Genomic DNA, 70702 nt, shown 5'->3' with positions numbered 1-70702 from the left:
CCCTTGCCTGGGGCAGTGCTGGAGAGCTGGCCCTGAAGGTGTGAGCACCAGAGAGCCAGTCCTCCCCTTTGCAGGGTGGGGAGGGGGAGAGTACAAGAGCAGAGAGTGTTGACATGGAGAGACAGGGAGATGAATGGGATCGGGGTACATGATGTGTAATTCACAAAGAATCAATTAAAAGTTTGTTTTTTTTTTTTTTTAAAGAACTAACTTCAGGCAGAGATGAATAATGTGAATTACCCTCAGCTTTGGTTTAGGAGGACTGTCACACTCTGTAGTTATTTTAAGAGTCTGGTGCTCAGTAGGAATTTTTCGTAGATGTTTTAGGTACCGTCACATTCTCTTAGAGGACAGCTCAGGGTGCTAGATTTGCCCGTGAAGTACCAAGAGGGGCTGTCCCATCAGGTCAAGCCAAGAAATAAAGCAGAGATCTCCTGTGGTTTCTACATCCTTCTGCCCGAGACTGTAAACAGTGGTGCATGCGCTGCAGAGCCACCAGCAGCGCAGGGTGCCCGAAGCAACAGAAAAAAACCAAGTCCTCCCTGTAAGAACTCATCTTCCAAAGGCAGCTAGCTCTCTTTTCATGGCTCAGGAGCACTGACCGAAAGCCACACAAAATGGCACGGTCAAGACTCTGCACACAGTCAGACTCTGTGCATAGTCAGGCTCTGCCTAAGGTTTCCAAGTTTCCCCTTCACAACTGTTGTGGAGCATTGGCTACCAGGAAGCTGATGGTGAGCTTTAATCTTAGGTTTTCAAATAGCATGTGGAAGGAAGGAGCCAAGGTGTGCCTTGACTCTCGGTGAAAGGCTGGGAACCTAATGCGACATCCAGGCAGACTTCTGACGCCTGTGTGGTGACACTGTCGCCGTGTAGTATAGGACTCATTCCCCTTTAATAACTTTCCACCTTTACAGCCATTTAAAAACCTTTGTATGAGCTAGTCAGTATAATGCAGTACTTGTGTCCTGTGATTCTTCATGGCTCCCCTTTCTGTTTTAGGTATCTCCTTTTTTAAAATATGTACGTGTGTACCTGTGTGTGTGTGTTGTATATGTGTAGGTCAGATGACATCTTCAGATGTCTTCATCTTCAGGAAGGCTGTCTATTTCCTTTGAGACAGAGTCTCTTGTTGATTTGGAACTCACCAATTAGGCTAGACTTACTTGGCTGGTGAGCCTCAGGGTTGTTCCTGTTTCAACCACCTCATTCTAAGATTACAAACTCAAGCTATCATGCTCTGCAGGTTTTTGAAGATGGCTGATGGAGCTTGAACTCCATCTTTCACATTCTTAAGGCAAGCGTGTCACTGTCCAGGTTATGGCCCCAGCCCCTGTTTTAGGCATTTCAGAGAGCTCATGCATAGTTTCGACTTCCTGGAATCAACGCTTTCTAGTTAGTATCCATCACAAAAACCTCAATATGAGTGTTGGTAAACAACACTAATTTCCCATGCTCTGTTAAGAAAAGTGGGTCCTTTCATCCTTTGACAGTTTCTGTTTATTGGGTGCCATTTTCTGGATTATGGGTTCTGTGATTTCAAAAGCTGCTGAGAACTCCAGTCTCAGAAGGATCGTGACCCATCCACCCACTTCTGGCATTGCCCAGGTTCTATGGTGAAGCCCAAGCTGGTCTCTAGGCAGTTGCTTGAGTCCTCATCCACCTCTCTCTTCTAAGCTCCATCCGATGGTGATGTCACACCCCAGTGGTGACATCACAATCCTGACAGCCACCTATGAGTCTGGAGCCTTAGCAGAGAGGGGTCATGAAAGAAAGCTGGAGAAGGGGAAACAATACGTGGGGGGAGCTGGGGGAGGGAGGATGGGGAGGAGAGAACAGGAGGAGGGAAACCCCGGGACTCCGTCATGCCTACCCTAACCACGACCACAGAGGGCTGGCCTAGCCGACTGATAGCTACAGGACGGTGAGGAACCAGGAACCAGCCACTGGGAAACTATAGAGCTCACAGGCAGGGACCTTCCTGTGACGTTGATGGAAGACAAATGGGGTCCTCACAGCCTATTCTCCAAGTGTGGGAGAACAGACTTTCTTCAGGCAACTAAGGTACATGACAACCAGGGAGGGTGGAGGGTAAGGCGGCTTTGTGTGCTGGTATTTATGTATGTTGTACGTGTGTATTGACATGAACTTGCATGCAATGGTATGGGTGTCAGAGGCCAGACAGGGATGCTGGGTATCCTCCTCTTACATTTTCCACCTTAGTCTTTTGAGACAGTGTCTCACTGAACCTGGAGCTGGGCTGGCAGCCAGAAAGCTGCAGAGAACCCCCTCACCCCTGATCTCCCCACGAGAGTTGTGGGTATAGATGCTGGTGCAGACACACTTGACATTCAACAGAAGTTCTGGGGACTTGAACTGTGGTTCTCTTGCCTGCATATCGAGCACTTTCATCCACAGCGCCATCTCCCTAGGTGCTCTTTAGATATCTCAGTTTCTCACACTGGCTTCTCAAACATAAACTCAGTTTTGTATCCAGGCCCTTTGCTGAAAGTGAACATGAACTCAAGTGGATAACCGTTGAGAGAATTTGTAGAAAGTGGCAAGGCTTTGGGAGGCTCATATTCGCACTATATATTAATTGCTTTTCTATAAACTTTTTTCTTTTTAAATTTTTTTCTTTATTATTATTTATTATAATCTATCCACTTTGTGCCCCAGCTGTAGCCCCTTCCCTTCCTATGAACTTTTATGTAGCTCTTTCCATCCTCATTTTCATCTTTCTTTCTGTCTTGCTTGCTTTCTTGGTTTCTTTTTTCTCCAACCTTGCGTAGTTTAGAACCGCAAAACATGCCTGCAGGGCCTAGTTAGGCATCCCTTAGGTCATTGGAGGCACTACCCTGGGAAGAGATTGATGCTGATTGACTTGGGAGAGTTAGTTCATATGGGACTGGGCTGTTGTAAAGCAAGGCTACCCTAGGTCTGTGTGCCCGTCGCTCCTTCTAATCCTTCGCCATTTTGTGACCCAGCCAAGGATGCTCATCAGAAGGGGCCAACTGATCTTGCGTCCAGTTTCCAAAACAGTGACCCATATGCATTCCTTTACTTTATCAAGTAGTTTGTTTTCTCAACAAAACAGGATCAGTGTCTTGTGGCAAAATATACTGCGGTGTAACATAACTTTTTAGGGACTTTATATCTTCAGCCAAAGACATACAAAAGACAAGATACGGTTCTGCTTCTACAGAGCTTGGATTTCAAAGTGAACTGTTTCAAAGACAACAACCAGAATGACTTGTGTGTGTGTGAAAGAGAGAATGAGGAGAGAGAGAGGGGGAGAGAGAGGAGCATACAGGAGCCAACCTCAACCTTGTGGGCTTTTCTGCTCAGTATTCAACATGCGCTGCGAAGGAAAGCAGACAGTATGGTGGTTTGAACGAGAACGGCACCCGTAGACTCATACATCTGAATGTCTGGAATGTCTGGTTCCCAGCTAGTGGACTGTTTAGGAAGGATTAGGAGGTGTGGCCTTACTGGAGGAGGTGTGTCCCTGGGGGTGGACTTTGAGGTTTGAAAGCCCGTGCCAGGCCCAGTCTGCCTCTCTTTCTCTCCCTCCAACTAGTGGCTCAGATGTAAATTCTCAGTGACTGCCCCAGCCCCACCCCTGCTCACCTGCTGGCATGCGCCCCACCTCGATGATCATGGACTCATCCTCTGAAACTGTAAGCGAGTCCCCAGTTAAATGCTTCCTTTTATACAGGTGCCTTAGTCTTGGCGTATTGTTGCACAACAGAACAGTAGCTAAGGCAGACACTCATGCACAAAAGCGGGAGAGTGGCTGTGACATTCATCTCTTCTTACTTTATCCTGAAGGGTTTCACTCTGCAGCTTCAAAATTCTCCACCAAAACTCTCACAGTCCCACAGTCCCACAGTCACTTAGTGTCACCTGGGCAGGTTCCCTGTGGGTTTTACCCGCTTCCTGAAGCTTGGCAAAGTTGCCCTTTTAACTCTGTAGCGTATTCTTCCCAAGCAAAGTCAAAGTCTGGAGACTGCCTTTATCTTGCTATATTTCCAGGGAGCTTTGAGCATCTCACATAGACCAGAAGCCTGGAAGCTGCTTGGTGACTCTGGCTTTAATGTGGCAATACATATAGATACAGTCACATGCGTGCGCGTGGGCGCCACACACACACACACACACACACACACACACACACACACACGTGCACATACATTCACTTACACAGGGGTTGGCCTGCATGGTAACAAATCAGGATTCTGCCTCCCCTACACGTTGTGTCACTCTCTGGCCTTGCCTTTTTTCCAGTGAGCAGAAGGACACAAGCCTGGGTGACGCTCCTCAGGCACTCCAAGTTCCATTTTATCAATCGCAACTATGTGAGAGGACATGGGAGGCCTCCCTTTAAAGGTGTGATCAAATCCAAGTTCAGGTGCACCGTGGCCAAAGCCACACAGCAGATGAGAGGCAGGAACATTAGGCCATCGCTCCTGACTTTTAAATCTTTTGTTCTTTCCCTATAGAGTACTCAACAATTCGATACAGGCAAAAGACAAGTGCGTGTGTCTGTAGATTAAAAGAGAGTGGAAAAACAGTAAGCTCCAGCCTCTCTCTCTCTCTCTCTCTCTCTCTCTCTCTCTCTCAAAAATGTGGAAGGCAAGACAGGGAGATCTGAACGTTGACCTCTGGCCTTTGCATGCATGGCTCTGCATGCACACATACACACACTCAAAGGAGTATGGAAAGAAATTTGTAAGCAGCTGCCACAAACACTCCATGGAAAACATGGAAGGTAATCTCTTTCCCTTATTGCACAAGGATAAAGGAAGGTTAGAGCGCTGTGATACCACCACCCAGCTCCATTCACAAAACAGAAGAGTGGGGAGGTAGAAACAAGGGCCAGAAGGCTAAGAAGGTGTTCCCAGGCCAGGCAGGTAAAGCATAATGTCTGCCTGGAGTGTTTTGACTCTCCTTTCAGATGTATGGCATGTTATTTGAATACAATGTCAATGCAGTGCTTTATGTTAAATTTCATGTCACTTTCCCATGTACAAAGTAGTGTTTAAATCCAGGAAGCTGCCGTCAAGTCTTCTAAGCAGCCATACTCTTTCCTCTTTCCTCTGTCGACCAACCTTATGCAAGTCAGCTCATGGGTTATTCAGTAAGTCTGCTGAGCCTCTCCTGTGGGCCCCACACACAGCAGACCCTGTGGGATGGGGGAAAAGCAAGAAGTCTTTCTCCCCAATAACCCCAGGTTCTAGGTCAACCATGACAGGTGTCCAGGCGGCAAGGTGGCAGCTGCGGCTTATGCAGTCAACTTTGAAACTCTCTTCATTTGTTGGCAAACCCCAACCCTCTAGTTTCCTCAGATGATTAAGGAGCCTGTCCCTGGGCTCTGTAGACTTTTATCTTAAGTGGTACCAAGGTCTATTCGCTGAACCACCTCCCAGTAGCTCAACAATTACTTCAGATGTCTTATTACTGCAGACTGGCTGCGGAGAAACATGGCTTTATCTGGAAGCCAGCTTCCCTTAAGGAAGCCAGAGGCTGGACAGCTCACTGACTCACCCAGGCTGTGGCTCAGGTTCTCCAGCTTGCTGGCCAGCTTCAAGGAAGAACCAAATAACCTCAGTAAACCTTCTGGACAGGTTGGCCTTGTGGATTTAGGATTCATTTATTTATTTATTTTAACTTACTTATTTATTACAATGAGGTTTTCCAGTCTGTTTAATCAATGGTTAGGTCATCCCAGGCATTAAGAAAGAAAACTATAAATGGGGTGGTTTAGCAACAGAAATTCTTTTCTTACCATTGCAGAGGCTGGAGGTCCAAGATTAGGGAGCCAGCATGCTGTGGTTCCGGTGAGGGATTCTAGTCCACCCTTGACCTTAGCTAAGCCTATTCACCTCCTGAAGGCCCTGCCTCCTGGTACTGTCATATAATGGAGGAGCGTGTTGATGTATGAATTTGGAGGAGGCATAAATGTATAGTTAACAGCAGATAATTTTCTTCATTGCACCTGAAAAATAATTAAAAATATTCTATGCCCACAGAGGCATAGGCTTCAGAGCTACTGGGTGCTGGGAAGGTCAGCCCTTAACTGCTGAGCCATCTCTCCAGCCCCTGCTCTGGAGTGAATTCAACTGGGGGCTGGGGAGTAGCTGAATTGGTAGAATGCTTGCCTCATATGCAAAAACCGTGGGCTTGCTCTCCAACATTGTATAAAGCTGTGTGTTAGGGGCCTGTGCTGTGGCAAATAGCAAGCTGGAGGCTATCCTAGGTTGTATGAGACTCTGTCTTAACCAAACAGAAAAATGAGAGTAGAGTAGGTTAGCCTAGGATATATTTGATACAACCTCTGTGCTGCTGTGGCTAACATCTGTTCTGATTGGCTCGTACACATGTCATTCAAAATAGTCTGACCAGGCAGGGAGGCAGCACTCAGGTCGGCTTGGAGGGAGAAGCCTGAAGAGCTAGATGCACACATTCTGCTCTGAAGTGTACCCCAAAGGATCATTTCTCAGGTGACAATGCAGGGGTGAAATGGGCGCTGTGGGCCTAGAAGTGGACCAGAGGGAAAAGGCGGCAACGTTTGGCTGAAGGAAGAACATGGATCTCACTCCATCGCTTCATTCCAGAGATCACTGCAGCCACCAGGGATAGCCACTTATGGCCCTGATGGAGCAACAGGGAAAAAGTTACAGCACTGCCTTGAACTGTTCTCAGGGGGCCAGGGAAGGGGACAGATGTTTGAAACAGCAGTTAGTGGGGGCCACGATGAGGGAGGAAGGAAGCAACAACAGGTTTCAGCAGATAGCTTGCTGGTCTTCCAGAGACTAGAGTTTGAGTCCCAGCACCCATGTTGGGAGGCTCAGAACCCCACCTCCAGTGGAACTAATGACCTCCTCTGGCCTCCTTGAGAACTCACACACGTGCTACAACACACACACACACACACACACACACACACACACACACACACACCCTAAAACACATAAGTGTGCAAGCTCAGTGGGGAAGAAATGCCCTAAGTACTGCCCAAGGCCTCCCCAAAGAAAAGGAAAGTTTGAGCCAGGTGCGGTGGTATATGTCTTTAATTATAGCACTTGGTGGGCAGAGGCAGAGGCAGAGGCAGCTAGAGCTCTGTGAGTTCGAGGCCAGCCTGGTCTACAATGTGAGTCCAGGACAACCAGGGCTGTTACATAGAGAAACCCTGTCTTGAAAAACAAAACAAAACAAACACCCCTCCCCCCTCCAAAAAAAGAAAAGTTTGAAGTTGGGGTGTTAGAATTTGCAGGGCCAAGTGTGGAGAGGAAGAAGTCCCAGAGAAGTCTGCAGAGGGCCTCCTTTCCTCTGACTGAGCTTCAGTCTGCACATGGCTGGTTGAAGCTGCAAAAGGGGTTTATGGTTGGAACCATCTCCAGAGATGATGATCCAGGCCTGGAATAATTTCAGTTGGTGGTGACTTCATAACAGGCCCACAGTTAGTGATCTCTCTTTCAACATGAGAGTTCTGATCCTACTTCCCCTGAGTGTGGCTGGATTTGCTTACTCGTCTGGTTCTCGGGAACAGAATGTGGAGTGAGGGAGGGTGGCCAGGGATGACTTCTGTAACTAGGTCGTAGAAGGTATTCTGGCTTCTACCTTGTGCTCTCTTAGACCTACCACACTGGTGGAAGCCAAAGCTATGCCATTCAAGCCAACCAATGGGACAGGTCCCCGTGGAAAGGATCCAAACTTGCACCAAAAGACGTTGAATCAAGCTCTTTTGAAAGCAGGTCCCAGCCCTAGTCGCTGTGGCTATGATCTTTCCCATGATCCTCGTTGGCTAACACTCACCATGGAGGCAAACTTCTAACCAGCAACAGATAACCATCCGGGGTGGGAGGACTCCCTACATTGCAGAGCTTTGGCCAACAAAGCAGGAAGGGAGTCCTACAACGTTAGTAGCAGATGGGTCCTAGCGCAAAGGCTGTATCAGATCTGTGGGAGCCAGGCCTGAAGCCACGCCTCAGCAGGATTCAACTAATACCAAGTGTCTTACCTGCATCTCAGAGCAAATCCCAATAAAACTGAAAGGAATGTGAGGAAACCCGGCCACCCACAGGCAAAATGTCCTTGTGAAAACATGAGGCCTGTCAAGAAGCAGGAGCAGTGAGCAGCGCATTGCTTTCTGGAGAGAAGTCACTCAATAATCATGTTTTCTATGACCCAACACCCAGCAGAAGCAATGGAAGGGAGGGGAGAAATGTTGTTTGGCTCATAGTCTCAAGCAGTCCAGTTCATTGTGGTGGGAAAGGCAGGCTTGTGGGGTTTGTGGCCATGGGGGCATGTAGGCCACTTATCACAGTCCTGCAGCACCAGGAAAGAGATGGTGGGACAGGAAACGGGTGGAATTATAATCAAGTTGTGTCCCTATTGGTCTATGTCAACCTGGCCAGATTCTGTGCCCCAAAGATCACAGAACTGCTTGCTGTCACAGCTGGGAAAGCAGTTTCCAAACACAGGAATCCATCAAGGCTGTTTTGTACTCAAACAGCAGGATAAGCAGAGACAGTATTGTCAGAGATGGTAAAATAGTAGGTAAACATGCTAAAATATTTAATTTTTCTTGAGACAGGGTTTTTTTTGTGTAGTCATGGCTGTCCTGGAACTCACTCTCTAGACCAGGCTGGCCTCGAACTCAGATTTGTCTGCTTCTGCCTACCAAGTGCTGGGATTAAAGGTGTATGCCACCATGCTCTGCTAAAATAAGTATTCTTTAAAAAAGTGTATGTATGACTGTTTTCCTGCATGCATGTACATATACCATTTGCATACCTGGTGCCCACAGAGGCCAGAAAAAGGGAGTCAGGTCCCCTGGAGCTGGAGTTACAGATCATGGTGAGCCATCATGTGGGTGCTAGGAACTGAACCTCGGTTCTCTGAAAGAGCGGCAAGTGCTCTTAACTCCCAAGCTATCTCTCCAGCCCCTAAAATAACTATTCCTCAACAACAATATTACTATATTACTACATTGTTACTTGCACTAGTGTCAATATGCCCGTAGTGGTGTGAAATGTGAATACCTGGAGTCAGTTGGTGTTCTCCAGAGAAACAGGCTCCATAGAACACAGGCAGTTTTGGGTAGATGACAGCATTGTGAGAGAACAGGCTCAAGGGATGCAGGATGCTGGGTGCTGAGAACTCTCCGGTCTGAAAGCAGAGGACCAGCAAGGTCGGGGGGATTGCTCAGTTTTTGCAAAAGAGTAGGAAAGCTTGAAGTTCATATGTCCAAAGGCAGTAGAATGAGAGAGAGAAGAGGGAGGGACAGTGAATTCCATTTCCCCTTGCCTTTGTGTTTTCTATGGGTAGTTTGTCAACCTGACACAAGCTAGAGTCATTGGAGAGGAACTTCAATTGAGATAATGCTTCCATAAGATTGGCATACATCTATCCAAGCATCTCAGTTTTACTGGGCTTAACTTCAACAGCCAAAAGTTGTACAGTCCTTTTCCCTGGAGGTGTCAGTAATCAGCAACAGCCAGCACAAACTCAGTAAGACCCAGGGCTGTTCTTCCCAAGAGGTGAGATCATTTCCCACTCTTGCTTGGTGGTGAGCTCAGTGTGCAGGCTGGTCACAGGGCAAGAGGCCATTGAGACATCAGCCCTGGGCCTGGCAGGCCCAGAGGAGCAACTGAGCTGGGCCCCAGAGCACAGGTGACTCTCTGTAGTACAGGCGGATGAGTCCCATGGGAGAGAAGATGGCTGTCTTCACAGACTCCCACCTTGTTGGTACCATGTCACTGTGTCAGAGTGTTGCCATCAGCTGAGGTGTCCGGACCTGCTTCAAGGGACAGTTTGGCAAAATGAACAGTAGACATTCTTTCTTAAATACTTGTCATTCAGCAATATGTCTACGTGAATGCGGAGTGAGAGCTAAGGCTGGTCCAGTGACAACAATTTTATTTGACATCCGTGTCCAAATGCAGTAGCTCACCTGATTGCCCCAACGTGCTGAGCTGAAGGTGGTCACTCAGGATGAACAGCCAAGGAAGTTGATGTCCAGGTACAGCTGCCCCAAGGCTAGGCTGGGCTGGAACTCAGGCCAACAAGATGGATACACATTGCCTATCCATCCAGGTTGCTTATTGTCCCCAAGAGGTTATAGACAGGTGGTTCTCAGCTTGTGGGTCGTGACCCCCAAAGGGGTCACATATCAGATAGCCTGCATATCAGATGCTTACATTGTGATTCATGACAGTATCAAAATTACAGTTATGAGGTAGCAGTGAAAATAATATTACGGTTGGGGGTCACCACAACATGAGGAACTGTGTCGAAGAGTCACAGCATTAGGAAGGCTGAGGACCACTGGTCTAGACTAAGGTTGTGCCCTCAAAGGAGACAGCAGGTGCTTGTGAACTTCAGGTGAAAGATCAGTGGCCTCTGTAGGCTGGTTGAGGTCATTGTGCCAGGGTGTGGGATGATCACAAATACAACATGTCACTGAGCTGGCCCCTCCTCATTCTGGGCCAAAGCAAGGGCAAGAGACTCACACTGGCAGGCCTTGAAGAAAAGACACGGAACTCCACCGACTGGGGAGCCCTTGGGCTGAAGAACCCTTGGGCTAGGGAAAGGTCTAGGCCCAGCCAGCACACTGGACAAGTGTTCTCCATGAGCTCTAGTTTCTGCTACCTGGCCATGTGGCTGCTAACTGGCCATGTGACTTCAACTACCTCTTGATGCCTTCCTTCCTCATTAAGGATCTGGGACAGCCATTGGTATCTACCCCATAGGACCTGGTAAAAAGGAAATGCCATATACAGAGTCTAGAGTTGGGACTGGCTTGTAAGTAGTCTCTAAACACCAGCCACAGCTGTCAGCACTTTATCACTATTGGTCACCTCTCTGCCACTCTCTATACAGAGGAACTCTGTTTGCTTTTAAGCTTTTACTTTTTGAAAGGCTCACTTAAATATATTGTGCATAGCAATGGGTTTCCCAGAGCTATTTTCTCTTAGGCTTGTCACATACTCTGACCATACTCAGCCCCCACTTCCCTCTACGTCTCCACCCTTGATCTCCTCTCTGGGCAGCAAGTTTCTCAGCTGGGGAATGTGAGGCTTGAGACACATCATTCACTGGACTGGTGTTCCTCACACTTGCCTGACAAGGTCACAGGTGACTCAGGACTGACTGGGAACTGAGACTTTTTTCCTCTCTGCTACCAGAACCCAGTAGAACAGCCGGTAGCTTCCCCCGCGCAGCATCCATTCCCCCCCAATCATGGATCTCATTCCTCCAGTCTACGCTGACACTGACTTCTCTCAGCCTCCCTCCGTACCACGGTACCTCTCTGCCTGTGTCGTCCTTCACCTTCTGTTCTAGCCTGGCTCATTAGGAATCTTTCCCTGGTGCCCACTGTGAAGAGGGTATTGTGGTGGTTCCTCTCTTGCCTTCTCTTAGGGAGAGACATCTTGCATAGCAGCTATGAGTGTCCCTGCTCACCTGAGGCCAGCCACAGTCTCCCTCAGTCTTGATATACCTCAGGTTCTCTGTAAATGCTTTTTGTCTGTCCCTTGCTCTGAGGTTCTCCAGAGGGCTTGGATTTGCCTAGATGAATGAATGCCCACTCAGGACTCCACGCTAGGCTGAGTGCTCTTGCTTAGGGACTAGGCTGCCCAAACCCCTCAACAGTGATGACATCTCTTGGGTTCATAGTGTCTGACCATGTGCTCACTACTTGAGACTGCAGTGCCCAACTGTAGTGCCCTCATCTAGCCCAGGTACCTACCACACCCACAGGCCACTGCGTCAAATGGAGAGTGAGTGAGGCAGGCATGGGTAGTGGCTGTTCTCCCCAGAGACTGGACTAGGAGCATGTCCACAGTGTTGGGTGTGCCCCCCATGGATCAGCCCTGAGGCTGTGTGTGTTGGCTGCAATGTTGTGTACCTGGTTCTCTGGGGAGCCTGGGCGCTATTTATTTCCTGGCATGTTGGGGGATGGATTGGAGTAGCTCGGGCTCCAAGATGCCTACTTGCCACCGACTAGACATTTTTTCTATATGTCTTTGACATTTCTTGGCCCTCCTGGAGCACTACCCTAATTAAGATGGCCCTGGTGACCCTAGAAAGTATTCCTTCCCTGCTTTCGTTTCTGCGCTTTGCCATTCCTGTATTACCTTCTTCCTCCTCTGCCTTTGGAAACCAGGGTCATTTATATCCACTTCCCAGAACTTCTCCCAGGCCCTACCACTGTGCCCTGGGCTGTATTTTGTCTCTGCTGGGTTTTCCTCCTGCTCTGTCCTCTGTCCTCATGGTACCAAGTTTCCCATCTTGCTTCTGAAGGACCCCAGAAAGGAAATCCTTAGAATGAAGATGCTTCATTATACCATCGGAGTTTGGGTCAGAGCTTAGGCTCTGCCAGTCTCAACTCCCTGAGCAAGCTGGGTTCTGCCACAGGCTTTAGGCTTTCAACAGGCCAGTTAAACAGGCAGGTGATGAGGGAAAGCAGAGAAAGGAGATGCATTCAGGGTGGCCCCATCAGGACGAGGAACAAGGAAGCAGTGTGTGAAATGGAGGGCACCAGGCTTCAGCCTTTGTCTTCTCCCAGCATGGGAGTAAATTTCAGTTCCTCAAGGTCCACCAGTGTCCTTGCCCTTGGCGGCCATACTCTGTCCTTTTGGGATGGCATCCAGTGCTTGTGGGAGCCCTTCTGTTGGGATTTTGCAGAGCTGACCTCTGTAGTGGAGAGGTCAGTCGGTTGTCTGCCTAGGGTGGCTGTGGGGATCTCATGGGGAGGGCTGCCCACCCTTCAGTCCACACCTGCCCAGGCACCTGGGGTCAGACCTGGTAGCAGTGTCTGGAAAACAGAACCTAAGGACTTGACAGCTACCGCCATTGCCAACAAGCCAGCAAGCGAGGTGGGTTTTTCAGTTAGAAAGGGGTCTTTTATATTCTCGGCAGGGACAAGTTCCTGGTGTGGTGAGGAACACCTGAGACTCCCGGTTTAGTGGAACAACAGTTTTCAGCACGCCATTGTCTCTTGTCCTTCGTGATGGACACTTGATGCTTGTCCTCTCTGAGGGGACCAGGGACCAGGGCGCTAGCTGCAGCCACTGGGTAGAACAGCCACCAAGTCCTTAGGGAATTCCTATTTCTCTAGTCAGCATCAGGGCCAAGATCTTAACAGCGTTCCCTCAAAATGGACCTGCTTAACGAGCACCTCCACCCACTTCCTGGATTGTAAAACCGAGTCTGGAATCTAGGATGCTGTGTTGCTGAGCCAAGGCTTGGCCCCTTCCCCCCTAGCTAGAGTCCTTAGGTTATTTCCCCTCTTCCGACTTGGGCTGAACACAGCAGGTACGGGGATTGGCTCAGGGGATCACCTCAGCTCCCGGGCTGAGTCACAGCTCAGCAGGCAGCCTCGCTGCTCACAGCACAGCCTGGGGCCCCATCAGGGGGTATCCAGACTCTGCCGGCTTAGAGCACCTGTGCTTCAGAGTCCACTTTTGTTGTTGTTTTGTTATGGTGTGAGCATCCAGTGTGACTCAGTGAATGTTTCTGGGAAAAGTGTTCTCTCTGTGGGTGATCTTTTTATAGGCTACAGGCAAAGCTGGACTGAACTTGCTGTGAACAAATCGGCCAGACTTTTGCTAATCGGTGTGTTTGTGGGGGGCACGTGCACCAGTCATTTATGGAGTAAGGGATTTAGGCTGGACTTGTTCGGACTCTCCTCCGTTTGTCTTCAAGTCTGAATAATTAAAAAAAACCAAACATTTTTTTAAAGGCTTCGCTTAAATGACAGAATATAGGACTTGCTTTCTGGAAAGCGGGGGGGGGGGAGGGGGGGGGAGCAGGATGCTTTCACCCCTGGCCCCAGAGCCTCAGGAGTCTGTGGGCATTGCAAGGATTGTCCTTTCGGCTGGCTGAGTTGCCCCAAGCACAGCTGGAGCGCTTCCACACCTGCCCCGGATGCGCAAGTCACCATCCAGGCTGATCTCCCGGAGCTGCTGTGTCCTGAGCTGTGTGGAACCAGCTCAGCCTGGCTCATTTCCCCAGCAAGGCCTGCTGTGACCTCTCCAGGGATCTGGTCTTGGACTGGGGACCTAGAACCCTTGCCTGACATCGCAGAATCCCTTGACTGGGATCTCCAGAGCCACATAAAGCCAGTGTCAGGGTGGGCCTCTGTAATTTCAGCGTCCTGGAAGCGGAAAGATTAGAAGTGTAAGGCAAATCTTTAGATTCGCGGAATTTAAGGCCAGCCTAGAGTGCATGCCTTCGACAACCCCACGCCCGCCTGAAAAAGGCTAGTTTTTTTCCCTAAGACGGAAGCACTCTACAGCTCTCTGATCTGTCCCTCCTCTCTGGTCTCCTGGATTGCTGCGGCTGGCGAACTCTCCTGTCGGATACAGTTCCCTTCCCCAGCAGCCTTCCTCGGGATCTTTGCCGTGCTGTTTCCCAGAAAGCACTGCCTCTTTGGAGGGTCTCTGTATAGATAACCTGATGTTTATTAACTGGTGACGGAGTTCGGTTGCTAGAGGGCCTGCCCAGCATTCCAGCGGCTGGGAGGTCCATTCCCAGCCTGCAAACACTAGGTGTGGTAGGGAGTACGCTTGCTTGTGACAGTTCAGGGTCATCGTAGGCTACCTAGAAGGCGGCTCGGAGTCCCTGTCTCCCCAACAAAGTAAAACACAATTTATTGTCCTTTGGGGTCCCAGCGACCCTTGCGAGTGGCTTCGTCCGACTTGAACCATTCCGCCACCGGACTTGCGGCCGTCCGTTATTTGTTCGTTCCTGGCTTTGCTGCCCGGTGGTGAACGTAAGCCAGGAGGGAGGAGGGTGCGGGGACGCTAAGAACGAACGGGGATTGATGGCTGACTTGTGTCACAGACCGGAGAACTAAGTGTCAACGGTAATAAGGTCAAAAAAGGGCTCAGGCTGTAGAAATAGAAGGCTCTGGGAAGGAGCCCCTACTCCCGGAAAGTCAAGGCTAACAGTCCAGTTTGGGGAGGGGTGGGTGGGATGGGGAAGGTAGGGTATTAGGGGTAAGAGGGGTGTCGGTGGGCCATGAAAACATCCCAGTTCCACGTTCCTCCGTATTCCCCCTGGTGCCTCCCCGGAGGCTCCGCCCCCTTCAGGCCCCGCCCCTTGCCTACTCAAAGCTGACAGCAGCGGCTGGCCTGGTGTTTGCATACAAAGGCGGCTCCACGCGCGCGTGTCCTCTTGGTGAGTAGCCTTGGGGACCCGGGTCCCAGTTTGTGTTCCAAGGACGGCTCTTGAGACGTGACCCCCCTCAGGGAGGCCGTGTGGGCCGCGTCATATCCCCGGGCTTTCCCACGGAGCACCCAAGCTTGCAGGGACCCCGTGGGCTGGGACCCGGATGAGACTCATCCCAAGGGGCTTTAGGGTTCAGGCTTTGCAGCGGAGGACACTGAGAACTGACTAGGAGGTCCACCTTCTTGTCCAAGGGCGCACCTCTGCTGGGTGGCAGCGAGCTGGGAACCCAGATTCTCAGGTTACCGGGCTCACCGCAGGCCTCCACGCAGCTTTGCAGTCTAGCGGGCGCTGGGCCTGCGGCTCCACCGGCCTGAGCTGCAGATAGTTTTACCTGGGGAAGGCCAGGGGAGTATGGGGGAAAAGCAACGCTTTGGAAGTCATCTTAAGTATTGGGGTGTGTGTGTGTGGGGGCACGGGGACAGAGTCAAGGTGGCTGCCTGAGCATTTGTGCAGTCAGTAGGTGCTGCAGAAGTCCACCCTCCTTGGCAGGAAGCAGGAGTGAAAGCGCTGGCCAGGTCTAGTCTGGGGAGCGGGAGACACAGCTGCTTCCTATGGAGTAGTGAAGTTCTGGGGAAGATGAGCCCGTAACGGTTTTTGGAGGAGAGAATGCAGCCCTTGAGGATTCAGACATTTACTATCCGTCCCTTGTTCCATAATATACGTTTTATGAATGGAAGCAGTTTAGGAATGCGTACTAATTAAGGGCTGATATGTACACCAGTGAGGGAACTTTTCAGTATTCCCAGAAAGGCTGAAAGATCCCAGTGTGTTTGGTTCCCCATGTTGACAAAGCTTCCTGTTTGCTGACATTGCTTCTGCTGTCACGGGTTTTGTGTGTGTGTGGGTGTGTGTTTTTGGCCCTTTTCCCTACTTGTGTAGGGCCTGGTGGTTGGGTTGGGAAGCCTGGGCCCTGAGTTTGGTTCTGTCTTGGTGGCTGTGCCACCCCCACTCGACTTCTACCCTCTTTAGGTCCAGTCGTCAACGTTCTTGTGATACTTGCCACTATGGAAAGTAGGGTGGCAGTGAAAGGGACAACATGCCCAGTCTTGTTGCCTGGGTGATAACTTGGGGCACAGATAAGGGAGGTGGGATCCTTTGTTGCTGTCCGGAGTGTGTGAGGTGTCTGCTGGTGGGGCTGGGCCAGGTCTTTGCTTATCTTTTGCTCTCGGGGCTTCAGTCAGGAGATAGCAAGACAACTGAGCACTGATAGCTGGAACTCCGTGGTCCAGGGACGTCACTTGTGGAGCCTGCTTATCAGCTTCTGTATCTAGAGTCATGGAAAAAAACACACTTCATTTGCCAGACTGTTGCCCAAGTGAATTGAGATGACTTCAGTATTCCAATGGGGGAAATTCAGGGTACCACCGAGGGCCCTTTGTAGACCTGTGCTAGTCCTGGCTAGGGAAGGCTAGCCCCTGGCCCATGGTTGAGCTAGCTGCCTTGGCTCATTCCTCCCTCACCTTAGATTGTGAATCCATTTTTCCTGTGTCTTCTCCCTTTTAGGTTCAGGGTCTGAAAGGGACCAATAATGACATGAATTGATTTGAGCAAGTGTGTGGTGGGATGTCTAGGGGGGTGCCTGCCTTGTTCCAGGATGGCTGGCCCTATGGGCTTAGTTGCTGTCCTTTGCACACGAACAGCTCTGGCTTCTGGAGCCTTTTGAAAAGCAACCAGAAAAGGGAGCAATGAAGACTGGTGGGTGATTTGGCTGTACTTGGAAGCCCTTGTATGGGAACTCGGAGCTGTGGTCTTGACCTTACTGTTTTGCCCTGGCTAGCCTTGGAACTCAATATCATCCTGCCTCAGCCTTCTTGGCGTTAGAGTCACAGGTGTGTCTCACTATACCCTGCCTGCCTGAAACCATGGTTATTGTGGAACATGAATATACCTTTCACTATCCCAGTATTTATCTGATATAGTAGTGTCCCCTGCTCTGCCTTTTTGTGTGTGCGTAGGCACATCTGAGGGACTTAAATGTAAATACATGCAAAAGTGCTCTGCTGGAGAGACTTAGTGCAGTATTTTTTGGAGCTGTCTGCCACCATTGGGTCAGTACTTAATTTTTACCTGGAGTGTAGACTGTGGAAAACACCATACATAGGCTATTTCCCAGCACCTCTGCAGGGTGGGTGCCGTTTAAATCACCCATCCTATAGGTGCCAGAACCACCCTCCTCTTTAACACGCAGGGCAAGTGTGACTGTTACTGATGGCTGGGGCAGGACTGGAGGGGGAGGTTCAGCGATGTTCAAAGGTCTCAGAATGGGAGCATTCTTGACCAAGATGGGCATCTCCACAGAGGGTTCTCGAAAGTGTGTGAAAAGACACTGGGGCTTCCGAGGAGAACAAAGGTCATGTGCCCTGCAAGGGAGCTAACGGTTAAGGGCTGAGGTTCCGAGTCCCAACCCAGGGAGGCTTCACAGAGCACAGGGGCCACACTGTGTCTTCTGTGTGTCCCTCTCTTGCTGGCCAAGCCCGGGTGCTTCTTGGCAGGGACCTGAGAACACTCATTACCTGGGATTACAATGCCCACTTGTTGCCAGAACTCGGCTCTGAGAAGCCCAAGTGTCACTTAGCCAACCTTCCTGCCAGAGCAGGGGCCATGCCCTAGTTGTCGCTACCACTTGTGCCTCATTTCTTTGAAAATGAAGGTTAATGAGAACCTTATTAGAAGCAGTATTTAAAAATGTATGTGCGTGCGAGAGAGAGGGAGAGAGGAGAGATTGTGCCCATCACAGCATGAGTTGTGGAGGTCAGTGTCTTTTCTCTGCCCCTACCTTTAGGTGGGTTCCAGGGATTGAACTCCTATCCTTAGGCTTGCCAGCAACACCTTTGCTTTGTGAGCCATCTTGCCAGCTCCTTTATGTTCTTTTCATGTAGTTTTCATTGACATGGAGACTCCGAGACCAGTGTACAGGACTTTTCAGACTCCCCATTAAAAACTGATGTGAAAGCAATGCTTGTGGATATGGAAACGTCAAGGTCTCCTGCCCATCCCCTTGCTGGCAGCTGGTAGCCCTGTGAGTGTGGATATTTGCGGAGCGTACAACTCTCTTCCGCTCCTAATAGGCTCATACTATTCCATATATAATGCGGATGGTCCATAATTTATTAATCCAGGGTCTTGTTGATCTTTTAAGCGACTTCTGCTTCCCTCCCTCCATCACAGTCAGTCTCTGGTCACTTCCTCCCACAAAGGTGGTGCTGTTTGGGGGCTGGTAAGATGGCCTAGCAGGTAAAGGTGCCTGCTGCCAAACTGGATGACTTGAGTTCGATTTCTGGAACCCATATTCATCGAAAGAAAGAAAGAACTCAACTCTCACTAGTTCTGTGGAGAGGACTAGTTGTCCTCTGAGGTCATTTGTGCTGTGGTATATGCCTGTGCACAGACACATACTGAAAACATGATCCTGAATCTGAAGAATCAATTCTTGTTATGGAATTGCTGGGATTTGCTAGTATGTGCCAAATGGGCCGTTCTTTTTAGGACTCTGTTGTGTTAGTGACTGGAGCATTGAGTGTATGCTTTGTGAATCTATTCGAGGATTTATGGAATGTTTTTATTTGGGGTCTTTGAAAGGCCTTATTTTGTGCATGTGTGCAAGTGGGTGTGTCTCTGTGAGCAGGTATGTGCGCTCAGGTATGTATGTGCAACTGTGTGTGTATGCAGATGTGTGCCTTTATATGTGTGTAGTGCAAATGTGTGTGTATGCAGATGTGTGCCTGTGTATGTGTGCATGCGTAGGTGTCTATTGGAGGAGTGTGTTTACAGCTGTATGTGTGTGTAGGTGGGTGTGTACATGTCGGGGCCAGAGACTGACATTCCCTTCCTTAGGTCCACCTTATCTTTTGAGCTAGGCCCCTAACTGCACTTGTGGCTACTGGTTCAGTTGGACCGACTGTCCCTCCCCACTTTTCCGCAGTGGCTCATGCCTGGCTTTTATGTGGGTGCTGGGATGCTTTTGAGGCATGTGCTTTATGGACTGAGCCATCCGTCTCTTGATTCCCTGTGTGAATCTGGGCTTATGAACTCTTCATATGTAATTGTCCAAGTGTCTTAGTTAGGGTTTCCATTGCTGTGAGGAGACACCGTGACCAAGGCAACCCTTATAAAGGAAAGCATCTCATTGGGGCTGGTTTACAGTTTCAGAGCTTTAGTCCATTATTGCCATAGTGGGAAGCATGGCAGCATCCGGGCAGACATGGTGCTGGAGGATCTGAGAGTTCTACATCTTGATCCCTAGGGAGCAAAAGGACACTGTGTGCCACAATGGGTGTAGCTTGAGCATAGTAGACCTCAAAGCCCACCCCAACAGTGACACATTTCCTCCAAGAAGGTCACACCCATTTCTGCAAGGCCACACTTCCTAATAGTGCTACTCCCCATGGGCCAAGCATACACACACACACACACACACACACACCAGGTGTATTCTATTGTCTTCTGAGCCCCTTATGTTATTGTGACACATTTTCAATGGGGCTGGCCTGAGGCCACCCTCAGATAACTTTAATATTCCAGGTGGTGGAATGGAATTAACACATTTTGTGGAGTTAGGAGAGCTATGGCAGGATTCTTGAATTTTGGCAGATTTTTAAAACAAACAAACAAAAATAAAAGGAATGAAAAAAAAAGCAGTTCTTGGCAGTTTACGAAGTCTGCACATGGGTTCTGCCAATTTTGGATTAAATGTAGACTTTTCTAATGTCCTAACTAGGTGAGAAGTCATGAGACTTGATGTCCCGAGGCCATGTCTGGGACAGTCTGAGATGGATGGCAGCTGTGCCAAGCACTTGCAGAATGCCAGGATTGATGAGGGAGAGTGTGTACCCTCCAGTTCCAGGTTGGGGCCTTGAAGTGTGGTTTCCTTGCCAATGTAAGCTCCACATTTATCTAGGAAGTTCTTATCTAGAGATGGCATTTCAGGGAACTTAGTGTTGGGTCAGAATGCCAACCCAGAAGCAGCTACATTAAAGGGAAAAAAAAAATCCAAGTAGTTTATCACTGCAGAATTCCCAGAGGCACTGTCTAGGTTTAATGACGTGGTTCTCAACCAGGAGGTCATAACCCTTTTATGGGGGTCTTAAATCAGATATCAGATACTGTAATGTCAGATATTTTCATTACAATTCACAACAGTAACAAAATTACAGCTGTGAAGTAGCCACGAAAATAACTTTATGGTTGGGGATCATCACCTCATGAGGAACTGTATTAAAGGGTCACAGCCATGGGAAGACTGAGACCCACCGCCATGTTAGAGAATTCCATAAGACCTAGTGATGTTCTCCTTCAAAAATACATCAGAGCCAGGCACCACAGAATCCCGTCTCCAGCATGTGGAGCTGCCAGGTTGCACCATCTTGTCAAGTGTCAAGATGAACCCAGCAGACTGGGAGGCAGTCACGTGGGCAGTGTCTTCAAGCAGGCCCCCTGGAAAACTGTCAGCATCATTTGTTCTTTGGTTGCTCTGATTGCCTCTCACCCTGGAGCTCTCCAGATGTTTTCTCACTCAGATCTAAACTCTTCCTTCCTGCTCCCTTAAGAGCAGGGAAGCTGAACCCCCACTGGAATAATGGGATTATGGGACTTTGAGAGGCTCCTCTGCCTGGGCAGGTTTCTTCCAGCTGCTTATCGTATTTAAGTTAATGGAATCAGCCTCTTCCTTGAGCTTTTCAATGCCAGGGCAGCTGAAGTAAGTGAAATTTGAAACTCTGTTTAGTGGTTTGATTGTGTAGAACTTTTAAAAGAAAACGTCAGAGGGCTTATTAAGAAGAGAGCCTTAGTACCAGGGCAGAGAAAGAAGGGCCCTGTCTACCCACCTTGCCTAATTTGAGCCCAGAAGGTACCTGAGAGGACCTGGTTTACTCTAGCTTGTTAAAGACCACCATCTGTCACATGCCTCCTGGGGAGGAGCTGTGCCTTGCACCTCAGGTCTTTCTAACTTGTTTTTATGAGATAGGGGCCTCATGTAGTCTAGGCTGGCCTCAAACCTAGGATGACTTTGAATTTCTGATTTTCCCATTTTAACAAAACTCCTCAGTACTGGGATTACAGGCTGCACCATTGTACCTGGTTTATGCAGTGCTGGGGATCAAACCCAGCGCTTTGTGCATGCCAGACAAGCACCGTACCAACTGAGCTGCACCTCCAGCCCTTAAGTCGTTTTGAAGTGCGCAGCCATCAGCGCACTTGTCTTCTGCACCGGAAACCCTCATCCACCACTCCAAATCTCTTGTTCCCTCCCAGGCCCTGGTAGCTGCCATTCTACTTGTATCAGCTGGCTGTCTTCTAAGTGATGTTTTGCCAAATGGATACAGAGTTAAACTGAATTCTAAATATTTCTGACATTAGTTTATGCGTGTGGGTCTGTTTGTCAGAGGGTCAGAGGATAATCTGTGGGAGTTGGTTCCCATTCCTCCATGCAGGTCCTGGGGAATGAACTCAGGTTTTCAGGCTTGGTGGCAAGCCTGTTGCCAGTAGAGCCACCTTGCCAGCCCCTGAATAGTTAGTGCTTACACACACAGGCAAATGCAGCTCTCAGACTTGGTCGGAGATGGCGTTCAGCAGTGTCTTACCTGGGTTTCCTTTACTGTGAAGAGACACCGAGGCCATTTAATTTACAGTTTCAGAGGTATAGTCCATTAGGTCACGGCAGGAAGCATGGCAGCATGCGGGCAGAGGTGGTGCTGGAGAAGGAGCTCCATCTTGAATCTATAGGGCAAGGCACCATTAGCAGGTGTGGCTTTGTTGGCGTGCATATGGACTTGCTGGAGGAATGCGTCACTATGGGGTCAGGCTTTGAGGTCTCAGATGCTCAAGCCAGTTCACTTCTGCTGCCCACGGACTCTTGTGTTTGACACTGAGACAACATTGCCAAACACAGACGTGGCAGGTCACATTCATGGCCATCCCGGGATGCATGGACTGAGCCCAGTAGCACCCTCTGTTGGGATACCTGGGCCTCTCTGTGCCGGACCCTGTGGTGGGAAGGATGTGGGGCTTGATGGCGTGGGAGAGATGGGCTGTTGCAGGGGTGTCTCAGAGAACATTCTGGAAACAGGGATGTGGGCAAAGGTGTGAAAATAGAATGAGCACACTGCGTCCCTGAAGTGGAGTGCCGAGTTGGAGGCTGTGGGTGGCCGTCCAATGTTAACTGCTTTCGTGAACCTGCGTGTGATCTGTCTGTCGTCTGTCAGGTTCAGACAATGAATTACGTGGGGCAGTTGGCCGGCCAGGTGTTTGTGACCGTAAAGGAGCTCTACAAGGGGCTGAACCCTGCCACGCTGTCAGGATGTATCGACATCATCGTCATCCGCCAGCCCAACGGCAGTCTGCAGTGCTCCCCCTTCCACGTCCGCTTCGGGAAGATGGGTGTCCTGCGCTCCCGGGAGAAAGTGGTGAGGCCTGGGCCCCTCCCTCTCCTCCTCAGAGAAGAGTAGCAGGGGGGTGCTGTCTCCTGCCCTGAGTTCTCAGGAGCCACCGGTCAAGATGCCTAGCTGCATAATTTAATGCTCACTAATGATCTCATTGTTTCCATTACCATGGCAGTGCCAGGTCCTCTAAGATGGGTGCCCACCAAGTCTGAGGCTCAGAAGGCACAGCAGGCAGGACAGCAGGAGGGCATGTCACAGCAGGGCAGGGTGGCCGGTAGGCCACTTCTCGGGAAAAGTCAGGGCTGACCACCTGCTCCCTCCTGTCCATTGTCTTTCTGAACTACCACCCAGATACCTTCCAGATGGTATGGCTCCCTTCCCATGTGGTGGCTGCTTATGAGGAAATAGGTGGACATGGTGTTTTTATGACCCGGTTTCAGAAGCCCTATGGGGTCACTTCTCTTCTGCTGGCTGGGTGGCAATCACAGCCTTCCTCATCCTCGGAGAGAGGAGAAGTGTGCATGCTGGTGGGCAGTGGGAAGGTTCTGCGGCAGCATTGGAGCTATTGAAAAGGACTAGTGTAGCCATGTTTGGAAACCCAAGTTCCCTCCCCACCTCCCCAGGGCACCTCCCCAGTGTTCAGGCAGGTGTGCTTGGATGAGGGACACCACCTGAGACCTGAGGTGCGCACTGGGTCCTTCACCATCTTCTCCCTTCAGGTGGACATAGAAATCAACGGAGAGTCTGTGGATTTGCACATGAAGCTGGGAGACAATGGAGAAGCTTTTTTCGTTGAAGAGACGGACAATGATCAGGTGAGGAGGCCTTGGGGTCCAGGGCCCCTACAGCGTGTGGGGACACAGCAGGCATGCCCGAGGAGAAGGCAGTTCTGGGCCCTTCACCCGGTAGCTTCAGAGTGAGGACTTACCTGTCAGAGGGCACCTTCTGAGAGCTGGTTCTCGCCTTCACCAACTCAGAGATGGGACTCTGAGTTGTCAGGCTCAGCAACACACGCTTTGCCCACTGAGCCAACTTTTGGGGCTGAATTGTTAGCGTTTTTGGTGGCTGAATGGCTTTGAGATACCACATTTCATTTACCTAAGTTGCCTCTTTAGCATCTTGGGTTGTTGCCACCTTTTGGCTAGTGTGAGTAATGACACTGTGAACATTCATATTCTAGTTTCTGTGAGAACGTACGCTTCCCCCCATTGTGTGCCTAGGAGTGAAATGACTGGGTTGTGTGATGACTTCATGTTTAACCCTTTGAGGGTCTGCGATGGGGAGATGCCTTGGTAGTTAAGAGTGATTCCTGTATAAGTTTGAGGACGTTAGTTTGAATCTCAAGCACCAATGCTGAGAAAAGCAGTCTTGCCAGGCAGAGACAGGCAGGTCCAGAGAACCTGCTGGCTGGCCAGCCAGCCTAACTGAAACAGCCAGCTTTCGGGTTCAGTGAGTGCGGTAGGGTGGAGAGTGCTAGAGTGAGGTAGCCAGCAGCCTCTCAGGAGCTCCCGAGAAGCAATCTTGTGCCGGAGTTTCTTGCTAAACACACTTAGGCTGGTTCCTTCCCGGAAAGGAGGTTCTGTTGGAGCCTCAAACACTAAAACCAGTGTCTGCAATTTTAACTGCCCCAGGCAGGTGCCTCCCTGTTATCTATTGGAGGAACAGCTTCTGGGCTGGAAGCCAAGGGCTGCTCCCTGCCCCACTGTCTGCTGCACCCCGCACAGCCTCCAGGCAGCTCCTGTCTAAATGGGAAGCCCTGAGTCTACCAGCTGAGATTATTATAACCATCGATTGCTCCTGGATGAGGCCCACTGTAGGCTCTAGGAGATGAGGAGCCGTTTGGGGCTTGTATGCCCAGCAGGCCAGCTCAGCACCGGTGGGTGCTGGGAGCCTGCTGGAAGCTGAGACCTGTGTGCTGTATCACCAATTACCCCCTCATACTTATGCCATCTCTACCCTTCTATATTTCTTCCTGAGGAGTGCCTGTCTCCTGCCTCACTGGCTACACAGCTGGACGTGCTCTGGAACAACAGGCCCATAGACTAGAGCTGTCATCTGATTTTTTTTTCCTCTTTTTTTCAATAAGACTGGGTCTCATGCATTCCAGAGCTGTGATGTGAACACAAACACACGTACACATTTACTCAGACAAAATAAATGTAAAACTGTGACCAGGTCCCAGCAATGGTACCATGACTCTGCCCTCGTTTTTCTCTGCCCTGGATAATTAAGATGAGTTTTGGTGGTTTGAAATCACTGGTAATGTCCTGGCTCTATTATGAGTTGCATGAGTGCTGTGTTCAGTACAGAGCAGGGTTTGAGAAGCTGATGAACTCTGACCCTCTATTCAATGCCTCCCTGTGGGTTGTCCTGCTGTGGCTCTCTCCCACATAAGTCTTCTCTATCACCCGTATTAATGGTGCTCTTCGACACCTGTCCTGCTTAGGAAGTCATCCCCATGTACCTGGCAACGTCCCCTATCCTGTCGGAAGGAGCTTCGAGAATGGAAAGCCAGCTGAAGAGGAATTCCGTGGATAGGATCAGGGGTCTGGACCCCACCACTGCTGCCCAGGGCCTGCCTCCCTGTGACTCCCAATCTACGGGTTCTCTGGGGAAGAAGAGAAGGAAAAGGAGGAGGAAGTCTCAGTTGGACAATCTCAAAAGAGATGACAATGTTAATACATCTGAGGATGAGGACATGTTTCCCATAGAGATGAGCTCCGATGAGGACACAGAGGGAAGCAGGTAAGCAGCGAGGGAGGACAGGGTCTGTGTTGGAGGAGGACGAGCTGCTTTCTTTCTCTCTTTTTGGCAAATTGAACTGAATTTGTAGCTGAGGATCACCTTGAATGTCTGATCATCACGCCCCTTGCTTGAAAATGTTGGCCTTGTAGCCACGTGCCATCATACTCTGTTAAATGGGCTGCTTTTGAACCTGGGGTTTTATGTGTGCCAGGCAAGTACTCTATCAACTAGTGCTAAAGACATTAATTTTTAAAGATTAAAAAAAAACCTTTTTATTCTGTTAGGCGTCTTAGATGAATTTTTGCAATCAGGTGTTAGGCTCAACTTAGTGAAGAATAAAGCCTTGCTCTAGTTTCTTAACCTAAGAAACAACTGGTTGTGACACACCTCTGGGCTGATAACTTCTGAAACAGAGTCAAGAAACAGGAAGCAGCAAATGAGCGTGTCATGAACAAAACTGTTTCCTGGGAGCTTGTTATTTATTTGCTGGTGCTGAGGATCAAGTCTATGGCATTGTGCATGTTAAGCCATTGTTCTGTCTTGGAGTCACACCCTTTACCCCTCACTGGCTGCCCAAATTCTGGTTTTTGTTCTCTGAGCCCTAACTCTGCCTGTGGCCTTGAGGCAGGTCTGTAGCTGTGAGGTCAGCTCAGTGCTGAAAATGACAGGAGCTCACACTCACTTGATGTTAAGCAAACCTTTCCATTATAATTTGAATTACGCTCCCAGTTGTGAGCTTTTCTCCTTTCATCTTTTTTTGTTTGGTTTGGTTTGTTTTTTTGCTTCTAATACTGTAGCCAATCTCTGTGTGTATACATTGTATTTTGGTAGGAAAAAAAGCCAGTTTAGAAAACTAATTCTCAAAGAATATTTTCTGTCTTAAATTTTTATAATTCCATGTGGCTTTTGATAATTTTTATGTCTTGTTAGCATAAAGCAGGGATAAGGAAATCAGGAATGGAATATTCCTCTGCTTCGTTGTCCAGAGGGAATTATTTTTTCTTTTTTGAGACAGGGTCCTATGTGGCTGAAGATGACCTTGAAATTCTGAACCCCCTGTCTCTAACGACGTCCCAAGTGCTGGGGATGGAACTCAGCTCCGTGCATGCTAGGCATATAACCAATGGAACCGCACTCCCCAGTTCTCAAATATATATATAATTTTTTTTTCTGACTTACACTAGAAGTTGGTTAGCATCATTGCCTTTCCTGACTGTAACTTCTAATCTGCTGTGGGTATAGAGGCTGTTTGGTTTTGGCTAGTTATAATGGCCTCTCCTCTGTTTCCAACTCCAGAACCTAACCACAGTGCTTGCAGCAGCATCAGAGGTATAGACAGATGGACTCTGCAGGAATGGGCTCCTGAGCCGTGTGCTGTAATATCTGTGCTCCTACTTCAAGCTAGGGAGTTTTACAGTCATGTTTAACTCAGAGATCCTCATGAGTGATGCCATTTATTTCTTTGGCTAGAAATGAGACACGTTTTATGTGGGCTTATTTGAATGGCAGTCCCCCCGTACATGGGAACGTCACGGAACACCTGGATACACCTCTAGCTGACCTGCCTCTTGGGCTCCTGTGGGGGAACTGTGAAAGGTGACAAGATGCTGTAGTAGAAGCCAGGTGTGGCAGCACACACCAGGAAGCCCAGAACTGGGGAGACTGAGGAAAGGATGATCACCAGCTTGGGTGACTTACTGAGACCCTATCTCAAAATTTAAGAGATAGTAGCTCAATGGTAGAATGCTTACCTACACATGTGTGCGTCCTGGGTTCCATCCCCCACTACACACACACATAGGCATGCACGCTTGAGGATGTACGGTGGCCCACACATAGGTGAAGATGCTACAGAGTACACACAAACTTTTGAGGATGCCGCATTGAACACACGCGAATATTACCAGAGGTATGCACACACTTGAGGATACTATGGTAGTCCACACACACTTGATGCTACAGTGGTACATACACATGCTCTGAGGATGATAGAAAGGTGCACACACATGCTTAAGGATGCTACAGAGGTAATTCATTGGTATAGTCATTATGCTCATACTCTGATAAAATCATTTTAAGTTTACAATCCACCCAAGGCAGATGAACAATCACATATTTATCCATGCTGACATTTTATCTCTTCTATTTCCGTCTTGTCTTCACTTTCTAGAATGTGTCTGAGTGTGTGACAGACAGGCTTCAGGACCACATGCTTCCCTGAAATGCCCTTTCTACTTGTCCTGGAGTGCCCATGTCAACCAGGACCGAGCAGCAGCTGCATAGAGGACAAGTGACCTTCCTTCTAATTAACGAAGCCCTTTGATGTAATCAAGAAGAAACTTAGCTTTATTATGACTCTGCCCTTGGTAATTTAGTTTTTTGTTTTTGTTTTTAATTTCTCCAGAACTCTTCCTACTGATGTGCCATCATTCCAAGATGATATTTCTAACGAAAACCTCCCCTCAATTTCTACATATCCCCAGTCAGCGTCATACCCCAATTCGGATAGAGAGTGGTCCCCCAGCCCCAGGTAAGTTGATGTGTGTGTCAGAGGTTGCCTTTTCTTGTCCAGAGGGTTTAGAAGTCAGCTATAGGAAGCATGTCTAAGAAAATAATAGAATAGGAACTAAAACTAAAAATAATTAGGATCAGAAAATCTTTAGAGTGTGTGGGAGGATATAGATTAGGATTAAATGTGGAAGGTGTGCAAATCTCAAGGCTTGTATTGACGTTAGACGTCATCTCAGATATACCAGAGAGGAAAGGCACAGCAGGAAGAAATAAAAACACCTGCCGAGTTACCCAGTACCCGCTGGCAGCAGGGTTCTTACTTAGCCTTGAAGTGAAATGCAGAGACATTGATGTCACTGAGCGCCGTCAAAGGGGTGCTGCCCTGCAGTTAATCCACACTTTGGCTTCAGGACCACATGCTTCCCTGAAATGCCCTTTCCACTTGTCCTGGAGTGCCCATGCCGACCGGGACCAAGCAGCAGCTGCATAGAGGACAAGTCACCTTCCTGAAGATTCCAGAAGCTTTCAGGCCCATGGAACCTATAAGAACAGGAGGCCCCCTGGAGTTGTTCTGCCAAGAACCTAGAAAGGGCAAAGGTCCAAATCCTGTGTTCTCTGTGGGACAGGCTCAGACAAATCCTGGGCATGACAACAGTTTGTGACCTCTAAGGGACCACAGCTTTAAATGTCATGGTGGGTGGAGGACAGGTTGTTAACTTGCTCAAGATGCTTGGGGATGTGGAGACAGTGAAAAAGAGGCTGAGAAACATGATGGTCATGCCATCCCTGGGCCTGTGCCACCCATGCTGTAGATTTACTTGTAGTTTAGAATAGAAGTGGTTGTGCCCTGGGACCGGGCCTGGGCTGCCAGCCTTGTCAAAGCACCCCTCTTGGTTACAGTTTCCTCAGGGTCATCTTGAGAATCAGGTAGCAGCATGGGTTGAAAGTATACTGTGTCTCATGCCTGGTTCCGGCTGGGACTGATGGAAATGTCTGTTTTCCAGGGGGTGGGGGTGGGGATGGGAGGTCTGCCTGCTTAGAGATCAGCTCTTCCGTTAGGTACCTAAGGCGTAGCTACAGCTATGTGGTTTAAACATTTTCTGTTATACGTGTTGTTTTAATTTATTCTCCTATTGCTATCATAAAATAAGTTGTTGACAAAAGCAACCTAAGGGAATACCAGTGTATTTTGGTTCACAGTTCAAGGGTACAGTCCTTCCTGGCAGGGAAGTCAAGGTGGAGCTTGAAGCATGGCATCCACCAGCAGGAAGCAGAGAGAGAAGACTGTATGCTGTTACGAAGCCCCCTTTCTCCATTCACGGAGTCCCGGATCCCACAGGGGGTTGGTGCCACCCACAGTGGGTGGGTCTCCCAGTTAACCAAATCAAAGTCATCCCCCTAGGCATGCTCACCCAGGAGCCCATCTCCTAGGTCATTATAGATTCGGTCAAGCTGACAGTTAATATTTAACCAGCATATGTGCTTAGAAGATTTATATATATATATATTTGTTGTTATATATATAATAACAAACAGGGCTGGGAGATGGCTCAGTGGTGAAGAGCAGTACTTCCTGCTCTTCCGGAGGACATGAGTTTGATCCCCAGAACACACTCTGGGTGCCTCCGTTCTGCCCGTAACCCCTGTTTCAGGTTCCTATGCCCTCGTCTGGTCTCTGTGGAGACCTGTACACACATAGCATACACACATAGACACACACACACACACACACACACACACACACACACACAAATAAAAATGAAATAAACCTTTATAAAAACGTAAAATTAATTTCAATGGTAGGTTTTATTTGACCCACGTTTCACAGAGCAGTCAACTTAAAAACATTAATGGGATATTGCAAATCTTGTTTTTATAATAAATCTTTAAGATCAGTGATTCTTTCTTCATACCCGGCGCATGTCAGTGTCACCTGGCTGTACATGGGCAGTGGTTCACTGTACAGGACAGGGCATCTCTAAGATGCCTGTTCTTGTCCTGGTTCAGGAGAGATAATCCCCTAAAAGAAGAGAAAACATAGTGATTTAGGAAGAAAACAGTGCAGGTAATTTAGAAACTGCTAGCCAATGGAAAAACCTGTCCATTAACCTGAAGACTGTAAAAGGAATGTTTAAAACACGCGGGAGAGTCTCTCTGTCTTTCTTGTTTGCTACATGACTCCAGGATGCTGACGGCATCAGATTGTGTGGCTATTGTAAAATGGATCACACATTAGGATAGGTAGACACGTCCGCATTCAGAATGTTGTGTTTTACTAAGGAAACAATAGGCAGAACCCATGCTCAAGTCTTTAATCGTGTAGTTTGATTCAGTGCTGAGCTGCAGCTAGACATGAATGATCTTGACTTAGCTAAGGGGACAAAGATGAAATGGGAAACACAACGGGTCTTTTGTTAGCTTCCTATCTTTGCATCCCAGAAAGTTCATGCTGATGGGCTGGAGTGCTTCCCTAGCATATGTGAAAGTTCTGGATTCTCTCCCCATCATGCCATAAAACCAGGCACAGTGGTTCACACCTGCATTCCCAGCACTTGGGAAAGAAGGGCAGAAGTTCAAGGCCATCCTCAGCTGCAAAGCCAGTTGAGGCCAGCCTAGGTAACAGGAGACCCTGTCTCAAAAGAAAGTTCATGTTGATTTCCTACCAATTTCAACATAGACATACCTTTTGCTGTTCAATAGCCAAATATTTTCGTCTCTTAGAGTTATTGCTGAGAGTAGAGAAACGGGATAAGAAATCTCATTGAACTGACTTGTGATTTTTTTTCCCCCTTTTTTCTGTTGTATATCTTTCGGTGCCTCCAGCAGCCTGGTAGATTGCCAGAGGACTCCCCCTCACCTGGCCGAGGGAGTTCTTTCTAGCTCTTGCCCTCTACAGTCTTCCCACTTCCATGCTTCGGAAAGGTAGACTAGTTCTTACAGAAAGCCATGATCTAACCTCTTAAGTTTTACCTTTACCCAGTGACTTGTGAAGAAACTTACTGACTAGAAATTTTGATCTAACACTTAAAATTACTCACTAATCAACTTACTTATGAAAAATATATGTACATCCTTTTATTTTAAGTTGTAAGTAGGTGATTAGACGTGTCTATTTTATTTTAAAGATGTTTACTTTCATGTGTGTGAATGTGTGCGTGCATGTATGTCTGTGTACCACATGCATGCAGTGCCCAAGAAGGCCATGAGGGAGATGGATTCCCCTGGAAACTAGAGTTACAAAGGATTGTGGGAGTTTAACCTGGGTCCTCTGAAAGAGCAGTGTGTGCTAGTACTAGTAACCAATGAGTCCCGATTATGCTTGTTTAAAATTTAAATTTCTTTTTGCTTCTCGGAGGCTTGGTGTCTGTGAGAATCCTGGACCTAAGTTGCTTCCTGACTCTGTAGGTGGCTTGAAAATTAGGGCAGGGAACCTGAGACTGAGGTCAAATCTTTTCTGTGGTGGGCCATTTGACAAACAAGCCTACAAGCTACTTTTAGAATACCACTTTGGTATATAAGTCAAGCCACTTACTGTAAATATTTAAAAAGCCTGTTAGGCTGTCTGTGTAATGGATCCAGACACACTCCTTAGCATCTCTAGAACAGAATCTAGAGCGGCCTAGGAACCAGCCATGGGTTTGTATTTTTATTAGGGCCAAGTGTCTTGAGATTTCTCCTCTCAGTCCTCAGTGTTGCTTACTTTGTGGACATTGCTCATGTACTTTTGAAACTTTATTATGAGAGTAAGCACAGATTAATTTCTATCTGGGGAACATAACTTCTACAAATTTACTTAAAAATTGACTTCACTTTTAATTGTATTTACTGGACACCCCACCCCCGCACAGCCCTGTGGATTTTGTTTGTTCTCTTGAAACAGGATCTCACTAATGTAGCCCTGGCTGGCCTAGAATGTGCTATATTGTTTTATAGACAAGGCTGGCTTGGGATTCAGAGCTCTGCCCCGCCTCTTGAGTGCTGGGGTTCAAGATGCTCACTGCAACTTTGGGCGGAAAACATTTTATTTTTAAATATGCGTATATGTGTTTGCCTGTCTGTGTGATTTTGTGCAAGTGTAAGTGCAGCTCAGAAGTGGGTGCTGGATCCCCTAGACTTGGAGTCCCAGGCAGTTGTGAGCTGCCTGATGTAAGTGCAGGGATCTCCAGACATCTGCGAGAGCAGTTTACTTTGCTGCTCTACCTCTCCAGCCATTTCTGTAGTTCTCCTGTGTGGTGTAGGCCCACCATTGTGTGTGTGTGCGTGTGTGTGTGTGTGTGTGTGTTGTAGCTGTTATTGTCGGGTTCCATTGTAGAAGTGCTCATGGAATGATTTGCCAGAAGCCTCCTCTTCACAGACATGGTTAGAACATGAGGGTTGCCCTATGGCAGCCTACTTTGATCGGAAAGATCAGTGGTTAGTGGGTGCTAAGGGAAAGGGGGAGCCTTTTCTACCTCACTGTGACATGAGGACCAAATAGCCTGTAGTCTGGCTTCATGGAGGCCCCAGGACCAGGCTATCCATGTAGGAAATCTCCCAAATAGATATATGTTACAAGTGGTCCTGGTGTTGCATGCACTATGAGGAAATGCCATCTTGAGTTGGCGATAGGACTTAACTCAGATAAGCTCAGCCAGGGGAACAGATATGGTTTGCGGAGAAGCCATTTCCTGCTTTGTGTAAAAAGGCTATGTTCCTCTTGAAGTGGTGTGGGAGAATAAAGAGGAAGGCAATTAAGGTTCCATTCCTTTCTGCCGCTCGTCTTGGTGTCTGTGAGAATCCTGGACCTAAGCCAATTGCTTTGGCCCAAATTTGGCTGAACATGACACAGGACTTGGTTCAAGTGTTAGGAGTAAAAATGTGCGCTGTGACTTAGGAGCTGGTTGCAGAGTGAGCCCTGCGGTGGGCTGACACAGAGAGCCTTTTGACAGATTCCTGCAGACAGCTGCCTCGTGATCCAGGGTAATGCAGTTGGTATACAAGATATTTCCCTGTTCTCAAAGATAGTGTTTAAACCTGGAATCAGCTGGTCAGGACCTGTTTGCACTGGCCTGAAAGCTGAGGTGCTTGGTAGGAAAATGAGAGCTCAGGGGAGAGGCCTGGGTGTGACATAGGGCAGCAGTTTGTACCCAAGAACCCCTCCCCCACTTTTCATCTCTCTTTGCCCTGTTTCGTCTCTTTCCTCTCCTCTTCCTCTTCTCCTCCTTTTATTAGTCTTTTTTTTTTTGAGAGTTTCACGTTCTGATTCTATCACTCCCCTCTCCCTCCAACTAATAGCTCCTTCCTTATTGTCCTCCAATTTGGCTACAAGGCTGGTCACCTTGTTGGATGTGGTGCACACTGACCTCTGGTGGCCAAAGGAAGGACTGTCAGAGGGAACAGCCTGAGGGTTATGTTTTCGGGCTTACTATAACTATTCTCTTCTCTCTCAAATCATGGGTTTGTATTTCCTTAAAGTCCTTCAGGCTCCCGGCCTTCAACGCCAAAAAGTGATTCTGAGCTGGTCAATAAGTCTGCTGATAGGTTGATGCCGAAGAATAACCTGGAAATGCTCTGGCTGTGGGGTGAATTGCCCCAGGCTGCAAAGGTAAGACTTTCAATCTTCATTCTACAGCACGTCGGGGATTTCTAAGTATCTCCAATTGCATGGAATTAATACACCAGCACAGCAAAGGGATGCACTATCAGAGCTCTGACGCTGCGAATGTGTTCAGGCTGGGGTTTGTGACTGTATATTTTGAACGTAGGAACCTACACTGTATATCACAACTGAGTGCAAAGTCAGTAAAGAAAACAACGCAGCTTGTGTACAAGCTAGAAGCTGCAAAGAGAAACACTTTCCAGTCTTACTTTCGTGAGGTCAGTGACGACCAGAGAGATGTCATTGGAAAGGAGCTGTGGAATCTGAGCCCTCTGTAAGAAAGGCTGAGCTATCAGGGAAGGCTAGAAGACACTTGCAGCCATGTTCTTGAGAGAAAAACCACTGTGTCGGGGGTATGGGGTAGGGGGTGGAGGTGCAGTAGAGATCAGGAGAGGTCGATGGAGTGACAGTGAAGGAGCTGGGCCTCGGAAGCAGGAGTACAGAGTGCAAAGGTTTCAGCTCATCAGTGCTGAGTAGTTTTAACATCTAGTTGGTGAGATCTTGGTCTTCAACCTGTGTTGAGTGTGGTGGAGGTGAGGGGGATCTGGGAGACACATTGCCTTGAGTGTGAGTTCTCCACCTTGATAGCAAGGTGGCCTTGGGCCAGGAGAGGCCTCCGTACCTTTATCAGTGAACTCTAAGAGTAGACAGATAGGCTAAAAGAAGTAATGCATACAAAGTCTGCTTCCTCAAGCCTTCTCTAAGCGCTTTAAAAAATATATTTACTTTCAATGGTGTCTTTGTACACGTGTGTTAGTTTTTGCATATAAATGCAAGTGCCCAAGGAGACCAGAGGCGTTGTATTCCCCTGGAGCTGGGGTTCCAGCTCGCAGGGAGCCAGCTGCCTGACTTGGCTGCTGGGAACCTAACTCAGGTCCACTAGAAGAAGAGCAGTGTGCACCCTTGACTTATGAGCCATGTCTCCGGCTCTGTATTCACCTTCTTTCTCCTTGGGTGTGCCTCAGTTTCTCCCCCTGTAAAGGTTCATGTATATAGTGGATACTGTATATAGTAGGTAAATTTCCAAAAAAACAGGATGACAATATTTTGTTTCAAGACACTCTGTCTCATGTTTCAGTGCGTTACAAACATCTTAAATGATGTCATCATTGCCTTTAAGAATAAACCGTAAGGTCTGGGCGTGCTGGTGCATGCTTGTCATCCTTGCACTGGGGAGGGAGCGGAGGCAGAGGTAGGCCTGGCCCAGCAAGTTCTACACAGGGAGGCCATGTCTGTGGTATATCTAGTACACATACATATATGCATGAGTATACACATAAATACATGCGTGCATATGCATTATATCTGTATCGCAAGGTCCTTAGAGGCTGTTATGGCCCCTTGAGCCCCCTTTCAGTGCACATACTATGCTTACCTGAGTGAGGACAGAGAGTAGGTCTGTTGTGACTAGCTACGGATGCCCCCTTCCCCCTCCAGCTTGTATTTCGTTCTTTCAGGAACATTCTAATTTTCCTGTCTGTGAGCCTCAGTGCTGGTCCAGCGGCCATCTTAACAAATTCACATCAGTAGTTGCTGGAGAGACAGCGTGGAAGCGCAGACGTGCCGCTTGTGGCCGAGGGCTGTAACTGCAGAGCTGTTACAGTTTTTGTTTGGGAGCCACCCAGGGATGTCAGATAGGGAGGGCCCTACTGGCGCACATCAGTTTTCGTTTGTAACTGCAGGTCTCTGGGTGGTAAACTTCCGTCCCCTGCAAACTGATCACCACCAAACCCTCTTCAGTCACATTTCTGGGGGGACACTGGTGAAGTCTGATACATGTATCCAGGGAGATGCAGGCTGTACCTTCTCACAATTCGTGTGTAACATCCGTGCAGCCTAATCCCAGGTCCCAGACAGGCTGTGCCTGGCCAGCAGTGCGGAGATCCCTAGTTTTTTTTTTTTAGCCACTGTCCTCGCTGCCTGCCACCCTCTTGCCCTGTAGTAAGAGAGAGTGCTTTTGCAGGGTTCCCCTCCCCCACACTGTCCTGCGTAGGAATGCATTTATTCTCATTATTGCAGCATAGCCCACCATGAGACCGACTTCCCGTTCTGTGGAAGGCCATCAGGGTGGGGAGGTGCTACATGCACCTATGGGCCTCAGCATACTTCATTCTCCGGCACTCCTACCTGGCAACTGATGTTTTCTTTCTTCCCTGTGCTTATTTGATTTTTGCTCATAATCATAAACATAACTGAGATCCAACTAGACTTGGAGGAGAAGAGGGAAAATATGGGAATCAAAGCGCTGCAGGGAGAGCACAGAGCTCATGGGAGAGTGGGTGGGAGGGTGGGGGGTTCTCATCTGCAGCAGCGATGGCCTGGTGACAGATGTGTCAGCGTTGTCACAGCCAGCAACAGCATTCCTCCTGTTCATCTTTGATTCAGTCTGGGCCCAAAGTGCTCCACAGCTCCTACTGGGCCGTGCTGTACCTCCCAAAGACACTGGTGTGCTAGCCAACCACTCAGTCTTGGCAATGCAGGTGAGACCCTGGGACCCACTGCATTTGCCATGGGCAGTGATGTTTTTTCTGGAAGCTTTGGGGATCATGTTCTTGGGTTCTGCAGGCAAGTGCCACAAACCATTGCTGCTGACCTCTTGTCATTTGGTTCTCCATCTTTCCTCTTTGCCTGGGCTCTCAACATTCTTCAATCCTGGTCTCTCTTTCTCTTTTTTCTTATAGTCATCTCCTCTGCACAAGATGAAAGAGGGCAGCCCCTTAGGGGGTCGGAAGATCGCTGATAAAATTCACTTTCAGACCATCCATAGTGAGTCATCAGACACTTTTAGTGACCAGTCACCAACAGTGGCCCAGGGGCCGCCCGTCCACCAGAGCAAGGCTCAGATGGAAATGCAGTTTGTGATCGAGGAGGATCTTGAGGCCTTAGGAGCGGCGGCCCCACCTTTACCAGTGGCCGAAGAGCTCAAGCCCCCAGCTGCCAGCACAGCACAGCACAGCAAGACAGATTCACCTTCCAGGAAAAAAGGTATGGAGCTGAGCGTGGGGCTCAGGCTACCCCGAGGCACACTGCCCCCCAGACACACTCCAGCCCCATCCAGAGTATTAAATAAATCAGAAAAGTCCCACATCCATGGCATCTGTCGTTCTTTAAATCTTCAGTCGGTGCTCTCTTGCCAAGTGAGGAGATTGGCTTGTCCCTTGTCCCAGTGTGGGCTCAGACATGTCTCTGGGTTTCCCAACCATGTCTGTCCGCAACAACGCAGCCTGAGCGGCTCACCATCCGTGCTGCGCAATGGTGATGCTGAGCCCCACCCTGCTTAGCCATTAGCTTGGTGAGGTGCTATGGGTTTGTATGAACCAGCTACATAACGGAGCAGGGAGCAGAGGAGAAGTCAGTGGACATAGTACCCAGGGACCCACCATGCAGCTAGCCGTAGGGGTGCTGTGTCTTGGGAGTATCAGCAGGGAAGTGTTGAGGCAAGGTTTTGTCAGCCACAACTAATTGTAAACATGGTGATGGCTTCTGTGTTGAGGGCTTAGAACCTGTCAGGCCCAATGTGGATGAGTGCTATGATGCCACTGTCACACGCAGAAGGGAGTTCTGCAGTGACGTTCTGGCCGGCGTCTCACTGTGTGGTTCTTGTGAGGCAGGACCAGCGATGGTACTGGGGAGCAGATGAGCACTGGGCTCAGTTGCTGTTGGTTTCTAGGATAACGCGTCTCTGACCCATTTCATGCATTCTTCCAGATAAACGGAGTCGACACCTCGGAGCTGATGGCGTTTACCTGGATGACCTCACGGACATGGACCCTGAAGTGGCTGCACTGTATTTCCCCAAGAAGTAAAAAGTTCTTTTCACTACTCAAACTGCTTTTTTTTTTTTTTTTTAGATAGAGTCTAATTATAACTCTAGGGTATCCTTGAATTTGTTGTGGTCCTCCTGCCTCAGCTTCTTGAGTGCAGGGATTGAAGGCTTAAGCCATCGTATCTGGTCCTGATACCATTTTGTGTAGTCTTGAGAGCAGCCCGCCTTATGTTGGCTGGTCAGTGAGAAAGCAAGCACACTGAAGGCCCATGTTTAACCTGGGCACAGCCTCAGCTCTGTGCTGTGTAAGACTGTCTCTCTGTCTCTTGTCTCTGTGTGTGCGTGAGAGAGAGGCGGGGGAGGGGGGAGAGAGATGGCTGTTCTCTACCCTCTCTGCAGGAATGTGGGCTCAAGGCTCTCTGATGGAGGAGCATGAGGCTGGGTTGTAGTGACCGCTGGGAGAGACCTTTGTATAGTCCTCCCTGGAGAGGGAGTCGTACCCAGTCTTTGGGGGGAACAACCTAGTCATAGCTCCCCTGAGGTATAGGGAGGACCAGTGCCCTGGTGGGTAACAGTGGCCTCCCAGGCACACACCTTCTCTGGGGTTTACTTCATATGAGTTTGGAGCAGCGCTGGAGAATGTGACAGGCCACCCCGAGGTATTTCTTTTGACTTTGCTGTATGTACTGATGTTTTGATGGCAAAGCTGCCCCGAGGTGACAGAGCTTCTCTGGGATGGTGCAGCTTTCTATAGGGTCATTTGATATAGTAGTAGGAGTGAGGATGGCGGGATGCTCAGAACAGCTTCTCTTTCCCTCCCCTTCAGTGGAGATCCTGCTGGGCTCCCCAAGCAAGCAAGTGACAATGGAGCCAGGTCAGCTAACCAGTCCCCACAGTCGGTGGGCAGTTCGGGCATTGACAGTGGCGTGGAGAGCACCTCGGATGGCCTGAGGGACCTGCCATCCATTGCCATCTCCCTCTGTGGTGGCCTCAGTGACCACAGAGAGATCACTAAAGGTACTAGGCTGTACATGGCGGCACCCCCTTGTGGCTGAAGGTCAGAAGGCTCTGGAGCCCAGGCTTTTAGAATGGGTTCTCTATCCCATGGCTGTAGTTGATGAGTGCATGGAAGGCTCACCGTTCTCCAGCCCCACACGTGTGAGGTTGCAGTCAGCTGTCCTCAGAGTTCTGTCAGGGTGCAAGGGCCTTCAGGCTGTTGGGGCCATTCATCCTCAGAGGCAATTGTTGAGCACAGTTGGGTGTCCCCGGTGCCCAGGGCCAGCCCTGAAGAATGTTCAGGGTGAGCCCGTTGCGGGAGGGAGGACAGGGGAGCAGGTGAGGGTTTCTGTAACAGAACTTTGAGAGTGTGTGAAATCTCTGCAGCCCCACAGGAGAGATGGTGCGGGGGGGGGGGTGGTGGTGGTGGTGGAAGGTTGAGTCAGTTTGGAGAATTCTGGAAATGTTTTTCTGATGGGTTCCAGAGGCTGGTATGCTGGTAGGCCTTACACATACCATCTGCCATACTGGAAATTTAAGGCTTTAGTGTGACAGATGCCTGAGACCCGTGGTGTGAGGTGTGCCTGAGACCTGTAGCTGGTGTGGCAGCAGCGATTAGCTGTTGAATTCTTAAGCCAGACCTATTTCCTGAACCTTTCCTCTTCCCCTTCACTACTGCTTTGTCTCTCCACCCCATCCCCCAGTGGCTTGTGTTTCTAGCAGGGGATTGGGTCCTCTTCCGATCTGAGTGCCACCAGCCCTTTTTTAGCAATTCGTTCCTTTGCATCTTATAAGACCACAGTTCTGACCCCTTGGTCCATTATATTCCTGAGCTGTGATGGGGTAGCTGTCTCCCTAACCCACTGAAGGAGTAGTGAAGCTGGTAACTTATTGGCACTTCCTGCCTGGTGCGTGCACAGTGGGGTGGTGGTGGGAATTCCAAGGTCCTGTGTGATCAGATGTGGCTAGAAGCCCCAGAGAGAGAACTCTGGCCTCCACTATCATTCTGAAGGTTCCTGTGGAGGCCAGTCTGGGTTGACATGACAAGGAGGTACTTTTCTTCCTGACAAGTGTGATCCTCTGTGTCTGCTGTCTTCTGGGTCTTGGTTCTACCTAGAGCTTTAGAATCCCCAAGGGGAGGAGTGTGTGTGGATTGGGGCCATTGAGACTGAGCTCCAGTCAAGAGCGAAGGCATGGCATGACTGAATGGGGAAGTTGAAGGAAGTCAATGTCTTTGGCCAGACACCCAAAGGCTCTCTGGTCCAGGGCTGAGGACTGGGCCTGCTGATTCTGCAGCCTACCTGCCTGGAGGGCCTGCTGTGGGCTTGGCAAGGCTGCCCTCCCCAGGGATGAGCAAGGATGAGCATGGTCCATGCTGGGCCCTCCACCGCCCCGGCTCCCGCACTTGGCACAGATGACAGTAAATGGCATTGCTACTGCCAGCACGGATCAAGCCCTCATTCTGGGCAGGATGCTGATGGCCATCTGTTCCCATCTTTAGGACTCCCTGGGAAGTGGCCATGATCGTCACGCTCATGCTAATGGGGAGATCGTTGAGGCTTGGGGAGTTCCATCACTCATCACTCCTCTCAGGTCACCCCAACAAAAGTGGCTCAGGCTGGTGTCCAGGAATTACTCTGCCTCTACATGTAGGCTCCACCCACAATGTGTTTGTTGCTGTTGTAAGAACCCCCCCCAAAAAAAGAAAACAAACACACAAAACCAAACACCAAGGACAAGCTCCCTCTTTCCAGGTGCATTTTGTAGGATCTGTGGAACTGTCTGATGAACTGCAGTTCATAAACTCTCAGGCAAACACATGGGAATGAGCAAGCTGAAAACTGGCCTGTTTCTTGAAGAAATACACTCTGACTTTTTCCCCCCTGTCCTACCACTGTTACCACAGATGCGTTTTTGGAACAAGCCGTGTCGTATCAGCAGTTTGCCGACAACCCTGCTATCATCGATGACCCCAATCTCGTGGTCAAGATTGGTAATAAGTAAGTTCTTGTTGACAGTCCTCTTGGCAGTGGCGCCGTCTGTTTCTGTCAGGCTGTAAGGAAGTCTCTGCTAAACTTAATTGTTGCCCTTTATTATTTGTAAAATCCTGTGTTCCCGTATAGCTTCTGGGTTGAGATTGTGGAGTGTGTGTTTGTGTGTATACATGTATGCCTATATATGTATATGTATGTACGTGTGCACATATGTATGTCTGTATGTGGAGGCCAGAGGTCCACAATGTCTACCTTTTGTTTTGAGAAAGGGTCTCTCCATGTAGCCCTGGCTGTCCTGGAACTATGTAGACCATGTTGGCTTTGAACTCACTGAGGTCTGCCTGCTTCTCTCTCTAGTGGCTGGGATTAAAGGTGTGTGCCACCATGCCCGGCTTTCTACCTTAGTTTTTGAGACAGGGTCTCCTGGTTTGGCTGAACTGGCTCATAAGCAAGCACATGGTATCTCCCCTCTACACCTCCCCAGCAGGTGGGATTATGGGCCTGTGCCACCAGGCCTGGCTTTTTGTGCGGGTGCTGGGAATCTGAAGTCAGGTTCTTAGCTTTCATGGCAAGCACCTCAGCTACGGAGCTGTCTCCCTAGCCCTGCCTTGTGGATTTTAATATGCGCCTGTACCAGACCTTGAAACAGACCATTCTATGTTCCTGTGCAGCTGCTGGGCTGAAATTATTGAGTCTTGTGGAGTGTGTGTGTGTGTCTGTGTGTGTGTTCAGTGTAAGTGTATATATATATAGTGTGTGTATACAGGGTGTGTATGCATATATATCATACATGCTCATATATACATATACATACGGGTGTATGCACATACATGTATATACAAATACATATATGCATGTATGTATTTATGCATATGTACATGTACATGCATGTATATATGAACATGTATATATATGTATCTGTATACATGCATGCATATATATATGAGATATGAATGTGGTGCTCAGAATGGAACTTTGGCCCTGTCTGTTCCTAGTTGCAGTGGCATAGCTGCCCTTTAGTTTGGAGACATCACCATCTGAAGTCTTGTGGTGTGCAGAGGTGTCTTCAGACTGTCCATAGACTTCCCCGACTGAGAAGGTTGCAAGTGTTTTCTGTGTTGACTTAGGAGGTTCTGGAGTAGTTGCCTGTCCTTTCTCTAGGAAGCTCAGTGGGACATGGTTTAGAGAAGGACCACACAGTGGGACTTGGCCTCTGCCCAGCTAGTGGATGTCTGTGTGTTCACCTTACTGCCTTATCTGCTGCTGACCCTTCACCTGCTCCATGGCCATGAGGTGAATGGGACAAAGGGAGGTATTGTGTAGATAGGGCTGATGTGGAGAGCTGGGAAGGGAGCAATCACACTGGCTTGTTCAAGGACTTCATTGTGGCTCCCCACCTTTCCACGACACTCCACATGGCAGTAGAAACGCTTTCTGTCCTCACTCTGACCTGACACCATCTCCTTGTCTCATTAGGTATTACAATTGGACAACAGCAGCTCCTCTACTTCTGGCGATGCAGGCTTTCCAGAAACCTTTGCCAAAGGTGAGCGCTAACACGATTAAGAAAATGGGCCTGAGGAGGTATAGGTTAATGGGGGAATCGCAGTTTGACTTTAGAAACCTGAGGCCATGGCATCTTGATGCTCAGGAGTACCCATATCAACATTTAAATTGTCTCTTTCTTGTACTTTATGCTTCCCTTCCTCACCAGGGCAAGACTCTCAAAACATGGTATTGTAGGTGCTTGATCCCACTCCCAGCACCTGCTATGCTACAATTACAAGTGGGCGGAGAGGGGCAGACACTAGCTGCAGAACCAAGTGAGGCTGAGGAGAGAAAGCATAGTGTGGAAGGGTGGGAAAGGAAGGGCACTGGGGCAGGTGCGGGGGCCTGCCGTCACAGTGTTGCTAAGGAGCCAGCCCTGTGCCTGGTTCTCCAAGGCAGGAGTGAGGATGGGGCTTGAGTAGCTCAGAGCCTGCAGGGGAGTAGCTGCAGGCCACGGTGAATGAGGAAGGCGGACCCTCCAGCCACACAGTGTTAATCTCCTCTTCCACTTGCCTGGAATTGCTCAGTTCTTCTGTGTCCAGTCTTCCTTCTACATTTTGAACATGTTCTTTGGGCTGTGGAGTCACAGTTTTTAGACAGCCTTGTGCTTGGCGGCCAAGGCTGTTGCAGTCTGTCAGATCGTCCTAGAATTTGAGATTCTTAGGGGTCAAATCACACTTTGTTTAGTCTGGGCATGCCTTCTGTGTGTGCTTTAGTTTGCCGATGGTGGCTAAGTGTTTGGTAGCCCAGCTGAGGCATGCTCTGTAAAACAATTTGTGTTATGTTCCTGCCTGGTTTTTTTCCTTGTATCCACAGCCCAGGGTACAGCTTACAAAGTAGTAAGGAGAGAAAGAGTAGTACGATAGAGATGCAACTTACAGAGGAAGGGGCACACAAGGCTGCAGAATGGCACAGTCCCTGCCATTGACCTGCCATTGACCTGCTATGACCTAGTGGGTTAGAGCTTTGGGGCTCTGCTAACAGTGTTTTTCTAACCCATGATTTTCTAGGGAGCATTTAGTCTTTATTATGCTGTTGGCCACGTAGCTGGTATGTTAAAAATGGTCTCTCATCTTCATTTGTAAAACACCCTGAATTGTCTTCTAGTCTTTCCTTTCATTTTAAATCTTTGACCCATCTGTACTTTATCCTCAGAGTAATTGAGGGAGACTTGGGGACTCACTTTTCCCTCCTCCCAGATGATTACTGAATCAGGATCCTTTCTGTTATGGAAAATATTATCAGTAGCTTCAACATGGATTTAGTGTCTTATTGATAATAGAGGTAATGGTTGGCAGGTTGTTGAGTCAATGCCCTATGACTTTTGGTGGCTCTGTGATTTTCGGTGACCATACTTCACACATTTCCTTACGTAAAAACATCCGGAGTAGAAATGGAGGCAGGAGGATCCTTTATGCTTCATTGCCGAAGCTTGGTTACTTCTATACTGGTTCTTGGCAATGCCACAGAATGAACATGGATGACACAGTGCAAGTGGGGTTTTTGTCTCAGGAATCGGGCATACATCCCCTGAAAGCCTTTCCGAACTTGTTGCAGCCTGGTTCTGGACCACAGTTTGGAGGAAAGCAGGTGCTTGACTCACAGGGTCACCCCAGGGTCACCCAGTGTCATTGTTAGATAGCCTTCTGCTTGATGATTGGTGGTGGTGGTTTCATTTCCCTCAGAACTGAAGCTGGTTTCTCAATCTGAACTTTAGATTTTCTGTTGCAGTGTTGTGTTTACTCACAGACCAACACTGAGCCTTGTAGACTGCTGTAGATTTAACGCCCTGCAAGACTGGTGCCTACTCACAGTAATCCTGTCCCAGGGTTTTCTTTGCTGTTTTTGTTTGTTGGTGAACCTTAGACTCCATCTGAAAACTGTAATCCTGTTAGGTATTTTCTCTTAGGTTGCGGGGCTTGTTTTTGTGGATGGACTTGGTCAGGGTGGAAGAAGAGGGCAGACTGTGTCTGTAGACTGCTGCCATGGGCATTGTGAGCATGGCACACATTTTAGTGGGCTTGGTTTGTACTCTGTGGCAGATGCAGATCTTTTAAAGTAGGAACTGCATATTTGAGGCTGAATCTGTGAAGCATTTATCTGTCTACCTGCCTGCATCCTGTTGGGCTGAAAGACTAAGTCTTTCTTCATTAGCTGAGGTAATAGCTACTTAGTCATTCTAAATGAAAGAAGGAAAATTAGGTAACATTTGCCTTGGTCCCCCAAATAGCCTTAGGACAGATGTTACTCCTTGGAAATGTCTATAAAATTATTATTTTATATTTAATCTCCTCCATCAAACTTTGATGTATTCAAGGGGTCCGTGTGATTTTTGTCTTTAGCCCTTGGTTTTTAAATCAGTCTGCTAAAGTTGGTCAAACTTTGAAGACTTATATTTAAAAAAAAAAAAGCCTTTGTATTTTGACTTTTGTTTTACAGCTTTCGGATCCTGTATCATAGTGATCATTTTTTTTTTTTATTTTCATGTTTTATTTTGTAATCATCGTATTGAAGCTAATACTATTGTAATCAGTTAGCCATTTTAATTTGAAAACTTAAGATCTACTAACCGCTAATGGTTTCTAACACTTTCTTTCCTGTTGTTGTTGTGTTGTATTTTGTTTGTTGTTTGTTGGTTCTTTTCCCATCTTCTTAAGTCTTCATGCCTCGGTTACCTCCATGTGATTGTGGACGCCATTAGGTTCTGCCTTTCTAAAATTTTCAGCCCACCCACAGTATGTTGCGTTGTTTTATTTATGTTTTTCGTCTCCTCCTTTGATTTGCACGTACGTTTTCTTTTGAGTGCGCTAAGTTGATTTTCTTTTTCTTTTTCTTTCTTTCTTTTTTTTTTGGTTCCATTATTTATGTTACCATCCATTTAAAACAGGCCACTGTGGAATCCATCATGAGAGATAAGATGCCCAAAAAGGGAGGAAGATGGTGGTTTTCCTGGAGAGGAAGAAACGCCACAATCAAAGAGGTAAGCAGGGAGCGGGATGTGGCAGGTGTACCCAGTAGGGTTTGGTTTCGTGTAGTCAGGTTTATGCCCATCAGTTTGTGTAAGTGAAATAGATGCAAGCCATGATACCAGGTTTCGGTGAGTTGACCCTACTGCAGAGGGGCCACAGGCAGAAGGAGGAGGGGCCAGCAGAGCCTGGCTTAGTCACCCTCTGGCTTACGGACCCAGGTCAGGTTGTTCTCGAACTCTGCCTGTCTTTATCAGTCAGAACATGTGCTGGGCACGCGTCTCACTGCTGGGACAGAACACCTGACAGCAGCAGCGTCAGGGAGGTCGATGTTATTTTGGCTCACGGTTTGAGAGTAAGGCCCACCGAGGAGGAGACATGAAGGCAGCAGAAGCTTGCAGCAGCCTGTCACATTCTCTCCACAGACAGAAGGCAGAGAGCTAAAGGCTGGTGTCCAGCTGGCTCTCTCCTTTCATCCAAGGACCCCAGATCGTGGGGTGGTGCTGCCTGCATTTAGGGTGGGTCTTTCCAACCTAGATCTTGCCAAGTTGACAATATTAACCGTCTCAGAAGGGTTTCATCATAGCTTATGTTTTAAAATATGTTATGCTGATGAGGACAACTCAGTGAGTCATGCCGTGGCTGTTGACTGAGCCTTTTTAGTCACATATCTGAAGGGTCAGGCCTGATGTGTGTGGATTTGATTGTGATGTCCATGAACGGCCCTGGTTTTTGGGTCTCTCTCTCCATCTCTCAGCCTGCACACCTTCCTTGCTTGGCCTCCAGGCTTTTCTCCGATCTTTCTTAACTGCTCCTCCTCTAGCCAGTCCCACAGTGTATCTTAAGGCCCTCTTTTCTGCTTTTACCTCCTGGTTTTATCCGGTCACTCACACGTGCATTTAGGGGCGCCTTCATATCTTATTTTCAGACCAGACAATCGTTTATATTCCACACCCATTTATCATGCAGCCAGTGAAGCAGAAGCTTCGAGGCATGCACGTGAGAGTTGCTCTTGGGCACACTTAGAGTAGGGACTGGCTCCACTGCCCATCAGTGGCTGGACATGGTATTTATTCACACACACTCTATGGAAGGCTGTGAGGGCATGGATTGAGTGCTGCTGAATCTGAACATTTCCCCTTCCAAGAGTCAGACCTCCTCCCCCTCTCCCAGGTTGCCCTTAAGCTGTGTCCATTCTTGCCTCCTCTTTCTCATTCTCTGTACTGTAGTTGGATTGGCCTGTTTATGATGGTGATCTTAATTTTCCTAATTTATGTTACTCCTTGCTTAAAACTTTTATTGATGTGTGCATAGATGTATATGGTAACTAATGTTCACATATCTGTGAGGGTGTGTGGCATATGTGTCTGTGAGCGAGAGTGTGTGTGTGTGTCTGTGCTCTATGTCTGCATGGTAACAGCTTTGTATGTGTATGTCTGTGGTGTGTGTGCTTGAGCAGGTCAGAGGAGGACATTGGGTGGTCTTGCTCTGTTACTTTCCTCCTTATTCCCTTGAGACAGTGTTTCCCACTGAATGTGGAGCTAGGCTGCCAGCCAGCAAGCTCTGGTGAGCCGCCTGCCTCCACCTGACACAGCTCTGGAGCTACGGGTGTGCTTAGCTGGGCCTGGTTCGTTACCTGGGTGCTGAGTGCTGACTCAGATCCTCTTGTTTGTGAAGCAGATCCTCTTGTTCATTGATCCATCCCTTTAGCTCCTGCTTCCCAGGGCTCCTCCAGTGATGGCCAAGGTCCTTAGCATCCTACAATACTTAGTGTTCTAGCTCTGCCCTCCCTTGCTAGTCCTATCTTTTATTTTTTTAATCACAATTGAATCTACCCCAGGGCCTTTACACATGCTATTCCTCTACCTCCCCCTTCACTTAATTAATCAGCAACTCAGTGCCTCTTGCCAGACTAAGCTGGTCTACTATCTCTGCTCTCATAGGCCATGGCCTTTCCTTTGTGAATCTTGTCAAGATTTATAATTATACACTTATTAGTGAGACTATTTGACTAACATTTCTCACCTCCTCCACACCCTGAATTCCACTAAGATAGAAACCACTGACAGCTTTGTTTACTGTGGTGTAGGGATGTGCTATGTATTTACTTCTGAAAGGTAGTATGAAAAAAAAAAGCAGAGTGTTCTGTAAACACTACCAGAAACATCACTGAACTCATGTGATGCTGTGAGTTCAAAGGGAGAAGGTGCCTTGAAAAGCCTTATGCTCATCTAATTACTCTTGGACATGCTGCTAGCTTGTCTGTGCACTGCTACCTGCTGTGTAGTCTTCAGGGGTTTGAACAAGTCAGTACAAACATGGATGCCATCCTGCAGCGGACTTAAAACATAAAGGGCTTTCTAGTTTTCTCACCAGAGGGTAGAATGTTCCAGAATTTCAGGAAAAAAATACACTTCAAAGACCTCTTATTTGTTGTAGGCTATCTAGATTCTCAACAGTTAGGCTTGAGGGGAATGCCTGTGTGAAGTAAGGGGTGTTTATGAAATTGTTTCTCTCAAGAATGGAAATATAATTGTTCATGCAGATTCATGTTTCTGAATTAGCCTCGTGAAAAGTTCTTAACTGTAGTAGTCACATCACCTACTTAAACCTTTCAACTGATAATAGATGACTGGTTATGTCAGTTTCTTTTTTACTTATAAAAACAAATAGCAGCCTGGTGTGGTAGTGGTGCATGCCTTTAGTTCCAGTACTCAGGAGTCAGAGACAGGTAGAGCTCTCAAGGTCAGCCTGGTCTACTAGCCTGGTCGAGTGAGTTCCAGGCCAGCTAGGGCCATATAATGAGGCCCTGTCTCAAAACCAAAACCAAAACCAAACAAAATAAAAAACAGAACCAAACCAAATCCAGTCCCCATCAGCTCATACAATTATAAACAAATCCCAACCAAGACCCTCCAAAATGAACAAACAAACAATCAAACAAAACCCAATAAAGTAAAGTTGGGCATGATATTGGATGCCTGTAACTTTAGCACTCAGGAGGCAAAGGCAGGAGAATTGGCACAAGTTGGTGGCCAGCCCAGGCTGCATAGTGACTGTCAGGGCAGCCAGGACTTACATAGAAAGACCCTGCATCGAGCCAACCAAACTAACTAACTAACTAACTAACCAAGTAAATAACTAACCAACCAACCAACTAACCAAGCAACCAACTAACTAATCAACCAACCCGCCGAAGGAATACTTTAAATTAGTTTCTAGCGCTCATCCTTGAAGATATTCACTGTTAGGCTGATTTACGTCCACCCTCCTTGAGACAGACTCTGTCTTCCTGTCTCAGCTTCCCTAGTGCTGAGATTATAGGCACGAGCTACCATGCCCAACCTAACTGGCTTGCTTTATTAAAACATGACAGTGGAAGTCACTAGCCTGTCTCCTTACAGAAGGACAAACACAAGGGAATTTCACTGTGTCTCTGTCATCTTTGACATGTTCCCTGGCCTCTTCTGACTCAGCAGTAGTTCCCAGGTCCTGTCCTGGCTCTTCCCACCCTCCCTCCCTGCCATATGCCAGGCTTTCTGTTTTATAGATCAACAGCCAGTGCATCCGTGACTTCGTTCCTTTTTGAGAGGTGAGGAAATGAGGCTTGATGGGTCCAGTGGCTTGCCATAGGGTTCACGAGTGAAAGCCATGGGCCTGGGCCCAGGGTTTTCTTAGACCCACCAGGCTTCCTCCAGTATATCCAAAGCACGCTTTCCATTAGGATTATGCAGCATTGGAAGAGAGAGCTGCTTTCTCGTTTTCCTTGAGAAAAATATGGTGTGCAAATATTTTCGAACACTTCTGTCGGCAATTAGAAGAAAATATTGTGAAAATGCTCAGGAATCCAGGCAGCTCTCGATAAAGCATGTGCCTCTGTGACAGGGATGATGGGGTCTGGGCGGGTGCCAGGAACACTTATGGATAACAGACTCATTTCTGTCAAAAAGAAATGTTTCTCAGCCTAATCTTATGATATTTCCAGGCAAGGAAGTAACGAGGACCTGCCAAACAAAGCGAGCACTCCTCCAGAGCCTCCTGAGTGGGAGGATCCCCACCCTGCACGTGTGCCTTCGTCGTCTTGCCCTGGGCCTTAGGGAGCCCTCTGGGGGGACCCAAGCTCTCTGAGGATCCTTTCTCTCTCTTGTTTCTCTAATGGCTTCTTCTCCTCTTCCCCAGGAAAGCAAGCCTGAGCAGTGCCTGCCGGGGAAAGGCCACACTACCGGAGAGCAACCCTCACAGCTCAGCCTGGTTGCCAGGTACGGGGCTGGGTGTCCTTCCAACAGCAGTATCACTCCCTTCCGAGCTAAATAAGGGGCATGTGCTGGACACTGCTGAGGTCAACCAGTGCCTCATGTCTTTCGAGCTGGGTTCCCTCTGGCTCTGAAGTCACTAGGTGACCGAGACTGGGAGCGGTTTATGTGGATGGTTTCTCTCGTTGCTCCAGTATATGCAGCTTCTCTCAGACAGTTGATGGTCAAGGTACATGTGAGTCTCCAGTGAGCTCCAGTGTCTCTCATAGTCCTGGCATGTGGTGTGTGTGCGCGCACCTAGGAGGGCATGCGTGGAGGTCAGAGGTCAACATCTGCTGAGGGCTTTCCGTGTGCCCTGGTTCATTTCCAGGGGAGGCTGGCTTAGTTTTCATGTTCCCTGGCTCCTGGCCAGAGCTCTGCACTTTAGAGAGTGCCTTCCTCTGTCACTTTCCATTTTGTTTTCTTAGGCAGGGTCTCTCACTGAACTCAGGGCTCACTGTTTTAAAGGCTGGATTGCCTGGCCAGTGAGACCTTGGGCTCCACCTGCCTCCGCATCCCCCACCTTCAGCAGTGGAGTTACAGAAGAGAGCTGCTGCATCTGGCTTCTAAGTGGGTGCTGGGGTCCTGACTCAGGTCCTCATGCCCACAGAGCAGGCATTCACCCACTCACTAAGCCATCTCTCCAGCCCCTGGTTAGCTTTTGACGCTCCAGTCAGCATCAGTTGCTCTGTGTTCAGGTTAGTCTCTATAGACTCGAGGGTGACTTGACTCCGAGGGTGACATCATTCGTTCATGCTGCTGCTGCTGTTGCTGCTGCTGCAGCAACTGAGGTTGACACAGGACAGGCCGTGCCGGTGTCACACTGACATACCGACATCTCATCTTTGCAGTCTCCCTGTTCCTAGGGAACCTGAGTAGCTAGAACTAGGTGGGCAGAGTCACTGTGGGTCCATCTATATCTTTATCATTTTTGTGCTTTGGAGGCTGAGGCCAGGACTGTTATGGCCGGGGCTTCTTGAGAAAATTGAACTCTAGCTGATGTGACGAGGGCTTCCCTGTGTTGTGTGCTGGTTCACTTACAGGGGAAGCTGGCTCAGGTGTTGTTCCCTCTGGATCCAGGCTGCAGCTACCTTAAGCTGTTATATGTCTAGAATTTTCTGCTGGCAGGGAAGGGTCTGCTTTCCTGTTCTCCATGGAGAAGACTAATTGGGGGTGGGGTGAGGGGCAGGGTGGGGGTGGGGAAGAGCTGAAGGCTGGGGAGTACAATGTGTTCCACATGAATGGGCTGTTTCTCAGCTGGGGGCCTTCTGCTTTTGCTGCTGGTGCCCGGGCGATGTCGTTTTCTCCTGGCCCTGCTGCTCTGCGCTCTCCTGTGCCCAGGCCCAGGAACGGTGAGAGGCCCAGCAGTGTGAGCCTCAAGACTATCTTCCTGGCATTCTGGTCAACAGTCTGTCTCATCAGTGGTGTCCAAAAGCCAGAGTGCCTCGGAGCAGGGCTTAGGAGCCGGGCTGGTATCACATTGCCCCTCTGTGGTCTTTAGCTCATTAAGGCGCCTCTCTGTATACCATCTGTGAAACAGGATGAGGTACCCTGACATCTCTTTTTTTCCCCCGTCCACCTCACTGAATGCTCACAGTGACCCTGTGACAAGAAGATCAGAATGCATAAGCCCACCAGGTCAGATGTTAGTCAGCTGCAAGACATGTGATCATCCTGTCATCTTAAACTATTTTGTTTGTTTGTGTGTTTGCTTGTTTTTGGAGACAGTTTCTCTGGGTAGCCCTGGCTATCCTTTTGTAGACCAGGCTGGTCTTGAACTACCATTGGTCCACCTGCCTCTGCCTCCCAAGTGCTGGGATTAAAGGCATGTGCCACCATACCTGGCTCATTTTAAACTATTTTAAGATGTGTTGCTTGGGCCAAGTGCTTGGGTGCCTTTCATATATAGGCCAGGCCTAGACCCAGAAGAAAGGGCGCCTGAGGCCAAGGAGGTGTTAAAGAGCATGGGCTGTGACACCTTGGCAAAGGTACAGGACACAGAGGACATGGTGCCACCATTGTTCTTATCACCACTTTCATTCTTTCTATTTCTGGCCATGGAGGAAGTCCTGGACACAGGGTTGGGCTGAGGGTGGAAGGACAGTCAGCAGGGTACTTACTTATGAGCCCTCCTGAGTTGAGTACAGCTCTTCTGTGTGCTGCAAAAGGCTTTCTTCCTGTCTGGACTGAACTGTGGAGGAGTGTCTTTTCTGTTACATAAAAGCAGTCCTCACTCTGCCCTGATCTGAAATACATTTTTCAAACCGGAGCATTTAGAAATTGGCTCGTGTGTGATGGAACTGAGACTGAAATGTGTGGAACCTCTCTTGAGGAGCATAAATGTCTTCATTTACAGAGGCACCCTTGACTTGCAGTCCTATCAGAGTCACGTAGGTGCCTATAAGAAAAAAAAAATTGGCACCGGAATGTTTTCCTAATTGACAGACCTGATTGACAGAACAGTCCCCAAAGTTCCATAATTGAGCAAACAGCTTGTCACCATACAAATAATTAAAATGCCATTTGAAAAATGTGTGCTGTGACAAGCGCTAACTTAAATGTTGTTCACAGTTCCTCATCTGAACACAGATTTTTTTGAGTGACTTGGGGCCCTGTTTGCAGCCTCTGCAAAGCAAGTGACATTTAATGAACCACTGCAAGAGGGAGGTGGAGGCTTTGCGTAGCAGCTGGTTCCGCTCCCGAGCGGTGAAGTCTGGAAGGTGGCAGCTTCCAACCGCTGTCCACATGCCCATCGGAGAACTGCCAGCAGTCAACTGCACAACTCCCATTTGAGTTTTGGAGGCTGTGTTTCCCTCGCTGTGTTCCTTCAACATGGCATGCCACATGAATTTAGTGGGCCGTTCTTTTCCTAAGTGGCAGATGGGAATCACAGCGATTCCAACCTGCACACTCACACCCTCCCTCCCCCTTCATCCATAAAGGCACACATCAATCTGTTGTTACGAAGAGCCACAGTTGCATTTAGATCTCATTTCACTCTGGACTGGTTGGTGAAATTTTCCTCCTTAGAGAGGGGCCTTCAGCCTCATCCCGCTTGACAAGGGTGCCTTTGTCTGGAGTATTTGTCACGTGGATCAGGCTCCAGGATGGAGTCTGCTCCACCTGGAAGCATCTAGGATGTTGGTTCAGAAGAATGAGTGCTCCCTATGGAATCTGCAGATATTGGATCAGGAAGGGACTTTGGTTGAGCACGTCTTTGCAGGAAAGAGCTGACTGAGGTGTGGAGAGGAGTCCTCCGGTCTGTCTGGCACTGGACTTAAGATGTCGGTCTCATTCTCTGCACACTGTTTCATGGAGAATCCTGAGGTTTGGTGGGGTGGATTTCCGTGTGTTCTGGACCTTAGGATGAGGGGAGCAGGCTAAAAGGCAGGAGTAATGAACTCACCTTAAGTAGTGCAGTATGTGTTTCCTTGGGCTGGCTGACAGCCTTGGGTTTTCAGCTCACAGCTGCCGTCATGCTTCAACTCTCACAGAGCTTAGCCGGAGTCCCCAACCTGTATGTAGTCTGTTTCCTTTGACATCATCACTGATCCCATAACTTATTCACAAGCTTTGGGGTTGTCAAGAGTGCTTCTCCATTCCTGCTGTGATTGACATTTTAGGCAAAAGCCCAAGGAAAGCAGAGAGATCACCAGGCTATTGTCTGTTTCTTTCTTTCTTTCTTTCCTTCTTTCTTTCTTTCTTTCTTTCTTTCTTTCTTTCTCTCTTTCTCTCTTTCTCTCTCTCTTTTTCTCTTTCTTTCTTTCTTTCTTTCTTTCTTTCTTTCTTTCTTTCTTTCTTTCTTTCTTTCTTTCTTTCTTCTTTTTCTTTTTCTTTCTTTCTTTTTTCAATTTTTGGATTCACACAGAGCCAGGTCTCCACACAGAAGTAGGGGTACTGTGTGAGTGTTCCCCGTGATGACTCCTTGGTACTGGCCAACGTTGGGCCATGCTTGAATGAGTGGGAAGGCTTGTGTGGGAGGCTATGTGGGTGACCTTAAAGCAGGCCAGGGGAAGTGGAGGCAGGGACTGGCTAAGAAGGAGAGGGAAGCACTCCCTGAGGTAAAGAAAATGGAGAGCTGTGTGTATGATGTCCTGTATAAAGGGACATGAACGCTAGTGAGCTGGTCGAGTTATTTATATATTTATCTATCTATTTATTTTTATTACTTAAAGTAAATAAAAAACAAAATAAATAGCAACAAATAATATAATAATAAATAAATAATAAAATAAGCAATAAACAAATAATACAATAATAAAAATAAATAAATAAATCTGGGAAGAGGGAATCTTAATTGAGAGGATGCGTCCATAAGATTGGCCTATAGGCAAGCCTCTAAGGTATTGACTTATGTGATGATTGATGTGGGAGGGCCCAGCTCAAACCATTGGCAGTGCCATTTATTCTTGGGCAATTGTACAAGAAACCAGGCTGAACAAGCCATGGTGATCAAGCCAGTAAGCAGCATTCCTCTATGGTCTCTGCATCAGCTCCTGCCTCCAGGTTCCTGCCCTGACTTCCATTCTTCCGTAATGGAGTATGTGACCTGACAGTTATAAGCTGAAATAAACCCTTTCCTCCCCAGGTTGCTTTTGATTATGGTGTTTTCTCACAGCAATAGAAACCCTAACTAGGACCAATAGGGACATGCCTGCTTTGGGGACAACTTGGCTTCCTCCATTCCATCCAAGCCCATTATTAAGCACTTTGCATGGGGCTAAGCTTTGGAGGCAGAGCAGACACCATTAGGTTAGAGATGAAGCCATAAAATTGAACTCAGGGAGCAACTAATTTACTGACCTACTTTCTTTGAGGCACTTGAAGATGGTGGGCCTGAGTTTTACCCTGCCTCCCAGCTCCAACCTGTAGGAGCAAGTAGAAGAGCTGGGGCATTGGTCTATGGATTCTGTGCTGGCAGAGCTCTTGGCTCATAATGACTTATAGGAGTCTTGGTGGGTGAAATGGCAAGTCTTCTTAAGGCCAGGAAGTGCTCTAATTGTTTGGAATTGGATATGTGGAATTGACGAAATTGGATATGAGGGAATTGATGGTGTTTGGACTGTAGACATTTGGACTCTTAGGGCTTGGCCCTCAGCCTTCAGTGGAAAGAGAAAAGATGCAGAAGAGAGAGTATGTAGCTTTCTGGTCCAGAATGGATGTAACCCTGTTCATCAGGAGTGGAATTACACTAGTTAAAAGTGAGTGATGAGAGTTGGTAAACCGGAGAGTAATTGAGGAGAGGCACCCCCCCAACACACAATGAAGCCATGTATGAATGGGAGTGTAGGAGAGTTCATTGATAAATCTAAAGCCATATGGCAAATGACCACCCAGGAGACCCAATTGACTAAGTCATTGATTCAGGCCTAATGCATTTTTAATGGTTACCCAGATGCGTTTCCTAATTGCATTACCATGTGTTCCAGAATAAAGCATGAGTCATCCTCCAGTGATGAAGAGCACACAGCTGCCAAGCCATCAAGCTCAAGCCACCTCTCCCTTTTATCCAACGTCAGCTACAAAAAGACCCTGAGGCTCACATCGGATCAGCTGGTGAGTACCATGCTGCATTTCTGGTCCTCAGGTCATGGTTAGGTAAAGTTTTAGGGATTTCTGGAAAGTCTTGGGGTTCCTTGTTCCCACTTAACTCTTCTTAGGACCTTTCATATGTCAGCATGCCTGCTGGTGGCCTCACACCTTTCACTTTGGTACCCCATGTTTCCATCCTGACTTTGTTCAGATGGACCCACTATGTGACTTTGCATTCTGACTTGCTGTTTTTTTTCTTTCTTTCTGACCTAGAAGGAGGAGGCAGCTTTGACTGGTTCCATTTATTCTCATTATCAGTGACTGAGAGACTTTGGAATGTCTGAATATGTCTCCCAAGTGTCTTTATGTTGAGGGAGATGCTTCTTAACTCAAATGCATCTATAAAATTGGTGAAAATCAAGCAGGTGTGATGGGATTTAGGGAACCTTTGGAAGCAAAGGATTCTCCCCTCCTGTGTGTGTATACATGTGTGTGTGTGTGTGTGTGTGTGTGTGTATGAGAGACACAGAGACAGAGACAGAGATAGAGACAGAGAGACAGAGAGAGATATCCCACCCTGGACTTATTTAAAATTGTGGCCATCCAGTGAGCAGACATCTCTGGTTTTCTACAAATAAAGCCTTGTGTATCTATTGTAAGGATTTAAGGGGAACAAGGTTTGATAGGATGGTATTTAATGGGGGAAAAGATGACCCCATGGTAGCTGCCTGTAGGGCTCTGGGGGACACTTAGAGCCAACCTGTGGCCAGCTGTTGTCTCAGAGTATATCAGCAAAGACTGAAGACTGAACAAAGGTAGTTTTGTTTTCTGAATTTGGGATGATGTGCTTTGGTCTGCTTTTTTTTTTTTTTTTTTTTTTTAATTTAAGGCCTCTTTTTCCAGTATGTGTCATTATGATAATCAATAAAAACACTATTGGGGGAAACATTTTTTCTATCTTATATCTGTGTCCTCACACCAAGGCCCTTCACATTTCCTGTGCAATGGTTTGGGAGACGTGTCGTAGCCAGTCACTTAACTCAGTGTACTCTCTAAGTACTGGATCAGGTGTGCATTACTTTCAGAAGCAGAATGCTTTGTGAAGACTGGGCGGTTGTTTAACAAGTGGGGCCAGAGAGAGCTAGGTTTGACTTATTTTGCCCGTCCAGCCGGAAAGAACTAACGCCATTAACAGAAGAAAGAGAACTTTGCAGAACTGGGGAAATGGTTTAAGTGAAGTGTCCTTCTCATGGGATGGAAGCCAAATGACCCTTGAATCCAGACCTGCCCTTGAAGCACACAAATTGTCTGTGTGTTTTCAGAAAAGCTTGAAGTTGAAGAATGGCCCCAATGACGTGGTGTTTAGTGTCACCACCCAATACCAGGGCACCTGTCGCTGTGAAGGCACCATCTACCTGTGGAACTGGGACGATAAAGTCATCATCTCAGACATTGACGGGACCATCACAAGGTGGGTCTGACTGCAGTGTGATCTGAAGTCGGCATTCATCTTGCTCTGAGTAACATCGTGGGACCCAGAGTGAGTTTCTGCTGCATTTGGAGCTGCACAGATAGGGGCAGCACCTTCACCTCCATAGCTGCCACTAGAGCCCGATGGCTGGTTTGTGTTTTGAGCATCATCCTCCAACATGGAGAATACTAGAATGGTTAGCAGACCTTCACTTGGGTTGGGCAAACCCAGTCCTCAGCATGATGGCTTACCATAGCAGTACCGTAATGTTGTCACTTGATTCCATGAGCCTGGGGGGGCTTTCTATTGAGAAAGACATGGCTCTCATTCCTGCTATTATTTCTTTTTTGTTGTTGTTGTTTTACATTTTTGTGTACATGCACGTGTGCACATGGGCATGGACCTCAGGGATCCACTTGCGGCAGTCTTTTCTCTCCTGCCATGTGAATGGCTGAGATCAAACTCACCTGGCTTAGCAGCAAGCCATCTTGCCAGCCCCTCATTCATACTTTTTTTTTTATTTTTAAATAAGAAAGCTTGGTCTTCATGTTGGTTCCCTAGTAAGAGGAGTGGGGCCTGTCTCTGACAAGGACTCTCTTAAATGCTTTTCAATCATTTCTCCCTGGTGGGGCTGCCTTTTCAGGCCTCTGTGGTAGAGGATTCACCCAGTCCTGATACATCTTAATGTGCTGGGATGGGTGGGTAGGGGCTTTCTTAAAGGGGAGGGGAGGAAGGATATGAAGAATAAGGAAGGAGGGTAGGACTGGGAGAAAAGGAGGGAAGGGGCTATGATTGGGATGGAAAGTGAATAGATAGATAGATAGATAGATAGATAGATAGATAGATAATAAAGGTGTGAGTAGTATATTTAAGCCAAATGGGCATTTTAAAAATTTCCTTGCTGTAACCTTTTGCTTTTGTTTTCCTTCATCTTTATTTAGATCTGATACTCTTGGTCACATTTTACCCACGCTGGGAAAGGATTGGACTCACCAGGGCATTGCAAAGCTGTACCATAAAGTAAGCCAGTAAGTATAGAGAGCTCTATTCCTACCTGGTAACTGCCAGTTTGTGAACCCCACTCTATATACAGAATCTCTCCCACCAAGCACGGAGTAACTTACAAAGAGGTGGGTGTATCACTGCAAAGAGAGGCAATGAAAGGACAGTGATGGTGGAAAATTCTATGTGTACAGTGACTCCTGCTAGCCCCAAAAGGAAGCCTAGGTGAGTCAGAAATGGCCAGGAGAAAGAAGGTGGAAGTGGCAGGGGAGGAATGCTGAACACATCTAGATAACAACAAAGGCAATGAGCGTTTACATATAATATTTATAATACAGACTGCATATTTTGGGTAACTAGAGATTATGCACCTTTATGGGAAGGCTGCTATGAAGTTTGGCCTCCAGAAGTTGAAGCTGGTAAGGATTTAATCAACTTGCAGAGCTGCCCCCCCCCAGGCTGGGTGGGTGATTCCTCCTGCCCACAGCCTCCTGTGGCTGGCCTATGGTTTTAGAGGTGCTAATAGTCTTTGTGACACTGAGAATTGCATCTGTTTATAGCTGAAGGAACACCCCTGGAAGGTCAGGATACCAAGTAATTCCTGGACAAGGTGGGAAGGGGTTATTACATTGAATAGACACTGTTTAGGACATAGTGAAGGGTTGACTAGGTCCCACTGGCTGGAGGTGTCCCAGGTGGTTTCAGTGACATGGTAGCAGCCGAGCTGGGTCTCCATGGATGAGCAGGACTCCACAGGAAGCTCCCCTAGGTTGGGTGTAGACATGGGAGGAGAGGTTGAGCTATGAGTCAGTGCATGATAGTCTTACGTGGGTGGGTGAAGAATGAATCCAGAGAGGAGGGTGGGAAACAGGCTGTGGAAGGCTGGGAGACCAGGCTAAGACTGAGCCTGGGCTTGACACAGAGCTTGCTTCCTCAAGTGGCAGGTAAGATTGCTTTCCCCCAGCATTAAAAAGGAGACCAAAATCCCTTCTCTCCACAACAGCGGTTCTCAACCGAGGGTATCTCCGGGTCCTCCGTCCCATGCATTTAATATACAGTAGTATCTAGATGCTTAGTTTTGAGACAGGGTCTTACTATATAGCCCAGACTCATCTAGAACTCACAGTCTCCCTGCTTCTGTCTTTACGCACTAACACTTCAGGTACGAGTGACCATTCATTCTTCCAGGCATTTTTAATTGTCATGATTACTGTGTGCTATGGGCACCCAGAGATTGGAAGCTGGGGATGCTGTCCTTGTCACTCAGTATATCACTGTAGGTATCTTACATTTATCTGGTGCAACCAAGACAACTGTGTTGAGGACTGTCATGGATAGGGTTTCTACTACTGTGGAGAGATACCATGACCACAGTAACTCTTTTTTTGTTTTCTTTTTTTTCTCTTATTTTTTTATTTAAATTTATATTTTTATAATTTATTCATTTTACATCCCGATTGTAGCCCCCTCCCTAGTCTCTTCCCGATCCCATCCTCCCTTCCTCTTCCTCCATCTCCTTCCCCTAGTTCTTAGAACAGGGGAGCCCTCCTTTCCTAACAGCTGACCCCAGCCTATCAAGTCTCATCAGGATGGCTGTACCCTCTTCCTCTGTGGCCTGGCAAGGCCGCCCTGCCGGGGGAAAGTGATCAAACAGGTGGCAACAGAGTCCATGTCAGAGACAGGCCCTGCTCCCCTTACCAGGGGATCCACATGGAGACTGAGCTGCCTATTGGCTACATCTGAGCAGAGGGTTTGGACCCTCTCCATGCATGGTCCTTGCTTGGTTCATCAGTCTCTGTAGGGGCCCCTGGGCCCAGATTTGTTGGCTCTGTTGGTCTCTTTGTGGAGCTCCTGTCCCTTCCTGGTCCTTCTATTCCCGAACTTTTCCATACAACTCCCTGCACTCTGCCCAAAGTTTGGCTGGACCGCAGCGACTGTTATAAAGGAAAACATGTAATTGGGGCTGGCTTACAGTTTAGACGTTTAGTGCGTTCTTGTCGTGGCGGGAAACTCAGCGGCAGTGCGCAGGCAGACATGGTGCTGGAGAAGATGCTGAGAGTTGTACATCTTGATCTGTAGGCAGCGGAAGTGAATGCCACACTAGGCCTAGCTTGAGCTTCTGAGATCTCAAAGCCCGCCTCCACAGTGACACACTTCCTCCAACAAGGCCACACCTCATAATAGTGCCTCTCTCTAAGGGCCGGTGGGAGTGCACTTTCATTCAGACCACCACAAGTCTAAATTTAGACCACCCAGTCTAAATGCTTGTCTTGGAAAATTCGATGGTGATAAATCATTTAAACCTATTTAAGTCTAATTGTGAGGTTTGAAATTAAAATTTTTTTATCATGCCGTGTGTATGTGTGTGTTTGTGTACACGTGCGCACATGTAAGTTTGTGTGTGTGGCGTGCCACAGCCTGAAGTGGAGGCGAGAGGACAGACAGCTTTCAGGAGTTGCCTTCTATACTCTAAGGACAGGGCCAAGCTGAGCCGCATGGGGACCTCTGGCCATCTTGGTCTGTCTGGAAGGCTGGGAGCATGCAGCTGAGGGGTGCTGGGGAAAGCCTCAGACTTTACAGAGGCGTGGGCTGGACAGTCTGTGGTGTTGCCCTTCTCAGTGGTGGGCACCCCTCCCCCTCCCAGGTATGTCCCTCCATTGCCCTGCTCATCAAGGCAAGGGTTCCACAAACACTGTGCCGCTGCGGTGTGGTGTGGTCTGGTTTGCAGAACAGGCGAATGGTGGCTTACTGTAAGGGAGCGCTACCCCAGCTAGGACTTGGAGAGCTAGGCTGCAGTGCAGTGAGAGACTCCTTGCAGCTGTGCCTTTCTCCGTAGGGTAGATGGAGTTAAGGGTTTGGGACGCCGAAAAGTTTTCTCCCATAACTGTATTCAAGGTGGATGGGTTGTGTCTTCCAGGAATGGCTACAAGTTTCTCTACTGTTCAGCTCGTGCCATCGGCATGGCAGACATGACGAGGGGCTACTTGCACTGGGTCAACGAGAGGGGCACGGTGCTGCCGCAGGGGCCGCTTCTGCTCAGCCCAAGCAGCCTTTTCTCCGCCTTGCACAGGTACTGTCCAGCCAGCCGACCCCCATGCACTGACCTGCCGGGCCGGCTTTGTTCTTTCTCTTTCTCATCCCAAGTTTAACAGAATGAATAGCCTTTTGGGCTGGAGAGATGGCTCAACTGGTAAATGCTCTTGCCTTGCAAGCGTGAAGAGGGATTTGAACCCCTGAAGCCATGTGTGTATATTAAATTCATTAAAGATTCCTCACACAGGGCACCAAAATACAGTCTCTTTGAATACATTAATAATAAGTTCTGTGTCACCAATAATGCGTCAGTATGATATTTATGAAAGAAATCAAAGCACTTCCTCTCGGTGTCATCTAACCAAGAACGATCCCAGATTTGAATTCTCTACTTCCTTCTCCCTTTGTCTCCTGTCATCTCGTCTGTCTGTCTCATGTCTGAGTCTGTGCCTGCCTGACTTGTGACTCTGTCCCTGTGTGTATATGTCTGCATCTGTCCCTAACCCAGGGTTTCTGCCCTGTCTTCCTCACACAGCGTAGAAAGCACCACAGGAGGAAGGAAAGAGGGACACTTTACAGAAATGTCTAACAGAGCTTTACGAGGGATTGTCATGGGCTCCAGCTGACCGCAACTGACCCAAGAACAAGTCTCATTGCTTATTAAGCAATATCCAAATATGCTCAACATTTATGGTGGAGATTCATTTTATAAGTTTACTTTCAACCTCTGTTTTTGCTGTGTTTAGGAATTATTATCATAACATACAAATACACATGTGCTACTCTGGGTCAGGGACATGGACAACTACATAAATTAAGATTACAGCTATTCACTAGCTTAGGGTGCAAGTAGGGTCGATGGTTACCTCGTTCTCTTAAAAGCAGGCCCAATAAACAGGCCGAGTACACAGTAGAACGGCAGTCTAAAGTCTTAAGTGACCTAAAGGTGTATTACTAACTGGCTGTGGGGGCCAGCAAAAGTTCCAGTGTCTTAGAATGTAAGAGCTGTTGTCCTAATACTACATATCTCATGTAAAAGAAGAGACGGGTGTGCTGGCAGAGACAGCTAGAATCCTGGGGCCTCACTGGTCAGTCAGCCTTGCCTATCCCAGACCAGTGAGGAACTTTGGAAAACAGAATATGTCGATAGCACCTGTGGAATGGCACCTGAGGCTGGCCTCTGGCCTCCACACTTTCCGTATACCCACAAAGACGTGCATGCATGCAGACACACCAGCCCCATAGCTGGCCGCCTCTGCACAACATCCTAGTCCTAGCTTCCCTCCCACCCTCAGGAGCATCCAGGCTCTGTCAGACCTGCTGCTCTGCTGTGTGGCTTTTAGAACCCAGTTTCTGTTAGAACCAAAGGCCTGTTATGATTTTATAAAAATGCAGTGAATCTAGAGACCAGTTATTAATAGCTCATTGTACTGTAATCATCCAATTCAGGAATCCGGTCTGTCTCTTTATTTCGTTTAGGCTTTTCTTCCCTATTATTATGTCAGTGAGTTTTTATAATTTTAACCAACAGGGCTCATCTTCTCTTTGTTAGGTATGTTTCTAGATTCTTGATGTTTAAAAATTTTGTTAAAAAATACTGTTTATGTGATATTTTCACCTGTTTCTGATGCAAGAAAACCCACTGACTTTTGTGTATTGCTTTTTGTTTATTGACTTATAATAATCTCCCTAACTTCTTGTTATATTGTTGATTTATGCCCACCCTCTGTGTATGTGTTTAAGCTACTGGGACCTGTGAGATGTATCAGTGTGAAGGGTGCTTGCTCTAAGCCCAATGACCTGAATTTGATCCCTGGGAACCCACACAGTGGGAAAAAAATGATTCCTTTAAGTTTTCTTATGGTCTCTATGTGATATGAATGTGTGCATGCATGTGTGCTCACACAAATAAATGTAATCAAGTAAACACATAAATACATAAAGAACCCCTAAATTCTATTTTTTTTAAAAGCTTTTATTTACCTTTTTTTTTTTTTTCTGTTGTTCTCTGGCTAGTATCAGAAGCCTGATACTGAACTGCAATGGCTCTGGAGACTGTTGTTTTACTACCTGTAGGATGTTTGCAGAAGAACCTTATGGGAGTATCTCACCATTGTAGCCCAGTTTTGGCCTGGAACTCACTATGTAGACCATGCTAACGCCTGATTTTCTTTGCTACTCTCCTGCCTCTGCCTGGCCTCACACCCCAGTTCTGGGGTTACAGGTGTCGGCCACCGTTTTCCTATTCTTTTCCCCCCCTTTTATTTATTAATTTAATCTCTTCACAGCCTGATCTGAACCCCTCCCTCCTCTCCTTCCAGTCCCGCCCTCACGTCCCCTTCCCTCCATTCCTCCTCCTCCCTTTTCTCAGAGAAGGGGAGGTCCCAAAGGGGTACCAATCCACCCAGGCAGCTTAAAGTCACAGCAGGACTAAGTGCATCCTCTCCCACTGATGTAAGAACTTTTATCCTGGGGCTAGAGGGATGGCTCTACAGTTAAAAGCACGTTGCTGCTCTTGCAGAGGGCATACCTGCTTCCCTGTAATGACCCTAGCTCTCTACATTGCCTCCCCTGGCATTTATAAATGTCCTTGGAACTTTGCCTGTGTATTCACCAGTGACTCTGGCCCATGCTAACATAAACTTTTGTTTCTGAGGTTACACCTTGGCCATGGCTGATCCTTTCCGTTTTTCTTGTACTGAGAGTGAGGTTCATTCTGAGTTGTTTTTTTGGCTGCTGGGCCATCTTTATAGCTTGCACATTGAAAACTATTTAAAAAAAATTTAAATTTTTCAATTAGTTTTAATTTACTCTGTGTGTGTATGTGCATGCGCCATGGTATGTGTGTGTGTGTGGAAGTCAGAGGCCAACATGCAGGAGCCAGTTCTCTCCTGCTACCCAGTGGGTTCTGGGGACTACACCCAGGCCGCCATTAAGCAGCTTTGCTGACCCTCAAACCACTTCAATGCAAACAAGGCTTAAGTCCCCTTATGCTGACCAGCTACTTATTTGTTTGTTTTAATAGAGAAGTGATTGAAAAGAAGCCAGAAAAGTTCAAAGTCCAGTGTTTGACAGACATCAAAAACCTGTTTTTCCCAAACACAGAACCCTTCTATGCTGCCTTTGGGAACCGGCCTGCCGTAAGTACCCGAGGGGTCAATGGAGCCAGACATTGCACTTGGTGCCAGTTTCCACAGAGGCCTGGCCAAGGAGTCCCCATGAAGCAACCTCATCCTAAGGCAGTTAAAAGTCATGTCACCATGGCCTCTGGTCTTCTTTGAAGGCTGGCTGGTAATTTTGAAGCCGCCAACTTGCAATTGCACATTCGTTAAGTTAGTAAAACGAGGGCACCGAAGGTGCTGGGTCCTTCTTAGCAGGTGGGGCCATCACTGCTTGACCACAGTATTGGCTGCAGCACCTCCAGCACTGAAGCATGCAATGAAATCTCCCCGGCTGAAGGAAATGTGTGGAGGTGGTGTGCGTGAACCCAGGAAGGTTCAGTTTGAAGGCCGCAGCAAAGACTCATAGGGGAGGCAGGAGTGTTCGCAGAGGTCATGTATGTGACCCATGCTGGCTAGAAGGTTCTGTAGTCTATAGACTAGAGCTGGGTATGAACTACTCGACTGGAAAGTTCTGCTTTTAAAACCTGTGGCAGATTTTTATGAGATGAGAAACTAACGGGTGAGAAAATAAGCCCGAGGAATGCCAACCAGCCCGACAGCTGATGTGGGAGGTTAGCTCAAGTCCTGAAGAGTTGAAGGAGCTGAGGCCCAGGGAGGAAAGCTAGCTGAGCGTGACCTCATCTCGCCAAGATGGCGTGTGCTGATTTGCACAGTAAGCTCTCCGTTGCCCCTGACGTGTTAAACCTCTTCTAAACACAGGATGTGTATTCCTACAAGCAAGTGGGAGTGTCCCTGAACAGGATCTTCACTGTCAACCCCAAGGGTGAGCTGGTGCAGGAGCATGCCAAGACCAACATCAGCTCGTGAGTATTATGGGCTACCCAGGAACTGGACCCACCACTGTCCCAAAGCCACATCACCATCCATTGCAGACCCTTATAGCCACTTCTTCCTTTGTTTTGATCTTATATAAGTGTGTGTGTGGGCACGTGTGTGTGTGCAGTACACATACTTGTATGTGTTCATATCTATGGTGGCCAGAGGTCAATGTCGGGTGTCTTCCCTAATCACTCTTATCTATTTTTTGAGACAGGGTTTCTCTCTGAACTTGGGGCTCACCCATTTCTGAGTGGCCAGTGAGCTTCAGGGACCTTCCTGTCTCCAGCGCCCCAGCCCTGGGGTCGCGTGTATGAACAATACCTGGCCGTTTATGTGAACGTTAAAAATCTTAAGTTCTCATGCCTTCAGGGAGAGCAGTTTATCAACGGAGCCTTCTCCCCAGCCCCTGTTTTAGTCCTTAATTCCCCTAAAAATAGAGTTCAGCCCCATGTCTTTAGTCTCCAGCTTAGTTTTTGGACAGTTAGAACGAAGTCAGCTCCCTCAGGGTATAAGGCTTAAACTAGAGGATAGAGCCCATATGAAGAATAGAATTAACGAGTTCCGAAGCCAGGCATTCAGTTGGCCAAGTTAGACTGTCAATTAGAAATGTAACCCAAGTGGACCATTGGAAAACACATTCTTCCCCATGGTACTGGGGCTAGAGCCCAGGCCTTGGGCCTGCTAGGCAAGCACTGTATTCTACAGAGGTGACCCTCTCAGCCCCTGGCTTACTGGGTGTGCTTTGCTTTGTTTGAGACAGGATCTTGCCATGGAGTCCAGGCTGGCCTTGAACTTTGCACACCTGCTTCAGTCTCCCTAGTACTGGGACTGATTTCAGGTGTACACTACCACACCTGGCTGGTTTGCTGTGGTGAATGAGGCATTGTGGTACAGATATCATTGCCCTTGGCTCTGCCTCATCTCACATGGGTTTCTCACTTTGTTAACCCTACTGGGTACTTCAGCCTAGGCAGATACTGCCACTCTGCCTTGTCCACTGTGGAGGATGTTTATCTTTTAGTTTGATCTGTACAAAACTGGAAAATAGCCTCTGCCTTGCATGATCCCAACACTGTCCTAAGCTGGAGAGTTGGATCTGGGGAGCTGGATATAAGGTTCCTCCTGGTGTTTGCAAGTTTTCCTCAGGTGCTTTTGGAGCTGGGCATGGTCATGACTCGAGCTTGTAATCCCAGAACCCTGGAAAAGCAGAGACAGGAGGATTGCTTGTAGGTTTAAGGCCAGCCTGGATTTCTGAGTGAGATTACCAGGGCAGTTTCTCACTTTGAAGATGGCCATTTTTATATTTTTTGCAACCAGACTAGAGTCCAGTTTGACTAGAGCAGTTCCAGATGTGAGGGAGCCCTGGCTTCCTGGTCAGGCCCTCAAGCATCTCTCTAGGTGTGGGGAGAGGAGATGGAGACCACACCCTTCTACCCTGCAGCAGGTGAGTTAGGGCCCTTTCACCTGGTCTGTGATGACACAGCTTCTCTGAAACGAATCCTCCGTCTTCAGGAAGCATGCATACCAAGGCCCAGAACTTGGCATGACCTTTTCTTTTTAATTATTATTAATGCATGTGCGTGCGTGTGTGTGTGTGTGTGTGTGTGTGTGTGTGTGTGTGTGTGTGCGCGCACAGGTATGTACATGCGTGTGTCATACTGTGCATGTGGAGGTGCTGTGGAGGCCATTTTTTTGCATTCACTTCTATGTGGGCTCCAGGGATTAGGCCCCTAGACCTGCGAGACAAGCTGCTCTTTACTGGCTGAGCTGTCTTGCAAGCGCTTGGGTATGACCAGTTGTAGTCAAGCAGCTGCTATCCCTCAGAGGCTGGACGATCTGGAACATCTTTAAATGAGGCCCCACTGTGTAGAGCACTGAGTTCTGGGCTTTCTCCAAGTATCATCAGGGAATGTGCTGTCCTTGCTCCAGGGAGCCCCATGCCTGGAGGATGGAATGGGCCACCCAGATGGAGCAGGCCCTGTTGCCAGGGCGCGTGAGTCTCACCAGCTTGGTTCTGGTGCCTTCCACAGCCTGGCAGAAGACAGCTCTCTGCAGGCAGCCACTCCCTTCCCCCCACCCCCAATAGCCACAAACCTCAGGCTAATATGCCTTCCAGTCAGGAGGTATTTTAAAAATTTGTTTGTTTTAATTTCCAGGAAAGACATAATTCTTGGTGTAATAGTAAGAGAGGCTTCCATACTTTATGCAAGCATGCTGTTTCTCACGAGTCTTTTGGAGGCCATTTATTAAACACACACATACACAGCCTTTATTAAATAAGTCATTTCATGCCGCTGAACATGCTAATTCTTGGAGTTTGGATTTCGAAAGCCCCCTTTGGTTCTCAGCATAAGGGAGTGGAGAGGGGCCCGAGGACTGTGAAACAGGAGTCTAGGCTATGCAGGAGAGGGCTGGGTGTGTCTGACTCACTGTGTGGAGGAGCCTGGAGGCCTTCCAGGCTGACTGACATAACTGCTTTCTTTCTATAGTGCAGGCTGTGGCTAGGCAACGTCTTCCTGGGGATAGAGGAAATGCCCTGAAGTAGGGAGTGCAAGAAACCCCTATGTGGTCCAGCCCCACACACTGTGAAGATGAAGGGGCTGAAGCTCAGGGAGGGCAAGATATTTTCCCAGAGTCACACAGCAAGTAAGGCTGGAGGAGGAGGCCTTAGGCCAGGGACCTTTTCCTGAAGTGTCAGAGATCCGCTGTTGAAGGATGTGTTTTCAGTACATGAATCATTGATAGTGTTATTCTGTTCTTTCTGATGCTAAGCAAGTGGCACACTTTTCATTTTCCTTCCTTTATTCTAGGGGAAGTCAGGGTGTAGAGGCATCCAGGCCATCGCCTGAGATCACACAGCTGGAACAGGGCAGAATTGGGGCCAAATCTGCATTTTGTTAAGAACAAGGCCCCATGTCTTTTCACTATGAACATATTCATCTCTGCCGCTCCAAAGATGTGCTTTGTCTGTGGTACACCTCCCCCCTTCATATTCGGCCTCCATGACAGGCAGGACCCCCTGACTGTGCTGGTCTCCCCCTGTCTACCCCGTGCACCTCCGCTCCCCTTGTCTGTTCTTCATGCACAGCGGGGCTCTGCATTCGGTCTCCCCTTCTCACTTCCAGTTAATTCATAAAGCTAGAAAGGCTTTAGTCAGGCTGCTCCCTGGGGTTGGGAGACTGTGCCCCTCCCTGGCCTGAAGTGCATCCCAGAGTCTGGCACTAGCCTTAACGTGTCTGGTGTGGCCCCGGTGTGGTCCCCTGGGCAGTGACCCCACTGTTCTTTTTACCTTCCAGGTATGTGAGGCTCTGCGAAGTGGTAGACCACGTGTTCCCCTTGCTGAAGAGAAGCCATTCCTCCGACTTCCCCTGTTCAGACACTTTCAGTAACTTTACCTTTTGGAGAGAGCCGCTGCCGCCCTTTGAAAACCAGGACGTACATTCAGCCTCAGCTTGATGCGACCAAGCCTTAAAGGATAGGTTGTGGGGACCCTGGAGATGCTGGGAAGGCTGATATGCGGCCATCTGCCTAAGAGAGAAGCATTTCTCCCTTGACTCACTCGCCCCCCGGGTGGCACTCTAAGCATGAAAGGCAGATGGAGGCCGCATCTCATCCCCTAAGCTGCAAGAGGATTGGGTGCACGAGTTGTGTGCAAAGCAGTTCTGTGTCTGGGTTTAACATACATGATGCTGCACCCTCCAGTCTGTTCCAACAATTAGTTAATGTGCAATACGGGTGATGACCCCTTAGCAGAGGAGGGCAGGCCACCGGAGAGCCGTCTCCATATCATCGTGCCCGCCACCCTGGGAACTCTGACATGCACAGTGTTTGGTAGCATAAGGGGCACATTTCCATGACAGTGAAACCCATGCCACCTTCCACACATAGGGACAGGCTGTATCCCAAATCTGAGTGCTCTGAAGGGAACCTGGGCCTCACTGCATCTCGGCCCTGGCCTTGGCGTTTGGCTTCGTAGCCGTCCCCTTTGCAGTATTGCCGACTTAGTATCACTTTGGGTGATAAGCTCTTTAATTGCTTTGGTGAGAGGTGGCTTGTGAGACCGCTGCACCTCTCCCTGTTCCTCATAGCTCAAGGCTGGGCTACTTAAGCCTTAACGCACCTGCAGCAGGCTTTTACTTAGCCGGGCCCTGTCTAGCTCTCCATAACTGCAATGCCTTACGTTAGAGCGGCAGTCCCTAAGGCAGCGTCTGCGGCGTCTCACCACCTCCTGCACCCTGCCGCCCAGCAAGGAGGCGCCGCCAATGTGGACTTGAGCAGTGCTTATGCCAAATGAGAACAATGCTGCTAAAGAAACTGGTTGGTTTTTTTTTTTTTAAGAAAATGTAGTTTCCAGAATTTAAAAGTATTTTCTTTGCAGATATTATTTATTACTTTACTTTGATTGGGCTGCTGTTGTGAGCATCGCAGCCAGACCCTTAGGATTGCAGCTGTCATGAATACATTAAAGGTTAAGTGTGCTAGACAATCCAAAGAGCCTTATTCTGTGTATGTCACACACTGATCTTCTGGAATTTCCGAATCATTAATTTTTCTTAGCTTTTTATTTTTTTTTTCCCCCACTCAGTCTAAGGGCAGGGGAAAAAACAGTACTAATTTGAATGATGTTCTTTAAGCTGATAGAGGGTAGTTGTTGAACTGTCCCAGAGAACAATGTGAAAAGCAAAAGAAATATTTCTGTAAAAGATTTTGCTTTACTTTGGGAAGTATTATTTTTTTAAAGAGTGTTTAGTCCAGATACTGAAAGACCTTCCTATTTAAATTTTGTTGTTAGAGTCAGAGGAGACAAAAAAAAAAAAAAAAGCTAAAAAAAAAAAGCAGTAGAATGGACTGTTACTCTTTCTATGAAAGAAAACTCAGAGCCACTGCCATTGTTGTAGTTGTTGGTCTCTGCTTAGGTTGGGTGTAGCTCACAGGAATGGACAATGAAAGCCAGAGGTCATCTGCTGTGGACCACAGGCCGATGGAGAAACAGGGACTTGAATGTGCAGGTTCCGTTCAGGTAGTAAGGAAAGTAATTAGGCATAGTCCTGCCTTAGGGAGCTCCTGGCTTGTTCTCTAGTGACTTTTAGAGGCCGTGTTGACCCTTCTGCCACCGGGATGGTGGTTTTGAGTGTCTTTCGATTGCTGTGGACTGTATGAATTCATCAGCCTTGCAGAGGATCACAGCCTTCTCCCTCATGCCCAGGAGAAGCTTTGGACTCTCCCTTCATCTGCCCTCTGCAGTGCACATTCTGAGAGCATGCCAGGGCCTGAGCCAGGGTCTGTCTCCAGAACCAAGACTGGTCTGCAACACATTGTCTCAAACGCACAGCAATGCTTCCCCTTGGCTTGGGAATCTAGTTTTGTTATACCTTAAACTTCTCCATCACTCTAACCTGAAACAGAGCATACCTTCCACATAAACCACACTCTAGGATGTTTGTGAAATTCTGCACGAGCCTCGTCCAGGTAGTGATGTGAACACCCGCCTTGATGCTCCCATGTGAGATCGGAATGTGAGCTGCACCCAAGTTCACTCAAGTTGCTTATCGGCATATGCAGTATAACGGGTGGGGAGGGGATGGGGCCCATGGGGCCCAAGGGCACATGCTAGGGTGCTATATTGGTACCACACATTTCAAAGTTGCTTGTGGAAATGAGTGACTTGCTCCATAGTGACATGTCCTCAAATGGATCACATATGATGAAGGAGAATACATGTGGTGCATTGCAAAGACATGCTTGTCTCTGTTGTCACAGAGACTTTCCCTTTGGATTTCAGGTTTTGATCACTACTGCAATATATTTTATTTATAAGGTTGGCTGTATGTTTGTGAATGCTGGTGCAATGATGAAAATCAATGTATTATTGTGTTGTGCTTGATGAAGAGCTAGAAATTTCTGTAATAAACAAGATGGATGAAAAACTTCTGAAAATCAGACATGATTTTTAATTTTTTTCAAAGATTTATTTATGTATATGAGTGCTCTATTTGCAGGTATGACTATGACCGAAAAGGGCATCAGATCACATTATAGATGGTTGTGAGCCACCATGTGGTTGCTGGGAATTGAACTCAAAACCTCTGAAAGAACAGCCAGTGCTCTTAACCACTGAGCCATCCCTCCAGCCCTAGGCATTTGATTTTTAAAATCATTTTTATAAGTTTTTAAGGTGATATTATATTTTTTTTCTGGTGTGTTATCTTATATGATACTTAGTCCTTTATTTGAAACAAAACAAAACTAACAACCTTGATGTAGGCTAGGGAGAGGCTTAGGCAGTAAAGTACTTGTTATGCAGGCACGAGCATCCAGGTTGGTTCCACAGCATCCATGTATGAAGCCAAATGAGACCAGGGCTAGGGAGGTGAGGACAGGTGGCTGCATCCCTGGTGCTGGCTCAACAGTCAGCCTAGTGGAATCCAGAAGCCCCAGGCCCTGGCGAGAGACTGTTGTCTCGATGAATATGGAGACAAGGTCCTGAGGTCCTGGCTGCTGCATGCACGGGTGTGTAAGTACATACACACCCCTCTGAGGATCTGTACCTCAATCCTCCTCATCTGGTCTACCTTCCATCCATAATCCCAT

The 70702-nt window shown here is 48.1% G+C and overlaps 1 protein-coding gene across 4 annotated transcripts; it reads left to right on the top strand.

Moving 5' to 3' along the window:
• Positions 1-15042: 15042 nt before the first annotated feature.
• Lpin1 (lipin 1) lies at positions 15043-70051 on the top strand. Of its 4 annotated transcripts, XM_021628328.2 has the most exons (22): positions 15043-15189; positions 22440-22640; positions 23336-23431; positions 25063-25361; positions 27766-27891; positions 30696-30794; positions 33327-33456; positions 36192-36495; positions 37219-37312; positions 38103-38293; positions 40179-40272; positions 41743-41812; positions 44472-44549; positions 44702-44794; positions 48960-49039; positions 54502-54628; positions 55927-56075; positions 57017-57103; positions 59995-60147; positions 63136-63250; positions 63992-64095; positions 67408-70051. In XM_021628328.2, exons 2-22 carry the CDS (start codon positions 22449-22451, stop codon positions 67565-67567), a joined length of 2841 nt encoding a protein of 946 aa, XP_021484003.1. In that variant the 5' UTR covers positions 15043-15189; positions 22440-22448; the 3' UTR covers positions 67568-70051. The 4 variants fall into 4 exon arrangements, with proteins under 4 accessions (XP_021484003.1, XP_060222084.1, XP_060222083.1 ...); XM_060366101.1 differs by lacking the exons at positions 15043-15189; positions 30696-30794; XM_060366100.1 differs by lacking the exons at positions 15043-15189; positions 44472-44549.
• Positions 70052-70702: the final 651 nt, after the last annotated feature.

The sequence above is a fragment of the Meriones unguiculatus genome, chromosome 1, assembly GCF_030254825.1.
Source record: "Meriones unguiculatus strain TT.TT164.6M chromosome 1, Bangor_MerUng_6.1, whole genome shotgun sequence".
Taxonomy (NCBI): domain Eukaryota; kingdom Metazoa; phylum Chordata; class Mammalia; order Rodentia; family Muridae; genus Meriones; species Meriones unguiculatus.
Note: the sequence above shows the minus strand (reverse complement) of the source record. Positions and strands in the feature narration are given on the sequence as shown.

Bases quoted from the DNA above. Each gene is read 5' to 3' on its own strand.
- Lpin1 (XM_021628328.2), top strand. From the start codon at position 22,449: ATGAATTACGTGGGGCAGTTGGCCGGCCAGGTGTTTGTGACCGTAAAG. The intron at 44,795-48,959 runs GTAAGCAGGGAG...CCTCTTCCCCAG, and splicing joins GAAACGCCACAATCAAAGAG to GAAAGCAAGCCTGAGCAGTG. The intron at 54,629-55,926 runs GTGAGTACCATG...GTGTGTTTTCAG, and splicing joins GGCTCACATCGGATCAGCTG to AAAAGCTTGAAGTTGAAGAA.